General features: G+C 40.0%; 4 protein-coding genes across 5 annotated transcripts; 1 reads left to right on the top strand and 3 right to left on the bottom strand.

The window, feature by feature from the left end:
* The first annotated feature begins 30,271 nt into the window (after nt 1–30,271).
* hmgcl (3-hydroxy-3-methylglutaryl-CoA lyase) lies at nt 30,272–35,149 on the top strand. Its single transcript, XM_080413524.1, has 9 exons — nt 30,272–30,409; nt 30,503–30,598; nt 31,126–31,233; nt 31,364–31,459; nt 31,796–31,944; nt 32,037–32,100; nt 32,562–32,750; nt 33,100–33,225; nt 33,511–35,149. The coding sequence occupies exons 1-9, from the start codon at nt 30,302–30,304 to the stop codon at nt 33,610–33,612; spliced, it is 1,038 nt and encodes a 345-aa protein (XP_080269650.1). The 5' UTR covers nt 30,272–30,301; the 3' UTR covers nt 33,613–35,149.
* Nucleotides 35,150–35,973: 824 nt separating this feature from the next.
* On the bottom strand, nt 35,974–39,633 carry gjb3 (gap junction protein beta 3). Its single transcript, XM_080413850.1, has 2 exons — nt 39,488–39,633; nt 35,974–38,150 (listed from the first exon to the last, which is right to left on the bottom strand). Exon 2 carries the CDS (start codon nt 38,085–38,087, stop codon nt 37,218–37,220), a length of 870 nt encoding a protein of 289 aa, XP_080269976.1. The 5' UTR covers nt 38,088–38,150; nt 39,488–39,633; the 3' UTR covers nt 35,974–37,217.
* Nucleotides 39,634–44,052: 4,419 nt separating this feature from the next.
* On the bottom strand, nt 44,053–46,926 carry LOC308073996 (gap junction beta-4 protein-like). 2 transcript variants are annotated; one of them, XM_080413313.1, is made up of 2 exons: nt 46,791–46,901; nt 44,053–46,113 (listed from the first exon to the last, which is right to left on the bottom strand). In XM_080413313.1, exon 2 carries the CDS (start codon nt 46,014–46,016, stop codon nt 45,225–45,227), a length of 792 nt encoding a protein of 263 aa, XP_080269439.1. In that variant the 5' UTR covers nt 46,017–46,113; nt 46,791–46,901; the 3' UTR covers nt 44,053–45,224. The 2 variants fall into 2 exon arrangements, with proteins under 2 accessions (XP_080269439.1, XP_080269438.1); XM_080413312.1 differs by having other exon boundaries at nt 44,054–46,049; nt 46,791–46,926.
* Nucleotides 46,927–50,711: 3,785 nt separating this feature from the next.
* On the bottom strand, nt 50,712–57,147 carry ppie (peptidylprolyl isomerase E (cyclophilin E)). The gene is made up of 10 exons (XM_080414076.1): nt 57,083–57,147; nt 55,325–55,423; nt 53,346–53,389; nt 53,142–53,168; nt 52,831–52,912; nt 52,602–52,705; nt 52,336–52,459; nt 52,002–52,187; nt 51,497–51,639; nt 50,712–50,944 (listed from the first exon to the last, which is right to left on the bottom strand). Exons 1-10 carry the CDS (start codon nt 57,111–57,113, stop codon nt 50,876–50,878), a joined length of 909 nt encoding a protein of 302 aa, XP_080270202.1. The 5' UTR covers nt 57,114–57,147; the 3' UTR covers nt 50,712–50,875.
* Between the last annotated feature and the right edge of the window lie 14,942 nt (nt 57,148–72,089).

The following is a 72,089-nucleotide window of genomic DNA, read 5'->3' as shown; positions in this document are numbered from 1 at the left end:
TGGCAGACGTGTTTTAGCTTTTTATGGAGCAATCATACAGACCTCATTATGTAGACAAAATATCCTTGGTAGCAAAAACGGATCACTACACATCAGTTTGTACATTGACAATCACATTGATTTGTATAGGTGTTATTTCAATGAGTCTAACGTGGTTAAACGTGGAGTTTGAAGGTGAATGGGCTTATATGAGGGTGATCAAAAGAATACAGAATATAAAAATGTTCAAAAGATCAAACAACTTAGAGTAGACATGAAAATGACACCAGAAGTGCTTTAAATGTTGTCGCCAACCAGTACAAGCAGCGAAATGTTGGGACTTATTCTGCCATCGATTGTGCTAAACATAATAGCAAGAGAAATATCAACATTATAAAAAAATATATACAGTGAGGATAAATATAGGTCCAATAGCTTATCAATTAGCAGAACATTTGCTGGAATGTGCATATACATATCTCAATGTGCAGGAAATTATGAGGGGGCCAAGCACGTTTTAAAATCCAACTACTGTATGTTACATTCTGACTATATAGCCTATTATGTTGCCAAATAATTGCAAGATTGTAGCTAGGCACAATAGGCTGATACAAATCAATTAAGCACTGCTTTATAAATTAGTATGTCGTTGTAATGGCTATTTTTGAGAAGAAATTATACATTCTTTGGAGAATATGTTTGCCTATAATGACATGCCCAAAATAGGGACGGCAGCTTGAAAGTGGTTAACACTAAACCCAGGTAATGCTAAAACAGAGCAATGTTATTCAGATTTTGTCATGTCAATTTTAACTAACTGTATACCTTCACCCCTGCAGTATAACAGAAGGGAAGTTCATGCACAATTCACCAATGAACTAGAAAGGGGAACTAAAGTCTATTGACTTTGCTTTATTGGCTGTTAGATTAGGTAAATCATACTTGTAAACACGTATAATGAAAAACAATAACCATAATTGAAACCACATTACATCACAGATGCAAATAAATATAGTGTTACGTTAAACAGGTGCAGTCACTATGTAGTGAAGCACCCTAAATGTCTCTATTCAGACCAATCGAACCAGTTTCAGAGAGTCCTGAAGTTTGCCTGAAGTTTGTTCCATTTGTGTGGAGCATAATAAATGAAAGCAGTCTTTCCTTGTTCACTGTTCTTACAGTACTTGGACTGGTATATCTAATGTGAACGTGTTGAATGTCCAGTAACCTTTGGTTCTAAAAGCGTGGATAGGTACAAAGGAAGCTTATGGAAGGAAATGAGTGGGAAATATTTTCCCACTCATCTAGACAGTAGGGGCATAGAAAGTTATCTACTCCCCAAGTTAGGGATGATGCATTCCACAGGTGCCCTGAGAAGCCAAGGTCACCTCTCAGCCCGTGAGATGCTCAACAAAGAGGGAGGAAGCCATCGCTTCTCCCCAACGATGGATCAATAGCGACTCCTTCGGATAACTTTTGATATTATTATATGTGAAATATAAGGCTCTGCAGGGAAAGATTTCAGCATTACAGACTTCTCGACCTGTTTGCTGGATTTACTTGTGCCAGGGGGAGAATTGTGTATCTCAGAGCTCTGAACTGTTAAATAAGTGGTATTGTATCATCCTGTTTTTGATCATTCATTCTGATTATTTCATAGGTTCATAAATAATTGTAAACTTAGATTTAAGGGTAATAAAATAATTGGATTCAAACAATTGTAAATCACCTGTTTAGTGAGTTTTATTCAAGGGTATTAACGCCTCCTAATTCACAGAATCCTGAACCTTGCACCTTGGTTGTTTCTGATTTATTTAGACCTTATGGTGTGAAGGTACTGGAGATTCCTTTCACTTACCACACAATAAATAAAATACAATGTTGCTCTCTATGAACTGCGAGAGATGGCCAAGTGGCCAACCCACTTTTTCATATAAAATACAATGATGGCAGTGGTGTGTTCTACCGTGTCCCGCTGTATACGCCGTATACAGTGTAGATTTTTTGGGGGAAAAGCGTATACAGTCTACTAACCATTTCATCCATTGAAAACGCGCTAGCGTATACCCACGACCATGCGCATCTCGTGCAGGGAATGATTATCGTATACCTCCGAAAAAAAACCTAGACCACACCACTGAATGATGGGTGTGATAACCATCGGCAGTAATAAATCATAGAGCACTGTGGTAGACTGCTTCAAGAGGATTCAGCGTGGAGAGTGATGCATGTGTTATGTGCTTGCACATGCACATCTCAGCCTAGAGCTTACTATTATTATTTGTTCATTAAAGGGATTCTAGGCAACTTCAGAGATCAAAAAAAGAGAAAAAACTGTTGTCAAACAGTACCGTTAACTGACAACCCCTTCAGCCAATCAGCAGTTTGTTCCCCTTCAGCCAATCAGCAGCTCATTTTCCCCAGCACCAGCCAATATGACACAAGGGGACTTTTGAAGGGGCTATGCCGAAAATAGGTTGCTTTATTCGGATACATACGTGTCACTGCCCGCCCCTGCCGGTTCTCTGAATTTGTATTTTTAAATAGGCTCTGTCATGATTAATTGACCACATATATGTAGTTAAACAACTAAATTCTATCCAAACGATATCTTAAAAGTAAATTCCGTGCCTGAAAAAATAAGTTTGAGAGTGTTTTAAAGTTGTAAAACCGAAACAAAAAACTGCCCACAGAAAAAATGTTCGGTCATAAGTATGGTTTGGCGTATTTCCTTTATTGGTTAGTTTAGTTTAGTTTTATGTTTTAGTAGTTTATGGGAGTCTGGTGAGACGACGGGCACATTACAGTAGTTCTTGGCTCACCAGACTCCCCACATTTGATTCTGACCAGCCCATCTGTTTTGTTGTTTAGGATATTTAGTTAGGTCTTAGTTTGGTCTTACTCTTGTCTTGAGCTGCTCAGTGTTTTGTTTGCCAAGCAATAAAGACACTTGATGTGTGATTTTTGACTATAAAATAAAAGTTCATTGTACTTTTGACCTGACTTTGTCTTAGTATTATGGTGTGGCCCTTTGATATTCGATTTGAACTTTTAAGGGCCGTATAACAGCATGCATGACAGTACATCATTTAACTATGGCACCAAGTTAAACAGGAAAGGAATGCAGAATTTGCAGTTGTAGCGAAAATTCCTCATTTTAGTATTCTACTTACTAGGTAAAGTGCATTGAAGCACTTTTCTTTTTTGTATTACATATTTGCACCCACCCAATATCAATTGCACATTGGGCTCTATAGGGCAGTATAGCTAAAGTAAACATCCTCAGGAAAAAAAAGGTAATCAGGACAATCATCTTGGAAGGTTTTGTATTTATTTTCATTAATAGAATTATTGATAAACACATAGTTTCTGTCCCTAGTCTGGAGTCTGAGGTTAATGTTAAAAGAGCTCTTCCAGTGCCCTCTTGTGTTCAGATGTTCAAAGTTTCTTTTCCCATGAAATGATGCTGACATCATGCTGTTGCTGCTATAAAAACCCCAGCTAACCATCAGCTGCTCAGTCAGACCTAGAATGCTGTTGTCCGTGCTGCATATGAATTAAAAGTACCAGAAGGACTTTGGAGTGCTGGGTATTTACTTTATTTACTGTGAACCTTTGTGAGCTGTGCACCCGCAAACTGCACCATAATTATACAGACTGAGAGTGCTCGTTGTTATTTTCTATTGAGACCTAGAATCTAACCTGGGACCAGACGAATCTGCCAATACAAAAGAGAATTTATTGTGTGGCCACGTGAAGCTACCAAGAATCAACATGGGGCTGCGTGAGTACAAAGGCTGCAAATATACCTGACTTTATTTAGATCTAATGGCTCTTTTAAACATAATTTTTATATTATAGATAGACCATTCTTATTTTTGTAGGTTATATGTCTAGCTCAGGATTAGTCCACCACAAAATATTTAGTTCTACTGCTATTTGCACTTGGTCATCCTTCTGCTGGATTTTCTGCATTATCTTTATTTATCCTGTATTTATATTCTGTATATTCTATATTCTGTATGTATGTGTTTTGGCTGTAGCATATAGTTATAGGATATATCCTAAATTTCTTAAACTTTTACCACTTTACACTTTACCTCAGTAACCCAGAGAAGGTGCAATTCTAAAATGTTTTACATTGTAGTCTATGGTCATTCTCTACACCAGTGGTTCTCAAAGTGTCCTTGAAGGGGTTTCAGGGGGTCCCCCAGCTAAAAGATTGATAGTAATAGGAACCAAATGGACCCTTAAGGGTCTGCAACTCTGACAGTGTACAAATAGTCACTCACAGTTCTCCTGCATGTTGCTATAGTTCATCGTAGAGTCAGTGGGTGGGATGGGTTTGTCTGGATGGCTTCCAGCTTTCTCCTCATCCTCCCCCTGCAACCACTTCCAGATTGTCCAGATTATTTCCCGCTACAAAGCTAGCCTTCTTCACCAGCTTGCTACTTTACTTGTCATTACTTTTATTACCTTACTTGTATTTAACTTGTAATGTGTTGGACATTGTTAGCTCAGTCTGGTGGGGTCACTGCACATACATGTATGAGAATATGATGAATAAAGTATTTTTGTTTCTCTTACTTTACAGTAACAGCAGCAATAGCTGTCGCAGCTGTTGGAGCTGGTGCAACAGGTACAATTTTTAATTTGAGGTTTATCACATTTTGATATGGTCATAACTTAAAATATCAAATGTATTGAATAATGTAATCCTCAATTTATGTACAGCCCAATGCATGTTGTAGTTGGCTTATTCCAGTAACTATTACCTAACAACTCATAACAAAATGTAATTCTGTTTTCTATTCATTTATAAGGTGGCGTGCTCTTGGCCCCTATTGCACTGGGGGCCATAGGTGTCGGTTCAGTTGGAATAGCTGCTGGATCCTGGGCTGCGGCTTGGATGTCAGCAACTGCCATTGCAAGTGGAGCAGGGACTACAATCGCAGTTTTAACGTCAACAGGTGATAATTTTTATATTTAATTTAACCTTTACCACCTTACAACAAAACAGGCAAAAAAGTTCAAACAGATGAAAGGGAAGGATACCAACATACTATTAATTAAAACTATTGCAGATATCGATATATACTTATATAACTAGACTTTACTAAATTCATCAAGAGTTCAGTCAGGAGTATTCTTTTCATGTTACCTGTCTATTTTGTGTATATGTCTGTTTGTTTTTGGGGGGAAAAGGAAGCAATCCATGTATATGAACAGAAATATATAATCCTACCCTGTGCTTCACAATAAAAAAGATTTGAAAAGAGTTCAATCAGGACACAGAGTCCAGTGACCTTCTGATTTCCAGTAGGCCTCTCTACCCACTTCTACTGCCATTAGGGCTAGCACTGGTGGCCATTTTGTGGTGCCACAGAGAGAAACCCCATTGATTTCGTTTCCTATAGAGATTTCCAAAAAATCTTAAGCCTGGAACAAAGCCATCCAGGATATTTATTAAATATAGTATATAATTAAATATTCAAATATGTTTTGACACAGAAACAAATGTTTTATTGTCATGATTCACCAGGACCCTGGGTGGCTTGGTTCCAGGCTTAAAATAAGCCTAAGACAATATCTATGGGATAAATTAACAGGTTTTCTATTTGTGGCACCACAAAATGGCCAACTGACTCTACATGTACAATATACAGTGATGAGTGACTATTCTACAGTTTATAATGAACATCAAAGCTCCTTGATGCGCAGTATCCAACATAAGTAGATTGGCAATTTTCGGCAAAGAGATTTGGTGTAGATTGAAATACTAGTGGTCCTAGTATAGAGCCTTGAGGGACCCCAGTCAACTAATAGGATTTAAGTAGATATGCATGTACAACAGGCATAACTCCAAAACCTTTAATCCAGTTAGCATCAGTTAACTATCAATAAAATGATCTTGTGGCTCTTACTTTGTGTCTGTGTAGAAGTCCCTTAGTGTTAAATTAAAAACGGAATCTCAGCTCTGTTGAGAATACTAACAAACATATGTCATGTTTCTAAAGGTATGGCTGGTATGGGTGTGGCAGGCACTGCAGCTGCAGCCAGCGCTGGAGCAACTGCGGCTGGGTTGGCTGCCGCTGCAATCCTCATCTGAGAGGCAACATATCCTATGACAACCCTAACACACCAAGTGTCACTATGTTTTATAATATAAAAAAAAATTAAAGTTAAAAAACAAAAACAATTTCTTTTTTTTTAAAGTGTGTTCTAATGTTAGTCTATCATAGCTAGATAACATCATTGTCTTCATTATAGAAAATGTAATGAGTGAATTAACATATTTATAATTGAAAACTAGATATATTGAAAGATGAAACCCTAACCCTAACCCAACATAATATTTTTTAAAGTGTTTTCATGGATATGAATGCATAACAAGTCAGCTATGAGGTGGGAGAAAAAAAGAAATCTGGCTCAACGAGATGACAGAATCTTTACATTTAGAAATAATCTGATTTATACTCAAAGACAAACTGAAAGATTTTGAAAAGATTTGGAAGCCTTTAATCCCCTTTCTTAAAGGTTGAAAGGCTAATCCTTGTGGATGACCCATGTCGCACGTAATTTGGGGCAGCACTTCTGGGGAGGGGGAAGGGAGGCGGGAGGGTCCTTTTGTTTTTTGCTTAAGTTTGAGTGTATTCTTTTAATTTTACCTGTCTATTTTGTGTATATGTCTGTTTGTTTTTGAGAAAAAAAAGGAAGCAATCCATGTATATGAACAGAAATGTATAATCCTATCCCGTGCTTCACAATAAAAAATATTTGAAACAATAATTATTTTTTGAGTATTTTGGGGGGGGGAGTTAAATCACGGGTCAAATTTGACCCGCAAACACCAAAAGTGGATGCAGGCAACACAATGCAAGGGTTAATATATGGGATGTATGTTACCATTAACAATAAAAAAAATCTTGAATCTTGAATCTGAATGTTATTTAATCGATTAGCTCATTTACTATTTGGTTTACTTTTCATTATTAAAAGTCAACTTGCATGATATGAGGAGTGTTCATGAAATCACTATGTATATTCTATGCAACAAATCTACAAATGTACACACCCACATGTGTGTATGTTTAATTTATATATAATATATATACACACACACACACACACACACACACACACACACACACACACACACACACACACATTTCATCTACCATATCAACTCCTCCCAGAGCAAAATTGTCTTACTTCATCTGCAAACACTTCTAGTGAGACATACTTAATCTTGTACCCAAAAGAGTAGGAATAGTGGCTCAAGAAATGTTACCTTTTTTTACGCTACATTAGGCAGACGTGTTTTGGCTGGACCTCTTTTTATGGAGCAATCTACAGACCTCATTATGATCCTTGGTAGCACAAACTGATTATTACACATCAGTTTGTACATTGACAATCACATTGGTTTTTATAGGCGTCATTTCAATGAGTAACGTGGTTAACCTGGAATTTGAAGGTGAATGGGCTTATTTGAATGGGGTGTCTGATCAAAAGAATACGAAATATAAAAATGTTGAATCAAACAACTTAGAGTAGACATGAAAATTACACCAGAAGTGCTTTAAATTTTGTCGCCAACTAGTACAAGCAGTGAAATGTTGTTGGGACTTCTGCCATCTAAACATTCCAAACATATATTAAAGCAAGAGAAAAAATATAAATATTATAAAAAATATATACAGTGGGGATAAATATAGGTACAATAGCTTATCAATTAGCAGAAAATGTGCAGGAATGTGCATATACATATCTCAATGTGCAGGAAATTATTATTAGGGGGCCAGGCACCTTTTAAAATCCAACTGTACTGTATGTTACATTACATTCTGACTATGTATAGCCTATTATGTTGCCAAATAATTGCAAGATTGTAGCTAGGTACAATAGGCTCATACAAATCAATTAAGCACTGGTTTGTGAATTAGTATGTCGTTGTATGACTATTTTTGAGAAGAAATGATAAATTATTTGTAAATTGTTGAAAATGTTCGCCTATAATGACATGCCCAAAATAGGGACGCCACATTGAAAGTGGTTAACACTAAACCCAGGTAATGCTAAAACAGAGCAATGTTATTTAGATTTTGTCATGTAAATAACTAACTGTATACCTTCAACCCCTGCAGTATAACAGAAGGTATGTTCATGTACAATTCACCAATGAACTAGAAAGGAGAACTAAAGTCTATTTACTTTGCTTTATTGGCTGTTAGATTAGGTAAATCATAGTTGTAAACATTGTTTAATAAATGAGTATAAATAAAGACACAGAAAGTTTGACAAGTTTCCACTGTCAAACATCTATGCCCAGAGAGGACGCAAACTAACCGGTGCAGTGCTACCTACAGTAGGCTATACTCATTATTGTCCCATGACCTATTGAATACAAATATGTATATTATTGTCCCCTCCATATTTTGTGTCTGTTTTATAAATAAGAACCCAAAATTTATTTGGGAAAAAAAGGGTCTATGCAGCACAGTCTATTCACAAAGTCTATTGAAATGACAACGAACGCAGCCATAAACGAAAGGATAAGGAAGCCAAATGGCTTCCTTTAGCCTTAGATCAAGACTGTCAAGACAATTTCGACATTTGTGTATCTATGACAGCCTTAAGTTGGACACTTCCCCAAATAATATTTGGAGTTCTGTGTTTAAGGCTCCATAAATAATATAAAGTACTTACCATGTGCTTAAACATGGAACTCCAAACATGAAATACTCAATTGTCAGAATAGATCAATAAATTCTAATAAATGCAGGCCAGTCTTGATCCAAGGCCTATTATCCGATCCTATTTGTGATGCTACTGTATATGTAATATCATCTTGTAATATCAATTTATTTTGAGAAGTTCAAACTTGTATATTTTAGAAACAGAATAGCGGCTATAGTCTAGAAGCATACAGTACATGTTTTCCCATACTCTCTTTTATTTTTTCTATACTTATCCAGACCTGGAAATTACTCTAATTACAGTAAATTCCATACTTTTCCATACTCTACATACTAGCGTAGGAACCCTGTAAATATGACCACCTCAGCTGGGTAAAGCTGAAACCCAGTTTCCCAGTAATCATATAAGGTCTTTATTATTCAAAATACAGCAGCCTGACCTCCAATATTGACCTGTGAAAACAAAATGCCGGTGCTACGTAGATTATTTCATATTCTAGGCTTAAAGGCAATGGGCATTTTTTTCTCTCAAACTTCTTACAGTGGTAGAAGGGCACCCCCGACATCCACTGTCGGAATATGAAGCCTAACCACATATTGCCACTATGGTGATAAAAATACATAAACCTAATTAGAATACTACAATCCATCTGTATTGTCTAGAAAAATGTATCATGTCAAAAAGTTAAAGAAATGTGTACTTCATCTAGACTCTAGATTTCTTTAACGTTTTGTGATACATTTTTGACACAATACAGAGATACATTACAGTATCCACAATCCCTCAACACTCTGGTCAGCTGTTTAGCATTTTCCTTTGTTAACTGCATGGGCTTCTTTCTCTCAAGTTCAATCTATTCTGTTTTTATGGCTTATTGTGCATATTGCGCTTTGATATTACATATTGCATTCCTTGGCCCCCGTTATTGCTGCTAGCAACTATCTTTATTATTATAATTATTGTAATTATTATTATAATTAATGAAACACAGTTTCTGTCCCTCTGTATTGTGTTCAGATGTTAGACTTTGTTTTGTTGTCTCCGCCAGGCCGAAAGGCATGGCGAGAGAGTATGTTTTACCCCCTGTCCGTCCGTGTGTCCGTTTGTTTGTGTGTCCGTGTGTCCGTGTGTCCGTCCGTCCATCTGTCTGTGAACAGCTAATCTCAGGCACCGTTGGCCCGGTCGTTGCGAAACTGTGCACACACACTCCCTGGATGCCAATTCAGAACCTCTGACAGATTTTTCACATGGGCCTGTTATAGCGCCACCAGGAGGCCGATTTGTGCAAAACATATTTTTTGACAGTACTCCTACAGATTTTGTCCAAACATTTCCGTGAAATTTTGCACGCACATTCCCATTAGGCCGAGGAAGAACTACCATTTGAAAATTTTCAAATCAGCCTCATGGTGGCGCTATAACAGGCCGATTCGTGTTTTTACCTATAATTGCACCGATCTGTGTAAAACGTATGCACACTCCCTAGAGGTCAAGGAAAAACCTTTGCCCTGCATTTTTCACATCTGCCTTTTATAGCGCCACCAGGAGGCCGACTTATGTAAAACACATTATTTTATACTACTCCTTCCAATTTTATCCAAATTTCACGCAAATCGGTACACATGATCTCTATAGTCATGTGATCACGACGGATGTGTTTAATTTTTCATATTCCATACTGATTGGCTAAGATTGACATCTAAAGTTTGCATTATTGGCTTGTTTTGAACAAAGTCCAACAAATTCCAAAGTCCAATTGCGCTCAAACTTTGCACGCACATTCACACTATGTTGAGGAACAAATGCCACCCTTTTAACATTGGCCTGTTATAGCGCCACCAACAGGTCTAATTTGGCAAAACACATGTTTTCAACAAAATGCCTCAAATCATGAATGCAGTCAGTGTCCGATTGTCGTGCAAGGCCTAAGAAGAAATGGCACCCTTTTCACGTTGGCCTATTATAGCGCCACCAGGAGGCCACAATAGCCTACCTGACCTGGCGGAGACCTGTGCTCCGAGGAGCACTTTTTCTAGTTTCCAATGAAACTGCACTCTTGTTTCTAGAAAACCTTTCTTCTCAAGTAGGTATTTTTTTTAAGGAACTCTCTGTTTGGATCCATCTGGATTGTGTCCATATGTTAAACTTAGTTTCGTTTTCCATGAAACAATGATGTTGCTGTAATTAAAAACCCTCAGCTACTCAAACTCAGACTCAGAACCCAGAATCAACATGGGAATGAATGAGTATACAGGCTACAAATATATCAGACTTTACATGTAATGACTGCATTAACATATTTTTGACAGAATATTTTTATTTTGGTATGTCTAGCTCAGGATTAGTTCATAATATATAATGCTATTTCTGGTCATCGTTCCTCTGCATAAATGTATATTCTGTATCAAACAAATAACAATAATAATTGTAAGAGCCATTTGAGCCATGTATATGATTGCTTGTTATAATTGCTTGTTAATTGATGATGTCACTGTAGGGCTTGGTCAAGGCCAAGTTGCCTAGGTATTTAACAGGGCTGTAATCAGCAGCAGGTGTTGCCAGTGGCAGAGGCAAACAGTTTTCGACTGTGTTACATGACAGCTGGAGGTCTGTGTGCGTTTGACTGTTTATTTATGTTATTATTTACTGTATGCTGGAGTGATTGGCACAAAGGCTACTAAGAATAAAACGTTTGTTTATAACTCAACGGACACTTGTGGACATCAGTTTGTATATGGACCACACGTCAGAACTCCCTCGGCAACCAGTATAGTGCCAGAAGTATAGGACTTTGACACTACACTTAAAGTACACCCAGGTATAGGACTTGGGCGCTACATTGGTCGAAAACTGCCTCAGTTCAACGTGAGTTTGTTTATTGGAAGCAAGTCACACCAGCGGGGCTTGTAGGGACACGCACGGACAGGCCGTGTGTGTGTGGTGTGGAGTGGACGGATCTGCGGCATAGACGGCAACAGCGGGCGATCAGCTGCAAGGTGCTGTTGGAGGTGACAATCGCCACCCGGAGCTACAGGAGCCAACCGGGGACATCCAACACGCCAGCAGCAGCCAGCCAGCCCAGCAGAGAACGTCTACAAGCTGTGCTGTTACTGGAGGTGATCGACCGCCACCGGAGCTACAGGAGCCAACCGGGGACTTCAACACGCCAGCAGCAGCCAGCCCAGCAGAGGTCGGGACTGGACCGGACACGCACGGACAGGCCGTGTGTGTGTGTGGTATGTTTCAGCGGCGCGGTGCCGCCGACACAAACAATGGCCAGCCCAGTGTACAAATGTGTGCACACTAAACTAAGCTAAATCCAATCTGCATTGGTAACAAACGCCTAAAAGAGACTTTGCACGTTAAGGTGTTTGTACTCGGAACATTAACTTTTATTTATGGAGAAAGGGGAGGCGCAAACTTGTGCTGACAAAGAGCTGTCAAAGAATGACAATACAATTGAACTTGAGTCTGGTGGGGCTGTGGGAAAATGCATGGTCAACATGACGTATGATGCGTTGATGGACAAAATAAGCAGTTTGCAGAGGGAGAGAAATGCTCAATTGAAGAAACTGTCTAACCCCAAAGACATTTTTGCATTGATGAATGATGAGCAATATTTAAATGAGGCCAAATGTGCTTTTTGTGATTTTATGAGTGCATATGATGAAGCCAAAGATGCTCCTCAAATATGGTCCAAAGCAAAAATGTTGAGTTTTGATGGTTTTATTAATGAAATGGACAGGTGGTTCTATGCTCAATGTCGCCCTGATGTTAACTTTTTAAATGAGGTGGTTGACATTCAGGTTTCCATTGCTGCTCATGACTGTGACAAAGAAAATGGTGGTGAGGTTAATGTGGAACCCCATGACAGAAATGTTGTGTCCAATGTTCATTTAAACCATGGCCAATCCACTGGTGCGCTAAAAGAGGTGCATGCTTTGGAGGAGAGAGCTGAGGAGGAGGAGCAGGCTCGCCAGGCCAAGGCTGCCAAGAAGAAGCCAGCAGCTCCACGACCCAAGAAGTCCGCCTCCAAGGAACCGAGTGGCGCGTCTCTGGCTGCGGTCAAGAAAGCTCTGGCTGCCGGTGGCTATGATGCAGAGAAGGATGGGGCCGGCGCCATGATCAGCGGCTTGGTGTTAGAATCAGCTCTCGGGAAGAAGCCCAGGCTGAACAGAGTGGTGAAAGAGCCACTCAATGCAGAAACCGCCGCGGCTAGAAAGCCAAAGAAGGCTGCAGACAAGGAAGCCAAAAAGCCCACCATCAAGAAGGTAGCAGCTAAAGGCTCCAAGGAGAGAAAGAAAGGAAAATGGCAGAGCCAAAGAAGGGGGAAGAAAGGAAGGTGGCACAGATCCAGAAAGAAAAGGATAAAACCTGAGTTCAGGCAGGTCTCTGACTCATCACCCCTCTCTCTAAAATCTGTTTTTGTGAAGGTACAGATTTAAGCCATTTGAGTTTGTTTTGTGCAATTATGAATATTGCCCGAGTTATTATTGCCTAAAATGGTATATGTATTTTGTTTTGGTTTATGGCTCTTTGTAATTTTTGTTTTAATAATTGCTCTGTTTTATGCCAGTAGCAATTAGGGGCTGGTGTAAGAGCCATTTGAGCCATATATGTGATTGCTTGTTAATTGCTTGTTAATTGATGATGTCACTGCAGGGCTTGGTCAAGGCCAATTTGCCTAGGTATTTAACAGGGCTGTAATCAGCAGCAGGTGTTGCCAGTGGCAGAGGCAAACAGTTTTCGACTGTGTTACATGACAGCTGGAGGTCTGTGTGCGTTTGACTGTTTATTTATGTTATTATTTACTGTATGCTGGAGTGATTGGCACAAAGGCTACTAAGAATAAAACGTTTGTTTATAACTCAACGGACACTTGTGGACATCAGTTTGTATATGGACCACACGTCAGAACTCCCTCGGCAACCAGTATAGTGCCAGAAGTATAGGACTTTGACACTACACTTAAAGTACACCCAGGTATAGGACTTGGGCGCTACATTGTTGTAAGAGCCATTTGAGCCATATATGTGATTGCTTGTTAATTGCTTGTTAATTGATGATGTCACTGCAGGGCTTGGTCAAGGCCAATTTGCCTAGGTATTTAACAGGGCTGTAATCAGCAGCAGGTGTTGCCAGTGGCAGAGGCAAACAGTTTTCGACTGTGTTACATGACAGCTGGAGGTCTGTGTGCGTTTGACTGTTTATTTATGTTATTATTTACTGTATGCTGGAGTGATTGGCACAAAGGCTACTAAGAATAAAACGTTTGTTTATAACTCAACGGACACTTGTGGACATCAGTTTGTATATGGACCACACGTCAGAACTCCCTCGGCAACCAGTATAGTGCCAGAAGTATAGGACTTTGACACTACACTTAAAGTACACCCAGGTATAGGACTTGGGCGCTACATTGGTCGAAAACTGCCTCAGTTCAGTGTGAATTTGTTTATTGGAAGCAAGTCACACCAGCGGGGCTCGTTTTGGACACGCACGGACAGGCCGTGTGTGGAGTGGACGGATCTACGGCGGAGACGGCAACAGCGGGCGATCAGCTGCAAGGTCTGCCGTGGGAGGTGATCGATTGCCACCCGGAGCTACAGGAGCCAACCGGGGACATCAACACGCCAGCAGCAGCCAGCCAGCCCAGCAGAGATCGGGACTGGACCGGACTGCACGGCGGGTGCAGATCATCTCAACTTCTACTATACGCTGACCGACGTCAGCGTGTTTGGTGTGTGCGGTACGTTTCAGCGGCGCAGCGCCGCCGACACAAACAATGGCTATTGTGTGCACACTAAACTAAAATCCAATTCGTTGGTTACAAACACCTTAAAAGAAGCTGCGCATTAAAGGTGTGTTTTTGGACAAGACTTTGTTTGACCGTATGAACACGGAACATTGACTTTTATTTATGGAGAAAGGGGAGGCGCAAACGTGCGCTGACGAACAGCTGCCAAAGACTGACAATGAAATTGAACTTGAGTCTGGTGGGGCAGTGGGAAAGCGCATGGTCAACATGACGTCGACGTATGATGCGTTGATGGACAAAATAAGCAGTTTACAGAGAGAGCGAAAAGCTCAATTGAAGAAGCTGTCTAACCCCAAAGACATTTTTGCATTTATGAATGATGAGCAATATTTAAATGAGGCCAAATGTGCTTTTTGTGACTATATGGGTGTGTATGATGAAGCCACAAATGCTCCTCAAATATGGTCTAAAGCAAAAATGTTGAGTTTTGATGGTTTTATTAATGAAATGGACAGGTGGTTCTATGCTCAATGTCGCCCTGATGTTAACTTTTACAATGAGGTGGTTGACATTCAGGTTTCCATTGCTGCTCATGACTGTGACAAAGAAAATGGTGGTGAGGTTAATGTGGAGCCCCAAGACAGAAATGTTGTGTCCAATGTTCATTCAAACCATGGCCAATCCACTGGTGCGCTAAAAGAGGTGCATGCTTTGGAGGAGAGAGCTGAGGCTCTGAGCACACAGGAGGAGGATCAGGCTCGCCAGGCCAAGGCTGCCAAGAAGAAGCCAGCAGCTCCACGACCCAAGAAGACCGCCTCCAAGGAACCGAGTGGCGCGTCTCTGGCTGCGGTCAAGAAAGCTCTGGCTGCCGGTGGCTATGTTGCAGAGAAGGATGGGGTCGCCGCCATGATCAGCGGCTTGGTGTTAGAATCAGCTCTCGGGAAGAAGCCCAGGCTGAACAGAGTGGTGAAAGAGCCTCTCAATGCAGAAACCGCCGCGGCTAGAAAGCCAAAGAAGGCCGCAGACAAGGAAGCCAAAAAGCCCACCATCAAGAAGGTAGCAGCTAAAGGCTCCAAGGAGAGAAAGAAAAGGATAAAACCTGAGTTCGGGCAGGTCTCTGACTCATCACCCCTCTCTCTAAAATCTGCCTTTTGTCAAGATGCAGATTAAAACTTTGACTTTTGGAAATGCAATTTTGAATATTGCCCTGAATTATTATTGCCTAAAATGGTATTTGTATTTTGTTTGGTTTATGGCTCTTTGTAATTTTTGTTTTAATAATTGCTCTGTTTTTATGCCAGTAGCAATTAGGGGCTGGTGTAAGAGCCATTTGAGCCATGTATATGATTGCTTGTTATAATTGCTTGTTAATTGATGATGTCACTGTAGGGCTTGGTCAAGGCCAAGTTGCCTAGGTATTTAACAGGGCTGTAATCAGCAGCAGGTGTTGCCAGTGGCAGAGGCAAACAGTTTTCGACTGTGTTACATGACAGCTGGAGGTCTGTGTGCGTTTGACTGTTTATTTATGTTATTATTTACTGTATGCTGGAGTGATTGGCACAAAGGCTACTAAGAATAAAACGTTTGTTTATAACTCAACGGACACTTGTGGACATCAGTTTGTATATGGACCACACGTCAGAACTCCCTCGGCAACCAGTATAGTGCCAGAAGTATAGGACTTTGACACTACACTTAAAGTACACCCAGGTATAGGACTTGGGCGCTACAATAATAATAATAATAATAATAATAAGTCTTTCAAATCTTTTTGTTTGTCTTACTTTTCAGAAACTGCAATAGTTCTCGGGAAAGAGGTAAGATATTCTTGTAGGAATGGACCATAAAGTTTGGACCATTTTAACTATAACACTCACTTTAACCACTACCAACCTGGTGTTCCTATTTTGGGCATGTCATTATAAGCAATTGTTTTTCAGTTTTCAAAAATACTGAAAATGGCAGATCTACAAGTTCACAACAGTCACATCGCAACGTGTTGTGAGCTTGTAGATCTGCTATTTTCACCATTCATTGTACTATGAAATATAGAGTTTAAGTGGTTAAAGGTAGGGTAAGTGATTTTCTTTGGTTAAAATAAGTGTTAAATATCTCTATATTCTGATAGTACTCATTGCTAGTTTGTGTCACAATCTGCCCCTGCGCTGCCTGCCTCTGCCCCTGCCCTGTGAACTGTCACTGTGCCCTTGCCCTGTGGTGACTTTTGTTTGCCCAGTGTGTATTATTCCTCCTGAGTTCCCCAGCCCCTCCCCTCTCCTCTTTGGACTCTGATTCCCTAGGGTCTATGATCCGGTCAGGAGCGGAAGTAACTCTACGTCACCAGGCGCGTCATCCGCGTCATCAAGCGGCCGGATGGGCAGAGCCGGAAAGACTTCACCCTGACTCACCCCAAAATAGGTCCGTGCTAATAAAATCCTTGATACGGCGTAGTTTAGCTTATTTTTTTAATATAAATGTGAGTGCACTTTCCGGAGACTATTTAGTGTCTGTATTATCCCACGGGGAAATTCTATTCCATTTAAATAGGGATTGGGGAACCAAAACAAAGCGGGAAAACCGGATGGGCAAAATCCGGAAAGAGAATTTTTTTCTTTTTTCAGTAGGCGTGGCCTAGACCGGATCATATGGGTCTTTAGTAACGCATACCAGGCTTTCCTCCGAGGTGGAAAAACTGGTGACGCGAGGTTACTGATTCCCTACAGTGGACTCACCTGCGGGTGTCAGCTGTAGTTCGCTAACAAGCCTTAGAGATTATTTAATACTGCCTGTGACTACTCTCTGTGCTGGATCATTGTTGTTTGTTGTTCTGGGTTTCTGTGTACCGGGTTACCTCTGTTTGCATTATATTATTAAGTGAAGTTGTTGTTTAACTGTTGGTTTCCTGCCTTTACTTTGAAGTTGAGTTGCTGCATATGGGTCCAAAAACACCCGGGTCCCTGACAGTTTGTTCACATGCCCAGTTGTTATCATTTGCGCCAGCCCAAGCCTCTAGGCCTTGGCGTGCCAAAATGTTTTGCTGAGTCACGTTGCTAGGGGCCAAGGGGGTCACATGGGGGTGGGATTAACGTTAATTAAACAAATCATTGATAGCTTCTGGGTAACCGTATTCTTTATGATTCCCCTCATATCAGTATGTTATGATATATCTTAGGCTTGACCTGTTAGACTTGACATTTATCCGTTTGAATGGTAGGCCTACATGTGCTAATTCACTCTAATCTGTGTAAGCATACAGATGTGAGGTCATGGTCACAGCTTTATCAGGACAATGTCTGCCCAATGAAATTGGATGCAAATTCACTCAAATTACCTTTCAATTAAACTCAAATTCAGTACAGATCTGTGTAAGCATACAGACGTACTTGTGAGGTCATGGTCACAGCTTTATCAGGACAATGTATGCCCAATGAAATGAGATACGACAGTGGAAGTACAACTATAACTTCTTTGTCAATATCACTGCATGATAAAGCATGAAAATGCATTTTGTTTATTTTTATTTTAATGAAATGTTGAATAGTTTTTTTAAATATGAAAAAGTGAAATCCAAGGCGTCAAGAGAATCCAGTGATGCATTAAAACACCATCTCAACCAGCACATGACACTCTATGAGTTTGTTTATACTTGCTGACATCTGTTGAGATTTCTATCTAACATAGCCGACAGTAGGCTAGTATGTATTATAAGTATAACAGGTGCTACAGGTTGAGCTGAAGGTGTGGAATCTACTAACATAGTTGGCAGGTTTGTGTTGGGAAAGAGTATGATTTGATAACTTGATCACATTTCATAGACACGGCCTTTTCTTGTTCAAATGTTGTAGCTAAAGAAAGCCTCCTCAGAATAAAAATGCCATATTTTACACTAAAGGATGGATTTAAAAATGATATTGCAACATCAACCATGCATCAATGTGCAAACATTCCTGAAGGGTTGTGTTACTTCAAAACAGCAAGTTCAACTAGAAAAGTGCTCCTTTTCTTCTAAAGTGGGCTCACTGTTTAGAAAAAGGTTGTGTACTATATGGGTATATCTAAACTAAAGTAAACCATCCTCACAATAAAAGGGTATGAATGTTCTTTAGTTTTTTTTGCATTAATAGAACACCACATTCCATTTTTCACTCTGGGTGTGGTACAAACCTGTATGGCGTAGAGAGCACTGGTTCTCAACCATTTCAGGCTGTGACCCCACAAAATAATCATATTTGAACTGGGGACCCCCCAAAATAATCATATTTGAACTGGGGACCCCCCACCCTGACAAACACTTGGAATTGTAGGAATCACATTCAGTTTGACTCGGTTCCACAGATCTTTTTTTTTTTTATAGCCGATCTACAAGCTCTTTTCACAATGTTTGCCTCTTTCTTATATTATTTGATAGTTTGGCCAATGTTTGACCAGTTTTTATATTTATAGTATAGGTTGTTGATTACTTTTGATGCAGTAATGGTCTTTTTCTTTCTTTTTTTGTTGTTGAGCTAATAAAAAAGTATTCTATAATAGCAGATCTACAAGCAGATCTCCTATTTTCACTACTTCTTCAACATTTGTTTTCTAATTTGTGGTATTTCTTAGATTTTATTTATTCATGAAATTATTTTGAGAAATCATTGAATCTGTTTTTAATTCATGCATTTTTTGTTTTGTTTTTTGATAAAAAAAAATGTTTTGACCTACTCGTGACCCACAAAAATGTGTCCGCGACCCACAAATGGGTCCCGACCCAGTGTGTGGGAAACTGGCGTAGAGACATCATAACGTTGTGGGCGTAGTTAAAAGGGGCCTACGCGCACGCGGAAAAACCACGTCATTGTTATCGTGACTTCAGAACAAAGCAAATCATTCAACATGGTACTAAAGAGTAAGTAATACACAGGCATTACGATATAATTTACGTTATTAGCATCATATATCCGATTGTTTGTTAGCTATGGATCACACGACGGTCGTCTGTCACGAGCGTCATGGCTGAACTTCAACCTGTTTTTTGCACTTTCTCCATTTACAACCCGCACATCTACTTAAACGTTCAGATTTCAAATATAAAGTGCTTACCCCATGGCCACGGATGTGAAAATGATGTACGGGCCCTCAAAAGTACCTGTATCTTCCGTATTGAAGAACAAAAAGCATTTTAATCCGATTGGTGGCCATTTTCTCAGGGTTCTTTTTCGCTTTCAACTATGTTACCTCATCGGTTGGGAGGTGTATTGCACTCTGATACATTATAACCCTATGAGAAAATGGCCACCGATCGGATTTAAATGCTTTTTATTTGAACAATACGGAAGATACGGGTACTTCTGAGGGCCCGAACATAATTGTAACATCCGTGGCCATGGGGTAAGCACTTCATATTTGAAATCTGAACGTTTATGTAGATGTACTGGCCAAAATGGGAGAACGTGCAAACACCAGGTTGAGGTTTCGTCATGACTGCCATATAATATATGACATATCATGTTTCAGGGCTAAATGTTTGTAAACAAACGTTTAGAGCGGTGTTTCCCGGGGGTAGAATGTTATTTTTAACTCTATGGGTAGAATAGATGGATAATCTACACACAATATACAATACATTGTCCCGAACATTGTCACTGCTAGAAAGGTGATCCATGATGAACCCATTGGTTTTCATCTCTTTTCATGTCAAGTACCCCCAAATTGACACTTATTAGCCTGCGGACCCCCATTTGAAAAGATATATGAGGGACCCCCATAAGAGAAGACTTTTACGGCTCTAGCAGTGATTCTCAAACATTTTAATTTCAAGGACCCCCAGTTTGGCATGCATTAGGCTACAGACCCCCATTTAATGACATTACTATCTCTGGGACCCTGATTTATATTGTAAAATCAATGTTAATGTAACTCTGAGAGTGTACAAATGGACCCGTTATTTGTACACTCTCTGAGTTACAGACACGAAACACATACGGTCCATTTGGTTCCTAAATATCTATCATTTAACTGGGGACCCCCTGGAACCCTCTCAAGGACCACTGGTGGTCCCCGGACCCCTGGTTGAGAACCACTGCCTTAGCCTATAGCCTTGGACCAAGACTGTCATAGATTTGTCTGAGTTAGCTGAGCTCTTGGTCCATAAGGAGAACTCCTTCTAGGCTTAGCCCCATTAAGAACCTCTCACTCCGATATACAGGTGAGAGGTTCTTAATGGAGCTATTCTAGGATATGCCGCTATTGACTAGAGCTATGTCTGAGAGACTGAGTCTGACTCGATCAAATACATCTTGGTCCAAGGCTAGATTGCCCTTATACTTTTAGTCAGGGCTGTAACTTAAAAAAAGCCATTTATGATAAATACTGCACATTCTGCAATTATGAAAGTTTAATATTTGTATGCCCTTGGCTTGAAACAAGGATCCCTCCCAGTTTTCTTTTTTTTTTATTCCTCCACCAAGGAGGTTATGTTATGTTTACAGAATCTGCACCTTTGTGTCTCTGTCTAATTCTTTCTTAGAACATGGCGTGTGTCTGTCTTTCTGTCTGTCTGTCTTTAATGTCTGTAATGTCTGTAATGCAGATAAGGGTATTGGCTCAAAGGTTACAAGAATGCAACAATGAAGCTGTCAGTGATTATTACCACCACTCCCTCCCTCTCCCCTATCTGCATCCCTCCCTCCACTCTCTTCTTCTCTTACCAGAGAGGTAAGGAGAGGGAGAGAGGGATTGGAAGAAGAGTGGAGGAAGCTCCTCTCTTCTCCTAATCCCTCCCTCTCTCTCATCTACACTCACTCCCCTGTTCCCCATCACCCTTCCGTCTATGCTTTAATACTTATACTTCCCCTTTATCCCTCCATCCATCCATGGCCTTCCATCCATTTCTTTTTCTCTTTCTACCTCTTCTCTTCCTCATAATGCATCCCACTCCATTTTACACGAAATGTAAACAGTCATTGTTGTTTGAGTTAATTCAAGTTCATTGCTATTCACTATGGCCTACAGCTGTATCTACACAACAAAGTGTGTGGAATGATCTTGATATATCATCATTACCTTTGGAAACATTTGACAAACATTAATTTGTGGGTGGAATCACCCCTAAAGGTGTTGCTGATGTAAGCAACTCAAAGTGGCTTCAAGGTCTTAAAATATTGAAAGGGTCCTAAAAAGGTCTTAAAATGTATTGAATTGAGTTTACTGATACTTGTAGATACCCTGTAATGATGTTTTTAACAGGCCATTCTAATTATTCTTTCTCTTTTTAGTGACAGCAGTAGCAATCGCAGCAGGTGCAGGTAAGATATTACATTTTACAATATCTATATGCATACTATTACAATAGAATCCCAAGCAACTTACCTAGTCAACCAACATACGGTCAAGTAAATAGATTACAGAACAAAACAAGTGTATGCAGGTACTGTAGAATAGATAGCTGGTAGACCTCAAAACTAGTATCTGTTCAAATAACATACTGTACTACTGTGGCATCATTGCAGTAGGCTACCCGTTATTCGCAGACGACGGCCGTCATTCACAGTAACCCAGATTACAAGAAGGTCAGTCTATAGCTGGCTACATACTTCAACCGATGTACAAAGTTTGTTCGGACAGGGTAGGTAATGACTACAAAACGGCATCATTCAAAACTTCATTGTCTGGGCAAAATAAGCACAATGTAGTTGGAGGCCATTCTATAACATCCGTTCTAAGTACAGTACTTTGACATCGTACTGTGATGTCAGGCATGTGCATATATAGGCATTTTTGTCCAGATGAGCAGACTCACAGACAAACAACTTAAACTTTAGGGCTGTGCAGAACTTTTGATTATGTGAAAATCAGTATTATTAACCACTTAAGCCCTATTGTATACTTTGCCGTACAGCGTTGTCACACAAAAATAGCGAAAATAGCCGATCTATAGCTCACAACCATATTAAAAGAATATATACAGTATAATCAATTAAATCGATTAGTTCAAGTAGCTGTTGAACCGCAATTCCACTTTATTAAATAGATGTACATATACACAGAGATCTGTGGAATTTATATATAAATATACAGTAAGTGCTGATACAAATAAATAAGGAGTGCCAGTATGGGATGAAGTGGAGTCTGAAGAGATGACAGTTCAGACAAGGAATGGACTGTAAAGGCTGAATTTGATCAGACTCACTTTGATGTGGACGTGTCATAAAATATGGAACTCACACAATATTTAAAGTCTGTATGCATGTTGTAGCTGGCTTATTCCAGTGACAAAATGTAATTCTGTTGAATGTCAAGGTGGTGCCATGGTCTTGGCCACTGTTGCACTGGGGGCGATAGGTTTCACTGCAGGTGGAGTAGCGGCTGGATCCTACGCTGCGTCTATGATGTCAGCAGCTGCGATTGCAAATGGAGGAGGAGTGGCGGCAGGGACTACAGTCGCAGTTTTACAGTCGGCAGGTAAATTGTGCAATGCCTAGAATTTGCCCTGTTATATTTTGTTTTACTTTACCAGATTAGTGGCATTGAGGCACATCCCCCCCCCCAGGCCCACCACGAAGTGACTTGGACAGTCATTGGTGCCAGCAGCCATCAAGCCTGATTTATACTCTGTTGCGTACCAGTGTCATGCACCGAAAATAGCCGATCGACAAACTCACAGCATCTAAGTATAACTCAGGCATCAGGCCCCACAACCAAGCCTGACCCCCTTACTGAATGCAATCATTGATAATTATCTGTTGATAACAATGAACTACAACTACTACTGACTTTAGATACAATATACAGTGATGAGTGACGGTTCTACAGTTTGTAATGAACCTTTGTAGCACACTTTGAAATTCCTGTTTTAGTCTATTTATACTTGTTGACACAGCTCATCTATTAACAAAACATATTATGTCATGTTTTTCAAGGTGTGGCCGGTCTCTCTGGGGCAGCCACTGCAGCTGTAGCCAGCGTTGGAGGATCTGTGGGCGGGGGGGTTGCATATCTTTGGGGCAAGACGGGCAGACTTTGGAAGTAATGATCTCTCCACAAAGAAATCTGCCGTTGTTCCATATGATGTAGATCAGTCACATTCTTAAAATTGCCTTCATATTGGCCATAAGCAAAACAAATTAAATGCTTTTCAAAAGTTGTTTCTTGGCTCATCAATATCATAATGTATTATTCTGTGAGGTTTGAGGTAACTGCAATTCTTTCTTTCCGAGGTCTTTAAAAAGAAAAATCACAAGAATGGATAAATCACAAGAATGGATACAACGGGCAATATTTACAAAAGAAAGTTATTTTGATAACAATGACATGGAAATTGTGTCATCATATAATGAGAATTAGTGAGGTCCAATTATATGAAGATAAGGTTGAAAATGGGTGAAGTGGTCAATAAAAGCGAGATAAGGTCAACTTTTATAGATCTCCTGATGGAAATTCAGGTGTCCTACCATTGACAGCGGCAAAGTTGAAACACAGGGAGGTAAGAGTAAAGGTACAATACATATAATGTTGGTATTCAGATGTTACTTAGTTTCGTTTGACATGAAACTGCTCTGATATTTCGCTTGATTTGTGGTAACGTTAATAAGGTTGAATAAAATGTTTAAAATGTACCGAATGACTGTAAAAGTTATGATGAGAGGTTAATTAAATGTGTGTTCATCACAAATAAACTATATGAAGTGCCTTATAGCCATAATGTTTATGGTAATATGTGTAGTCAATGTTAGAAATGGTATATGCAAGTACATGCTTGCTGAATGTTAGTGTTAAGTACATAACACTAACTTCAGACACTAACTTCAGTCTTACATTTAAACACTATACACAAATGAGGTAGATTATCTAAGTGTCCATAACTTCTAGCAATACATATTTGGACCAAGGTAATAGACGAGGCATTAAGCTTCCTCTAGGCAGTTTGGGAAGGATAAGACAATGTGAGAGATACATGCATCTGCTCCTCTGATGTAGGGGGTCCAGACATTATGGCAGGCTTGTTGGAGATTAGACAATATGGTGTTTGGTAAACTAAATGTAAATGTATAACCACAACAGGTTTGTATATCGTTCAATCAGTCTTAGAAATATCTATTATGTACATAATGTGAATCGCTGGGTATGAAATGTTGATCTGCAATTGTCTGTAGTGGTCCCAGTCATTTTACAACAAAGTTGGCACATGCGTGCACGACAGTGCACGTGCATCGCACGCACACACACACACACACACGCATGCACGCACACACACAAGACATGCACTAACTTCAGTCTTACATTTAAACACTATACACAAATGAGGTAAATTATCTAAGTGTCCATAACTTCTAGCAATACATATTTGGACTCCAGTGTGCCTTTTTACCCAAGTTACACAACTGTTTGTCTCCAAAGGTAACTTTGTTGTTATTGTACACTACATTATTGCTATAATTGTAGTCTACATTTATAGCAATAATGTACTTCATCTTTTAATGTCAAGTGGAGAGAGATAGGCCTGACAAGCAGTTAATTTCAAACCAGATTTCATACTTTCTTTCTTTTTTAATGAATGCAAGAACAATGGCTTCTATTTCAGCATGCTAACTTTCCAGGAAGAGAAAGTCTGTCGTTTCTATTTGCTTGGAATTCCCATCAATGATGTCATTGTTAGGCAGGTTTCTGAAATATGCCACCGTGAATAAAAGTGAGGTGAGATGAGATAAGATAAACGTTTATTGATCTCCGGACGGAAATTCATGTCATAGCATTGACAGCATAAGTATGTTTATAGGTTTTACGTGTATGTGCATAAAGTATGTTTAAAGGTTTTATGTGTATACAGGGTGTGAGATGCAGGATATGAGAACAGGTGTTATGTGTATGAGATGCAGGATATGAGAGCTGTGAAGACCTATTGTGTCATATCCCTGGGCCCTGGGTGACTACTAGACTGGCTGTACCAAGGTAATAGACGAGGCATTAAGCTTCCTCTAGGCAGTTTGGGAAGGATAAGACAATGTGAGAGATACATGCATCTGCTCCTCTGATGTAGGGGGTCCAGACATTATGGCAGGCTTATTGGAGATTAGACAATATGGTGTTGTTTGGTAAACTAAATGTATACGTAAATGTATAACCACAACAGGTTTGTATATCGTTCAATCAGTCTTAGAAATATCCTCCTGGGGAGGGGAATTGAAAAGGTGTCCAGTTTGCCAAAGCAAATGAGATGACCCTACCATGTTGATCAATAACATCTTTATGTCTGCATCATCTTTGTCTAAGTTGAATCAACCAACGCTGCTGTTTGGGTCCTGCACTGTATGTATTGAATCAAGAAGTGCTGCTGAAGCTGGGTCAAAACCCCAGTATTTGGCTGGCCATTATCGGCAATTTGTTAGAAAGCAAGTGATAATGTACATAATGTGAATTGCTGGGTATGAAATGTTGATCTGCAATTGTCTGTAGTGGTACAACAAAGTTGGCACATGCGTGCACGTGCCACACACACACACACACACACACACACACACACACGCACTAACTTCAGTCTTACATTTAAACACTATACACAAATGAGGTAAATTATCTAAGTGTCCATAACTTCTAGCAATACATATTTGGACTCCAGTGTGCCTTACCCAAGTTACACAACTGTTTGTCTCCAAAGGTAACTTTGTTGTTATTGTACACTACATTATTGCTATAATTGTAGTCTACATTTATAGCAATAATGTACTTCATCTTTTAATGTCAAGTGGGGAGAGATAGGCCTGACAAGCAGTTAATTTCAAACCAGGTTTCATACTTTCTTTCTTTTTTAATGAATGCAAGAACAAAGGCTTCTATTTCCGCATGCTTTAACTTTCCAGGAAGATAAAGTCTGTAGTTTCTATTTGCTTGGAATCCCCATCAATGATGTCATTGGTAAGCAGGTTTCTGAAATATGCCACCAATGAGACACGATAGCGAGTAAACATAAATGTTGCCATCTTATATTGAGCATTAGTTAGGACCAATTATATGAAGATAAGGTTGACAATGCTGGTCCTTTAATAAAAGTGAGGTGAGATGAGATAAGATAAACGTTTATTGATCTCCGGACGGAAATTCATGTCATAGCATTGACAGCGGCAAAGTTGAAACACAGAGAGAGCACAGGTAACAGTAAAGGTACTGTTACCAAAATAGATAAAGTAGTACAATGATGCAAGACTGCCATTCCCTTATAAGCAGAGTACATGCATAGGGCCTAACACAGTGGACTGGGGCCCCCGTTGGCTGCCCAGCTGGTGGTAAAAACTATATGGAATGTAATTAAAAAATCACAACAGCAGCTATATGCATTTCTCAAAACTAGGGGGGAAATGGCACATTGTGTCATTGCCAGCAGCCAATAACAGTCCTATTACCAGAAACATGAAACTACGCAGCTCATACTTTAACTGCAGGTATGTGAAGTAATGATAAAAGCGCTCCAGGCGCCTCTTTCCTGTGTTACATAGCATTATGTACAGGAGCAGTATTTATATCATATGTCCTGGATTTCATGACATATTTGACCGTAGGCCACTGTAGAACCAGACCAGTACATTAACCAATTTAAACCCGGTGTCCCCATTCTTGGCAAGTCATATAGGAAAAACTCATCTAAAATAGCAAATCTACTATTTTCACCTCAAGACATCATCGTACGAAGGAGTATAAAATATGGCGTAAGTGATTGAGTGAGCTTGGGAGTGATATGATTAATTGTGAAAATGTTACACTGGGTGAGGGTCGCCCACAGCAAACTGTGGGACAAATAGGCATTTTATGACATGATGATTATGATCTCTCTAGTTACCGTGCCAAAATTGTTTGCGATTGAATGCAAATTAACAAGTGAAGTAATGGTATTACTTCAAAACTCTCCATAAAGTTACAGTACATATTATAGTAGCCTCAAGGCCCTCAAGTAAAAGTGCTGTGTCGCCACCTTTTGGTACAATGAGACAACCATGGTGGATTTAGAGAGAAGAAGTCAAACAAAGAATGACATTAGTGTATCTGTATATTAGATATATATATATATATATATATGAGCATTTATCAGGCCTACTTGTGATAAAAGTGTTGATAGAATACATTCCTAAATCAAAATGTTAAATTACATAAATAGAAAGTATTTACATAATCAAAGTATGAACATAAATGGTAATGTACTGCGCTTTTATTAACTGTGTTATAGTCTGGAGCATAATGCAATGAGCAGTTGTATAGTATGAAGACTATTATGTCATGCAAAATATACAAGTAAGTAAAATTCAAAAAGTAGCATGTTCTTTGTGTGACGAGACGAGAGACGAGAGTGGTGAACTACATGTCATGACTGTTAAAAAACATATCCTAAGGTGCATCATTTGCATTTGTTATGAGCAACATTATCTGTGTCTAGAAAGAAATATAAAAGAAAGCAAAAATTCATGGGTGGTTTAATGGCTAGCTAGAAGGAAGGAAGTCAAGCGTGGCTGTGACTAGAAGAATCAACAGATGCAGTTGAATGGAAGGTACCTAATTCCTTTTAACAGGACGTTCATGAAAGTCCTTGCGGGCTTGTTTCCAATGAGGGCCTGTGAGCAACTAGGGGTTAAGAGTCTTGCTCAGGGACAAATTTCATTTCATCGACACATATGCTGGCGTGGCCTGGAATCGTACCTGGGGCAACCAGGGCCTCTGGCTCCCTAGGCGGGCTCACTAACCACTCAGCTATGGCCGCCCCTTGAACTATGAAAGAGTCTTGAACTTATCATGGATGAAATACCTTAAAGCAGTAGTTCTCAAACTCTTTCGTGCCACAGACCCCCAAATTGATATATATCTGGTTGTGGACCCCCATCTGAAAATGTTTTGTACTAAGAGCTAACGTATAAAATATGGATAAAGTGGTTACAATTATTGTGATGCTGTATTAACACATTTTGCTGGGGACCCCCTGGAATCCCCCCAAGGACCCCACTTTGAGAACCACTGCCTTATAGACCCCTGAGTCCACCCACCAAATTTACGTCATAGACCTTGACCAGCTACTGTACTGCATAAAAGCCAGCCCATAATTTACATCAGTGCCGGAGTGGGCAAAGCCATCCTGGTGTCTGATGAAGTTCATTACATGGTGGCTAAATTCTTCTTCAAAGAATTACACACCCTCAGCCATGTTGCAGTGTTCTAAGAACCACGCAAAAGGCAAGGACTCAAAAGCCTTTTGTTAATGTGTAAAAAATATATCATTTAGCCTATTTGAACTCGCCTACATTTTATGCCATACAGGAATGTCCAAAAAATATATGAGACATTCCCTGTATGAGACATCTGTGTGAATTGGCCTTAGAGTTCAATAGAGCCTGGCTAGAGAAGCTCACCCAAAATTAAAACCTGTCTCGACCTCTCAAAACCAACACGTGGAAACTCAAACCAGTCAAGTGATTCACCAAGGGAATGCCATTGGATCAATGGACCAAATTAACACTCAGGTCTTTACTGTTTTTGTGCATTTCAAGCACCAAAAGCAGCCCCTAGACACGCTGTGATTGGCCAGTAGTCGCTGTGTTGAGCACATAGACTGTATAAAAGAGGTTGAGCAGCACAAGTTCTAAAACCTACCACATTTGGATTATTAGGTTGGTTTGTTTTTTGTTTTCATGGTTGGTTGGTTGGTTCAGTGACATCTCAGTTGTTTCTTCTTTTAGGATACGCCTGTGCTTAAAAACTATTAATTAAATGGACAGAAATTGGATATATGATATGTATTTTGAGCCCATTCGATGTTGCTGAACTATAAAATATCAAAAGTTTTATCTGAAAGGAACTGTAAAGTTATTAATTAGCTAGGAAACTTATCACTTTGTAATAACAGTGCCGTGGCTGTTTTATGCCACTAGATGGCAGCATGAATCCACAGCACAGCCCAGCCCAGCCGCAGACCACGTGAATGGTCGCGTGAGGTACTTTTTTTGCCATGGAAAGACAATACAAATACAAAAATTATAAAAAAAATAAAAAGCAATATCTGATGTCAAGCAACAGTAGACTGATGTAGCCCTAAATTAGAAAAAGGTGATATTCTATTTTTTTTTTAAATCACACAAACTGAAATAATTATTTAGAGTAGACTCACATATCGCATTTGTAAATTAATGAGTTTGTGGACACTTTTGATAAACAGTTTACCGTTTCTAAAACCGGGTAGTTGAACGAATACAACGAAGGCTCTCACTCACTTTGATAGGTTGCCATAGTTACCCACTGAATATTGGTACTCCATATATAGAGCTATCCGACGTATCAGTTTGATTGATTGATTGATTGATTGAATACTTTATTTAGAAAGACATGGTAAAAGTACATGGAAGTACAAATCACAATACAAGGTCCTCTAAACTGGATCGCTCATATAAGCACTTAGCTTATTTAAAATGAGATCCCCGTGCACTCAAATCATGATTTGCATTACTAGTCAGTCTAGTCCTGACATCATGCTAATGTAAAAACTCCATATATAGATATATAACCGACTCATCGTGACATCAGTGAGATGACACGAGCATCCAGACAAGCACTATAAAGGGTGGCCATCACACCCTGAGTTCAGATGTAAAGCAGTATTTAATCCACTCTATCTCCAAGACACGACTTCTCATTGACAACCTTCAAGTTCCTTGACCAGCTCTCTCGGCCGGCCCTAGACTCGGACAGTTCCCTTTGCTTTGACTTTGAGTAGTATTTCATAATCATAATAATAATTGTTATTATTATTTAGGTTGAAAGGTGCCCCGTGAACGGTGTTGTGAAAATAAAAACGAAGACAAAAATGTACCTTAGGTAGAGGTCCTTCCTTCGTCACATCAAGGCTGAAGCAGCATGGCGGCGCTCAGGAGGATCGTCAATGTAAACAGTACTTGGAGCTCCAGGATCATCATGGGTCACCAGGGTCTGGCCTTCAGCTGCTCCTCAGCGTTTGCCAAGTCGGTAAGTTTGTTGTGTGTGCATTTATGATTGTGATGTATTCCCTTATTTATGTGAAGCACTATATGTAACGAATGTTACTAAATGTAACTGCAGGTCGCTGTGGCTGCAGGTATCAACAATAAGACTCGTCTCCCGGAGAGAGTGAAGATCGTGGAGGTGGGACCCAGAGATGGTCTTCAGAATGAGAAGGTAACTTGACAAATGTCTTAACAATTTAAAGAGATAGTACACCCATTCTATCGATTAGTCACCCTCTATGGAGACACAAAGGAGACTCTTTGTGTCTCTTGCAGAGGAACCGCTACCGGGTCATCAAATGATTGGCTTAGGAATGTGACATAAACAAAGAAATAGCCATGGGCTGACAAATCGATAGAAGAAAGTCATTTTGGGGGTGAACTAGCCCTTTAACTCTTAATTTTTACTTTATTAACAGTTTGTACAGAGGTACGGTTTACAATGATTGTTAAAAAGGATAACACAAAAAGCCCTAGGGGCTTGTTTCCATTGTGGTCCTGTGTATTCAATTCATTAAGAAGAGGGGTTACTGGCAGTTTGTAAACCATTTACATTTGTACCCTCTCTGAATAGTTACAAAATGAATAGAGAAACTTGATTAATGTTGTAATCCTGCTTGGGTCCTGTTACGCAATGCTCTTGGACAAATATTTGCTGATGTTAAAATGTTCTCTCTCCCTCCCTCCCCACCCCCACAGACCATTGTACCGGCTGAGACCAAAATTAATTTGATTGACATGCTGTCAGAATCGGGGCTGTCGGTTATTGAGGCCACCAGTTTTGTCTCTCCCAAGTGGGTTCCACAGGTGGGTTTGATGAGGTTCCACTGATTCTAACATGTGAGGCGTGAAACAGACAATTGTATATACACGTCATTTCACCTCCAGTGTTCATTATTCTCTTAGTCTTTCTGTTTTTTTCTTTGTGGAACATCAGATGGCAGACCAGATGGAGGTGATGAAGGGCATCAGTAGGAAGCCCGGTGTCTCCTACCCGGTCCTCACCCCCAACCTCAAGGGATTCCATGCAGCTGTGAGTGCCATGCATCTCCAGCACACATGCCAATCATTAAAGCTACATTCTGGAACTTATTTTAATGAATAAAACGCAGTGGTTCTCAACCCTCAGGGATCCATGAGGGGGTTCCAGGGGGTCCCCTGCTTAATGATTATAGTTAATCTTCACTATTATTGGTAAACCATCCCTGTTCGCGTAAATTCACATTATCATGTGTCTACTGCAGACACATGATAATGTGAATTCACGCAACCGGGATGGTTTTACCAGGCCACACTATTATTACATCTAGCCAATTTTTAAAAAATGGCAAACTCAAACCAAGCCTCTTCCATCTTTCAATTCCTACAGGTTAAGGCAGGAGCCTCGGAGGTTGCCATATTTGGTGCAGCATCGGAGCTGTTCAGCAAAAAGAACATCAACTGCTCTGTGGATGAGAGTCTGCAGCGCTTTGAGGAGGTGATGAAGGCTGCTAAAGGGGCTAATGTGCGAGTAAGAGGGTAAGATTAGTATGTGCCATTTGACTTATTTTATTTTATTTATTTGTTGTTGTTGTCCAGAATGACCTCATCTATGTTTCTTATTCCTACAGCTATGTGTCATGTGTGCTAGGATGTCCATATGAAGGCAAGGTGGCACCTGAAAAAGTAGCACATGTGAGTTTGAGTGTGACATTATCTCTTCCCTTCTTTGGATAAAGTAGCACTGTGAGCAATTTTTAGGTTCGCTTTATTTCGATAGATCTGTCGATTGTTTCTTCAACGTTTTGACTAATCATTGTGATTCTAGACTTCATAATTAACTTAATTACCTAATTTCACCTACATTTTTTATTTCATAATTAACTTAATTACCTACTTTCACCTACTTTTTTTTTTCATAATTAACTTAATTACCTAATTTCACCACATTGACATTGAGATTGCTCTATGTTTATCCAACAGGTAAAAGCATAACTTTTCATTGTATAATATGGAACAGAGACAAGCATTCACAATTTGGAAGTTGAGACATATTTACATGACGTAATACTCGACTGATTATTCGACTGCTATCATTTAATTTGATACATTTTCAATTTACCGATTAATGGTTTTACTCCTACCCTGATCACCAGGTGGCAAAGAGCCTCTACTCCATGGGCTGCTATGAGATCTCTTTAGGGGACACGATAGGAGTTGGCACCCCGGGGGGCATGAGGGAGATGCTGGAAGTGGTCACCAAGGAGGTGCCAGTCAGTGCTCTTGCGGTTCACTGCCATGATACCTACGGTCAGGCCCTGGCCAACATCCTCATAGCCTTACAGGTTAGTCGCATGCCTGTACCTCTGATTATAGTTATTTGAACACAAGGAATAGCAAGTTCCCCATCCAAAACGTAAGTAGGCCAGGTGCTGGATAAAATATTTATTGCATATATCCACACACAGGAGTTAAACCTACCCTGATTATTAGCAACATTTCAACCAGATGTAATTCCAAAGAGTGTTTTGAAGTCTGCTAACTACTTTCAAACTGTTTTGGGCATGTAATTATAGACAAAATCTTCCCAAATGTTCAAAAACGTTGTAATATTTTCATTTGGGAGTAAGTTAAAAAACTACTTTCACAGGTGCGCATGAACGTCATATAACGTATTAATATTTTCACTGACAGATGGGTGTCAGTGTGGTGGACTCGTCGGTGGCTGGACTGGGCGGGTGCCCGTACGCTCAGGGGGCCTCCGGCAACGTGGCTACAGAGGATGTGGTCTACATGCTGCATGGACTGGGCATTCACACGGTGAGGCTCCTCCCAAACCTACACCTACTCTTTCATAGCGTCATTTAGCACATTTTCTCTACTTCCTGTGTAGTTCCATCATCATCATTGTTACCTATGTTTACGCTGTGTTTGTTGGTCTAATCTCTAGGATTAGTGTTTTTGTCTTGTGTTTTAACTCTGTACTTAAACCCTATTATAGTTAGTTGTACAATGGTATCGCTATTTTTGACATTTCTTGAGAAATTCTGACAATGCTTCTTTTTGGCTTTGTGTTTGCTTTGTGTGTGTCTCTGTGCATCTCAGGGAGTGGACCTGCCCAAGCTGATGGATGCGGGAGCATTCATTTGTCGTTCGCTCAACAGGAAGACCAGCTCCAAGGTGGCCCAGGCCTCCTGCAAGCTCTAACAGTCAGTCAGTTTCTGTCTGTTTTTTTTCCAGCCATCCCTCAGACAAAACCCACATCCACCTCCTGGGCCTTTAATTTATTATAAGCTCTCCAGTTCATCTTGGATTTTATTTGATTTAACCTCTACTAGTAGAAAGGCTTTAGGCTTAGGTACACGCACTAACCTTGAAGTGATAAACATTCTATTTGGTAACAGGCTATGAAAGCCGTGCTGGAACGGTGCCTTATGTACAGGATATTAAGTCATACCGATCATGCCTGTAAAACCTTATGTCTTGACCAGTGTACTTTTTTTTTTTTCCTACTTAATTTTTGATGTATCCAAGCATAGCCAAAATAACTCATTCTAATGGCCCTGTTGGTTTTTACAACCCTCTTTATCCTGTGGGAGCTACAAGTCCTCTCTACCTGGGTATTTTACTAAACTGTACAGTTAGCCTATATTTTAAACTTCTATAGTGCGTAAAATTATGAAGTCACATCGGTGGCTTGATGCTGGTTCTGTTAATTTATCTGTGATTTCATGGGGCTGAAATAGAGGGTCTGCGGTGACTCCAAGACTCTGGCGTTTGGCTGCCAAACGCTCTGAGCTGTGAACCAGAGGAGTGCTGGACTCCTCGGCTGCTGTTGGTCGCATTGTGGTATTAAGAGCGTCCTTGAGGTTGCTCAGCTCAGTTGCACACTGTTTGATCTGAGCCTGAGGATTTATCACACCCTTGTATCATCAGACACACTGTAAAGTCCATAGTTTTAATTTAACTGAGAGTAGACAAGTTGAGCCAAACGTACCCTTATGGGTCTCTTTGGTCCCATTTGTCCACTCTCAGAGTTAAATTAACTCATTCAGTGCCCAGCTTATTTATGGAATTTTGGCTCTGAGTGCCACAGCCAAAATTCATTGTAAAAAAAAATGTGCTTAGGAGTCGAGATACAGCCTTTTTCAGTAAGAAGTTAAACAAAGAGTGAATGGAGCAGCAAATCTTCAAATCATCATATCTTGGGTTCTGAACATGTTTTTCAAAAAGAAAAACGTTTTAGACGTTCAGTGGCACTCGGGGCTTATATCAACAGTGGCACTGAATGAGTTAACACCCAGGATTTAACTGTGCAGTAGCAATGGCCAATATATGGTTAAAAACACTTGGGCTGTAAAAATCACAGAATGGGGGGAAACATTTTTTGTTTTTGTTTTACTCATAACCCTCTGTATTAAGAGATCATTATTTATCATTATAAAATATGTATTATCTTTCATTTTGGAGCATCAATGAATTCCATCTCACTATAATTCATATGAACTTAGGCACATGACATTTCTGTGAGAATCAGTGAGAGCATTTTTAAATTGGGATTCCACTGATATAATATATTAGTTTTTTTTTCTCTCTTAAATAGGTTTAATTTTTGTTGTGGTTTTGTGAATGAGTAAATATTTGTAAATATAGTAAAATATTAGTTCTCGCATTATGATTTGTATTCATTGTATGGGTGGAAAATGTAAAAATAAATGATGTCAAATAAACTATTTTAAAGAGGTATAGTGTCTGTTTTTGTATCATTCATATGATAATATTCATTGTTATAACAACACTAAGCTCACTAAGCTTTTTTCTAAATATATATAGTATCCTACAAATTAAGGCAAATTTGTGTTTTTCATGCAACGTATTAAGCCATTGTTGTAGATTTGTATACACAACTATTAGAGCAGCTTTTTTGCACAGATCATAATCGAACATCAGCAGTATGATCGTAAAATGCTCCCAACGATCTGTATTACTGTGAAAGGATTGATTACGAGCAAACAATCTTACTAAAGTGTTTGCTTCTCCACACCTTGTTGAAACCTGATAAACAAGCCCAACTGGTGGGCTGAGATTCTTATTGCTTTCAACACCCGGATCACTAAACATCTATGAGCTGAAAAACGGGACAAAAATGTAATTGTCGCTAACAAAACAGAAATCCTTTCACAGTATTTCACAGGAACTTGAAGATATGCATTGACGGAGACTTGAGAATATCAGTAGGTGAGTCATTTAAGATGTCATTGAAGCCTGTAGGTGAAAGTAAAAGCCCCCCGACAAATTAACAGATAGATGGTGTCAGGTGTCATCACTGGACATGCAAATGTGTTTGTAATGTAAACTTAGTAACATAGATCAGTGTATTTGATCACAAAAAGGTGTTATGAATCTAGACGGCTAGCTATGGATCCAAATGTCTCAAATGATTTGTGCATTGAGTTCGTTTGAGATGGAACCACAGTGCAGTTCTGGAATTATCTTACAAATACAATTTGCTAAAATTATCCTGGAATATATTTGACTGATATGATACAAAAAGCACAAATCCTGGTGTTACTTTGAACGCTTTATTTATAAAAAATGTCAGTTATAAACATTGATTGCGCCACCAAGGATGACGTTTCCAACTGACTGATGCTGACTCTGTGGGCGATGTGTGTCCATCAGATGACGTCACAGTTCAATGAGCCATAATGTTTGTCTCATCTCTTCCACTGTAGTGTTCCAGCTTATCCAATATGGCAGAATTAAACTGCAGCATTCCTTTTGCCTGGTTTAAATCAACAGTGGAATTAAACGGGGAAAGGTTGTGTACAAGCACGTCAAAACACAGGCGGTCTATGTACATAAGAGTGGCTGTGCAGTATAAACCTGAGACCCAGCACATGCGTGAGGAGGCTTGAGATAAAGACATACAAGTTAGATATGTGTATTGTTTTGTACTGTAATAATTTCATTGAAGGAAATGAAAAAAAAAACAGTTAATGCCAAGGTGAAATGTTATGCTTGAATTATGCTCCATCGCACGCTGGTGTCGTGTGTTGAAAAATGCCGATCTACAAGCTCACAACGCATTGCATCCGCAGAGGATAATGAGCATGTAGATCAACTATTTTCAGAGCATGACGCCATCATACCACAAAGTATAAATCAGGCATAACATCTACTAATCTCTGTAGACTTGAAACAATCATCGTCCATGTAAATGTTATTTGTCATTCTGAGGCAAGTTGTGTCTTGATGATGATGATGAACGAAACAGCTCATCAAGAGTGCTTGTTTTGAACAGGAAGTTTCTGCTATAAGTGCTCACTGAAACACGTGTTTGTTGTAATACTAAATACAATAGAGTGCCTGGACACGCTGCAGTTAGGATTGGCTGTGTGGGTGAATACCTCTCACAGGTGTGTCCGGAATACCTGCCTCCGTGTCCATGACTGAGTCTTTCCATCTAACTGTCGCCTCCCCTCCCATGCCTCAACTCCTAGACCTGGCCAGACATCTTCGCTGGAATGTTCATATAAAGGCTGGGGTGAAGTCCTTTATTGTTTCAGAACAGAATGTGGCGTAATATTGACACATCAGATTTGACTCCTTGTATAAATTGTGGATACCGACTTGTAAAACAGGTCTGAGAATGACTTAATATAGCAACACTCAGGATAAATCCAGCTGTGAGCTTCACCAGGGCATGGCAGCCTCTAAGGTTCGCCAGAGTCTCATAGAGCTCCGATCCGGTTCTGTAGTCTTTAATGAACGTCTAAGCCAAGCTCTCAAACCTTTCCCAAAGTTTGGCTTTAGCTCTTCTCATCACGCAAGGTCAGGTTAGGTGCAGAGGCCCGCAACTCCTGCGATAGTTTTAGGGCCGATGGCCTGTATGCGGACTTGAAGGTGGGAGGTGTTTCCTTCAGCTCTAGTCTCGACATGCGAATGTTGTTGAAGTTGTCCGAACTAGAGTCGTCCTTGTAATCGCCGTGATGCACGGCCAAGCGGCGATTACGCCGCTTCAACTTATTCGTACAGCGAACGATTCGCTTGGAGAGGAGGTAGATGATCTCACAGATGTTAAGCACAATGCAGAGGGCCGCGGCGCCAACCATGAAGTAGGTGAACACTTTCTTCTCAGTAGGGTGGCCGATGTAGCAGTCCACCAGGTTGGGGCAAGGCTTTACGTCACACTTGACCAGACGGGGCAGGTAGAAGCTGTCGTAGATGTGGTGGAGGATGTAGAGGAACGCCACCTCAATGCCCGTCTTGGCGAAGAGGCTCAGCAGGTACGTCCACCACAGGCCGCCGTGCTTCCTCCCCGTGTTTTTGTAAAGCTTCGTGCCGTTCTCACCGTGCTTGACTTGGTTCTTGCGCTCGCGCTCGTCCCGGTACGCCACATGCATGACCACCATGAAGGAGGGACAGGAGACGAAGATGAGCTGCAGGGCCCACAGGCGGATGTGGGAAATGGGGAAGTAGTGGTCGTAGCAGACGTTGGCACAGCCGGGCTGCTTGGTGTTGCAGTCAAAGTCCTTCTGCTCGTCTCCCCACACGCGCTCCGCCGCCACCACGTACACCATCACCCTGAACACAAACACCACGGACAGCCATATCCGGCCGAATGCTGTGGAGTACTTGTTGACTCCACTGAGGAGGGCTTGGAAGGTCTTCCAGTCCATAATCTGGGCTGGGTGTCAACTGTCTCAACTGCTTCTGTCGCTGGCTGTAGTTTACCTGAAAACCTGTAAAAGGAAGAGAAACAAAGTGTGGCCATGAGTTGATTTGGTTGATCACATGGAGCCACGCTGATGCCACACTATCAGTCCCACCAGAGATGCCAACAGTGAAATGACACACACACACACACACACACACACACACACACACACACACACACACACACACACACACACACACACACACACTTATCAGCACAGTGGTGGAATTATGAGTAGGCCTCAGATTAACTGTTCCATGAAAGACACAAGTTTCTTAAATGTGACGTCAAAAAGTTTAACTATTAATTAATAATTAATATGATTAATTAGTTTTACTTTGGTGGTCTATTTATTTACATATTGGAATTATAAGATCTTATGTAGGTCTTCTTTAGATCTATTGGCATATATTTGTAACAATACAACATCTAAAACATCGAGTCTATCTTTAACAGAAGAAATCGCCATTACATAATGAGTAAAATCAACTTTAGGCACAGCCAGAATATGAGGTGTTTTACACATTTAGATATGAACCCCCTAGCCTCATCTTGCTGTCTGTGTCTATATTATAATACAGTGGTTCTCAACCAGTGGTCCTTCAGGGGGTTCCAGGTGGTCCCCAGCTAAATGATGGAGAGTTGGAAACCAAATGGACCCTTATAGATCTTTAACTCTTCAGAGTGTAAATTGAAACCCTGACGGGTCCATTTGGTTTCATTTTACGCTCTCAAGAGTTAAATTATTGTTAAATGCTTTTTTTTTGTACATAGTGGTATTTTTTCTGTATTATCTGTATTTTCATGTTGATTTTTGAACTGTTTGGTTGCTACTATATATGTCTATGAAATTAACTCAAGGACCCCAACGGAAACAAGTCCGCAAGGACTTTTTTTGGCCGGGCCTTTTAGACAAAAGCATTATTAATGTAACTGTGTTGTTTTACATTCTTTTGCCTAATTTCAATCAATCAAAAAACATCTGCATTTAGGCCTACAGAATAGTTATTTTGATCAACGTTTGCCTGTTATTATCTCTCCTGTGGTACAAGTTACAACATCAATACAGCATGGAATTGTGGATCTTATCCAACGATAACAACATATTCTAAGTTTTGGGTCTGATCGAGAGGCTAAATCTCATCAAACGTTGGTCCGTGGCTTAAATGCCGAATAAATAGACCTTGATATGAAGAGGGTTGAAACCCGCTGTTATAATAGATTGCGAACAAAACTCGTTTTGACGAGGTTGCTGTGTGAAGGGTAGTCAGTCCTGGCAATTTTTTTATTTAAAAAAAACTATTAAACTCACAACTTTGCGCACCTCAACTCCACAGTTCAAAAGTTGATATATCCACTTACCAAAGTAATATCATTCCATCGTCGGTTCGCAGACACGGGAGTGTTGTTTTAATGACTTGTTAATAATAAAAAATAGAGTTTAGTTCCTTTTACGATCAGAATCACCTCCAGACCAGTCTACAGGTAGAACACTGCCGTCGATAGACGCGCCGTAAGATTTGCCTGTGGGTGTGGTTTAGAGAAGAATGGTGTTTTAAAACGCCCAGATGTTATCCCCCCCCCTCCCTCCCCCTCTCACTCCCTCCCCCTCTCTCTTTCTCTCCCTCTCTCTCCCTCCCCTTCTCTCTCCCTCTCCCTCTCCCTCTCTCTCTCTCTCTCTCTCTCTCTCTCTCTCTCTCTCTCTCTCTCTCTCTCTCTCTCTCTCTCATTTGCACGCTCAATAACTGAATTAACTGTCAAACTGAGTTTCTATCAAAGGCTCTGGACTGGACATGTGTGCTATATGTGTAATGACAGTCAAATCCACCTGGTTCAGAGTGCACAAAAATGGTTACATGTGTGCAAGCCTTGGATCAAGACTATCTTAGATGTATTTGATCGATTTGTATACATATCTATGATAGTCTTGGGCTGCAACCGCCAGAGTGCACTGGACTTTCACCAGTAGTGTCCGTATTTCTCCTAATTTGTACAAATGCAAAATATAAGATACTCACCTGGTAGCCCAGGATGTTAACTCGGCATTCGAAATCTTTGTTTACTGTATTAGTCCGTATTTCTCAATAAATATGTGTTTTAATCTTGTGTGTGGCCGAACACCATTTTTTCCCCCCTCGTTTACTTCATGTTAACATTGAGTGTAATTCCGGCTTTCACCAGATGCGCCCCGTCACTACCGCCCATTGAGGAATACAGGGAACCATTCCGACAGAATCCAACACAGACGGGATTAAACAAGACCAGGAGACCTGGTTCTGCCAGACCCAGAATAAGTACTTTATAAGATCAGAGCACTACGTCACGGCTAAGCCGGACTTCACATGACGTGTCAGCCTGTGTCTATGCCCATGTATGGACGAAAGGGGGACAGACTTTTATGGCTGAGGCCTAAGGGAAAAGGGGGCATGCCCATGTATGGACGAAACAGGTACAAAGCCTCATGTAGGCCGACCCCTTGGGTCTGGCAAACACATATCTATTGAAGAATACGGGCCAATACAGTGCACATTGGTTTCTAATGTCGAGTTAACATCTGGGGCTACAGGGTCAGCACTTTATATATATAGCATGTACATTTTTGGAGAAGTACGGGCTTTCCGAGCGGATGTCCAGTGACAATTGGGGGTGAAGCCCAAGACTATCATAGATATACGAAAGTAAAAGTCAGACTCAATACAATACATCTATGATAGTCTTGGTCCAAGCCTACATTTGTGCACTCTCAGAGTAAAAAATTTGATAAATTGAACACTGTGGATTTCCTGTGGATTTGGCGTTAATTGTGATAAATAAAGCTCAAACAAATGTGGGCAATGTTTGGGCCTGTTTGTGTGTACATTCCTAATCCCTCCCCCCCCCCCCCCTCAAGGCTCCACTGAACATCTCTTCTTGTTTCAACGTGTTCTTCTGATCTGGAAGACGTTTATTCACGTCAGAGGCGGGCAGACACACCCTGGACGTGGGCAAACGTTTTGCATTTGTTCATTTCGTCACTCTCGATGTGTGTGTTTGGAGAGCTCCAGAGTAAGTGTATGTATCTCTCTAGATCAGTGGTGAAAAAAGTACTCACGTTTCTTACTTAAGTAAAAGTATCAATACTGAAATGTAGAAGTACTCTGTTACAAGTAAAAGTCTGGAATTCAAAATTTACTTGAGTAAAAGTAGAAAGGTATTGGCATAAAAATGTACTTAAAGTACCAAAAGTAAAAGTACTCATTATGCAGAATGTCCATAGAGTTAATGTCCCATTGCTTGCAAGTATTCAAATGTATAAAAATCTTTTGAAAATAGCAGATCTACAAGCTCACAATGCAAGCTTGTAGATCGGCTATTTTCAAATGGTCGAAATGTATATAGGGCTGAAGTGGTTAATGTATGTTTTGTAATAATAATCTAATCTACTACTAAAGTTTTCAAATAATTGTAGTGGAGTAAAAAAGTACAACATTTGACTCTGAGATGTAATAATGGAGTAGAAGTAAAAGTACTGAAAATTGGAAATACTCCAGTAAAGTAAAAAAAAATACCTAAAAATTGTACTTATGTACAGTACTTGAGTAAATGTACTTAGTTACTTTACACCACTGAGAGTGAGTGCATGTATCTCTAGTCTAGTAGATAACATCTGTGCTGTTAGGGGAGAGAGAGAGAGGAAAGGGTGCCAAGTGCCATGATGGGCGGAGAGTGGGCTACTGAGATCAGTTTCAGAGCCTTTCATCGAGGCTAGACTCCTTATCGCGTTACCTGTTCTTCCAGCCCAGTAGTATCCCATTGTTTATACACTCGTCATGTATTTGTGCTTTGCCGATTCTTTTTGACACTCTGGTGTTTACTGACAAGACTGCAGCAAGAAACAACAGATTAGAAGTATCATTTAATGTGTCTTTTGCAAATGTCTCACCTCCATGTAAAGCAGTGAATAACAATGTTGAAACCACCCATCCATGCACATTGCAGGTGCACTACAATCTCCATTATCCATCCATCCCACCCACTTTTACAACCAAACCTTCTTTCACACGTGGAAGATAAGTTTTCCCATGAGGTTTTCACAATTAAACAGTTTTGCTGTATTTGTGCTTCACTTCTGCCCATGCAGGCCTACTACAGCAGGACTAACTTATTTCTGTGGTGACCTGTGTTTGCAGACTACAACCATAACATTCTTCAGTGGAGGGAACATTAAAACATCTGCTTGTTTATAATGCCATGCCAGAACATGCCAGCTCAGAGTGGCTGTCTTCTCTATTCACACTCAAACAAAGCACCAAGCAAGGACCTTATGTAACAGGGATGAAAAGAGTGTATAATATGGCTCATAATGGCACTCTTTGAAATCACTAAGCTTTAAGTACATGGGTGTGATCGGCTGAACACCAGTCCTTATCAGACTGTTAACCACTTAAGTCCTATATTGTACAACAAATATTATAAGCTATAATGTTACTGTTTTTGTATTTAAAAAAAACAGGGTTAATGTGGTTAACTGTTTCTGTTGAAAACGTTCACATTATCTCAGCATATAAGCCCAGATTCCTCATGTTTAGGCTATACTCATGTTTTCTGTCTACTACACCCTTCTGGTGTGGGAGCCAAATAAGATTCCACATATTCTAATTTATCTGTGAACAAATAATTGAACTATTTTCATTAGCAATTTGCATATTACATTATTCATGTTCAAAGAAAAAGAAAAAATGTCCTTCCAATATGTTGCTGCCAGCCTTACAGTTTTTCCCACAGACATTGTCCCGGATTACTAACTGTACTTTAGTTTTTCAGGAAAGGTTCTTTTTGGCATGAGGCTCATCATGCACATGTAAACAATATCTTCCTTGGCAACACAAACTGGAGTTAAAACACGCGTAGAAAAACACAGTGGGCAAGGAAGGGTGGAAAGTTCCTTCCTAGCTCCAAAATGAAGAACTGGTCCAGGCAGTTTGCCGGGGCGCACCTGAAGGAATGCACCCCATGACTCAACCCCCGCTGAGCTGCGTGTTTCAGCATGCAGATCCAAGCACAGCACGGGAAAGAGACAATCTTTTTCACGGTCTGCACGTGACTCAAGTAGACTGGAAATCATGTACTGAAGAGAATAGAATACCCCAGGCAGGTGATAGTCGACATTCACAAATCAAACCAGCTAGTCTGAAGTTAAAAAGTGACATTTGTAGCAGTGGAATGGTGAGCACTGCTTCACATTCTCTGCTGGAAGATATCGAAGAGCCCTGGGCATTAACCCCATTCAACCTGGCATCACTATTTTGGTCATTTCATTATAGGTGAAAACATCAACATTTTTTAAAAGGAAAATAAAATAGCTAATCTGCAGTTTGCAGATAAGCTATTTTTTGCTATTCATATGTCTAAGTATAGGTCTTAAGTCCTGATCCACTTGTCCCACACAGCAAAATCCTCAGTGTTAACTTAATTCTGAGATTGTAAAAGACGGACAAAGTCACAACCCTGAAGTGGAACAAGAACTCAGCATGTTTTATACATACTGATTCAACACAAACTTTTATCTAAAGCCTCAACTTCACCCTTTACTACACAGTAATGTATCTTATCGTAGTGCATATCCCCATGGAAACAGAAGAATCACTAGCGTGCTTACAGTAGTGACACAGGTCAAATGCCTCCACTGGGTGGGTCTCATCGTCAGCAATGACAAATGAATCTATCACGGGGGTGGGTAACCCCACCTCTGCTTTTATGAAAATACCAACCTAAACAATTAAGGTGTGTAATCTTACAGCAACGTATGTCTACGTTCTAAAAGGAATCGTTGTTCATTACTTTGATAAATCATGAAAAAGTGAAGGTTCATGACAAAGGACTAATACAGAGGTATTTTAAGTACAATCGGAGAACACAGTCAAATTGTCAGTGTTCATTTAAATCAGTGTGCAAATGGTTTGAGTTACAAATAAATGTACTCTGTGGATTATAATGTAACCTTTGTCCATAGACAGATTGGTGTCTCTCTTAATTTTATACACAAAAATGTCATGATAAGATTGAACCATCAGTGGCAAATAAATACAATTATGCCCCCAGATTTTGTCTGTTCGTCTGTCTTGTCAAATAGAAGCAGTTATACAAAACAATGTGTACAAAACAATTTCTACAAAACCATTTTAAATATTATATTTTAATGAAAACTTGCTGTTAAAAAAACATGTGCAGCAACGCTGCTCCTTACTGTTTACATTCATAAAACATACACATCCTGATATACATAAACAAATGTGTTTACAGGAGTCTTACCAGCTGCTCAGACTTGAAACATTAGGCACACTGAGTCACATTAGATGCTCTACGTGACAAGGACAGTCTTTTGAGCCTCTTTAAATTGTGGATATCTGATGGAAAACGTATTATGATGTTAACCTTTAAAGTTGTCTGACTTCAAATGCCTCAATCTGAGCAACAAGGAAAGTCCTGCGAGTTTCAAGCCCTGGCCAAAGTTTAAAAAATATTTAACAAAACACAGTGACACTGTTTGAGGTGTGGCAGTGAACAAATATTTCATTTAATACGCTTGTATTTGTAAGAATCTTCAGATGGAGGGCTTATTTAGACTTGTTTGATTTTACTGTAATCAAACCCAGAGGCAATTCTCACACTCATCACATCACATCTACTTGCTTTTCTTTTTTATGTGCTGAACTGGGAACTCAAACTCTACAAACGAGGTTCCACAGGGCTCTATACTAGATCCGGTAGTTCCCTCTACCATATCCTTTGAGCAAAAACAGCTGATCTACAAGCTCACAACGCGGCATGAGCTTGTAGATATGCTATTTTTGCTAAATGTTTGCCCCAGAATAGGGACGCCAGGGTTCATTTGGTTAAATCATGTGGCAATAAACACTATTATAAAGCAATAGTGATTATAGCAAATCGATTCATTAATTCAGTCTTTGAGCAGACATACTATATGTCTGACAAGTCTCAAAGAGAAGTGCCTGTGGGGTGGAGAAAGACGGTGTCATCTCCATAGGCCGATCATCAGGCCCTTGCCTTCGTTCCTCATAAAGTTTCGTAAAGTCTTTGCCCGCCGTCGGGGTGGGTATTAAGCGATGGCCACACTGTACGAAGGGGCCGGTGTGTCAGGTGTACGTTTCCCTGTCAGCTTGAGAGTGTTCGCCTCCACCAGGTTTCCAGTCTGCCCACTGGCCGATGCCATGACCTGGCGCGAGTGGTGCACAGCGGTGAAGCACTCGCGGCAGCGTTTGCCGACCAGGTAGAGGATCTCGAAACAGGAGAGCAGGACACAAACCAGGCTGGTGACCGTCATGAAGATGGTGAAGATCCTCTTCTCGGTGGGCCGGGCGATGAAGCAGTCGACAATGTTGGGACACGGCTTCTGCGCGCACTTGATGAGCGATGGGAAGTCGTAGCCCTCATAGATGCGGTAGAGCAGGTAGACGAAGGTGACGTCCACTGCGATTTTAAAGACCAAGGTCAGAACGTAGGTCCACCACAGGCCTCCACGCTTCTTCCCCGTGTTCTTGTAGAGGCGGCGACAGTTCTCGCCGTGTTTGAGGCGGTTTTTGCGCTCGCGGTCCTCCCTGTAGGCCACGTGCATCACCACCAGGAAAGAGGGACAGGTGACGAAGATGAGCTGCAGGGCCCACAGCCGTACGTGAGAAACTGGGAAGAAGTGGTCATAGCAGACATTGTGGCAGCCCGGTTGAGCCGTGTTGCATTTGAAGTCTTTCTGTTCATCACCCCAGACCTTCTCAGCTGCCACCACGAACACCATCACTCTGAAGAGGAAAACTATGGAGAGCCAAACACGTCCGAAAGCTGTGGAGTACTTGTTCACCCCACTGAGGAGGCCCTGGAGAAATGCCCAGTTCATGGTGAGGTTGACTCACAGACTGCCTTCCCTCTTCTGGAAGACAGATGAAATACAGTCACAATTTAACCTCGGAGTCAAACCTCTGGTGTTTAATAAGCTAAGCCAAGAAAGAAATGGGTAAGTAATGTTAGACAGGACTGGATACATGTGGTTATGTTTGTCTGTTTACATCTCCTCATAAACCAACAAAGAAATTAGTATAAAATGTGCAAACTTTTAAACAAATTATTTATTTAGTAAAGATTAGAAAACAGTTGTTGTCTCACTTTAATTCACAAAATAAGACTCACACATACATACTTACATCTAGGCTACATACATACATACAAACAAACAAACAATCAGCTTTGTTCAGCCACCAGCTAATGCTGTGCTAGAGATACTGGCTTTACATTCGGTAAACAGAAGCCTCGCCCCAAAACACGCTAGCCCACTGAGGATAAGGAATAAGTGTAGGGTTAGGCATAGTTTTACTGAGGTTAAGCTTAGGAATAATGTTACGTTTTGGCACCGTTTTACTGAGGTTAGGTTTAGGAATAAGGTTAGGTTTAGACATAGTTTACTGAGGTTACGTCTAGGAATACCAGAACCAGATGAATACCGGATTTGCACCGGGGCGACTGTGTTTTGGGGCGAGCGTTTTGGTATTCCTACATTCCATGCGTAATAGCGCGTACGTATCCATAAACCAATTTGTTGCCGAAAATGTTGCGAATAACAACAAATGTTGTACAATATATAACAGCCAATGTGGATCTCCTTAAATATACTTACAAAAGACGCTCTTTCGTGCCGATGTGTGGAAGCGGAGGAACAGGCAACAGAGAGCAGACCGATCCGACCCGAGGAGAATCTCAGGAGTTTCTCAACAACGAACGGAGGAGGCGCAGTGGGTGGAGTTGATGCAGAGCCACGCATGTTGAGTCGCTCGTACGGACCTGTCTGTCCAGGTGTGGCAACCTGGCCTGTACCTCTCCACTCAACCGTTCATACAAATCCATCCATTGTGTAAAGCTGCAATCCGGGACCAATAATAAATAATAATAAACAGGATAGGTGGGCACCAAGGAAGACTGGGCAACTCGGTCACGGTGTTAAATTGGCATTTTTTCCCCCAAAGTAAAAAATATATAAATATTTAATTGTTTAACATTTTGGACAAAATAGCCAATTTTACATCGAGGTGCCCATATGTCCCTTGTGCCCACCTATCCTGTGGTCGTCTGACTGGTCTCCCCATCTCCACTGTCCACTGAGAAATGACAGGTAGGACACCTATACTGGTTGACAATTAGTAGCATACTGTCCGAAGCTCATGAGCGCAATATCTCTTCTGAAGTTCTGACCAAGCAGCAGATATAGATATTTGAAGGGGCTTGCTGGGCCCGGTATCAAGAAGACTCACTCCAAAACCAACTCACCCCATTGCTAGGAAAACTCACTCCGGAAAACTCACCCCACAGGGTAGGAAAACTCACCCCAAGATTTTGGGGGGTAGGAAAACTCACCCCAGGACCTGAGAAAACTCACTCCGGAAAACTCACCCCAATGGTTTTTAACTTTGTGGAAAACTCACCCCAATGGTTTTTAACTTTGTGAGCTTTCCATTTTCACAGAATGCTTTCATAATGTGATGGTGAAAAATGGTTAAAAAAAAAATAAAAAATAAAAATTCTTTCTTTGAAGGTATAGAATTACCAAATTATGTTGTTCAATTATATTTAGCTAATTAAAGTGCTTTAAATACAAGGTAGATTTATAATCAATGTGTTTATAATGCAAACAAATACTAACTTAACAAAGAAAAATGAAGAAAAACTCCAGTGAAGGTAAAACACAGGTATAATGTTTTGTTTATACACATTTGTGAGAAAAGCTTTTGGTAAGCATTATTGAACTTTAGTTACTATTAGATATACATTTCACTATTGTAAGCATTATTGAACTTTAGTTACTATTAGATATACATTTCACTATTGTAAAACATGCATTAAACACTTTTCCCTATTTTTACCTAGGATATTTAGTTACCTACTACTTTGCTGGTATAAATGATAACATTATAGAACATTGCATTGCACACATGCATTGTTTGAGAACTTTAGTTTTTAGAAATCTTACTTTTGGTACATTTTGATGCCTTACTCTTTGTGTGTGTGTGTGTGTGTGTGTGTGTGTGTGTGTGTGTGTGTGTGTGTGTGTGTGTGTGTGTGTGTGTGTGTGTGTGTGTGTGTGTGTGTGTGTGTGAGTGAGAGAAAGAGACAGTGAGTGTATGTGAGAGAGAGTGAGTGTGTGTGTGTATGTATTACGGTACAAGCCAAAAGTTTGGACACAACCCTGGCAAACACCATCTGATTCAATGTGTTTCCTCCATTTTCATGACTACAATAATCAGGCCTTCATGGTCAAATATCTGCTTGGAAATCTCTGCTTAGGAGAGGCAACAAGCAGAAGAGATGTTTTGGGCCAAGAAACAAGGAATGGAAATTAGAACTGTATAAAAAGCTGCCTGATGTCTGATTTTTGGTTCTAAACGCCGGATCTTTGTGCGAGACACAGATTGACAAACAGACTCATCGTTGAATTCAGACACTCAATATGCACACTATGCAAATAGCATGGTCATTTGCTATGTGTCTCCACACATAATTTGGTAATTCTATACCTTCAAAGAAAGAATTTAATCCAGTATGGATTAAACATGTCTCATTATGAAAGCATTCTGTGAAAAAGGAAAGCTCACAAGCCGGTAGATGTGCCTTTTTTAAACATACAGACTTGGTGTAGAGGGGGAAAGTTAAACCCACCCACAAAACAAAAACTCACTGTACTTTACACCATTGAGTTTTTCTGGGGTGAGTTTTCCTACCCCCGGGGTGAGTGTTCCGGAGTGAGTTTTCTCAGGTCCTGGGGTGAGTTTACCCACCCCCCGGGGTGAGTGTTCCTAGCTCCGGGGTGAGTTTTCCTTTTTGAGTTGGGGTGAGTTGGTTTTGGAGTGAGTCTTCTTGTATTCGCTGGGCCCAGGTAGCCTGGTAAACCCTCCCTCCGGAAATCTCATTTCCATTTGATTTCAGGAGTGAATCAAATGGAAATGAGATTTCCGGAGGGAGGGTTTACCAGGCTAGGCCCTCCAGAAAATAATTTCAGAAGCTGAAAATTGCTGATGGCAAAAAAAAAATCAATACTGGTATTAAATAATTATTTATATTACTTGTGTTTGGTTTCATATAAAGGCAGTTGTGTGGAGTGTACATTCAAGGTATGCATAAGCTGGTTGTGGAACAGGTGTTTGCATTTATGTGGTGGTCCTGAGGGCAGTCTATGGCCCAGGAGCCCATGGACTCAGTATACAACCCTGCCAAACAGAGATTCCATGGTAGAAATGCAGGGTTCAAATCCGGACACTTGTCCCCTAACTGCTACCCGAGGCTCTGCCCCCGTAGCGCCCACTGCTCCTGTTAAATGCGGATACTTAATTTCACTGTGTATGCAAATATCAGTGACATATATACCACAAAGGAGTGTTGACTATATTATTATTAAGGTAGGTCAGACCTAAATCTTACGGATTGCAGCTTTAATATGACAATGTACAAATAGAACGGTTCCATTTTGTACACTCCGTTACAAATGCATGTTAACACTGCATACTGTAATGTTTAGTGTGGACCAACTCGTTTTTCTGTAAATAGATAAATGTACAGTATGCTAGACAAAATATAATCATCTCCCTAACAGATGACAGTCAACAGATATGCCTACGCTGGGTCTTTACTCTAGTCAAGATTTTTTTTTAAATATATATATATATATATATATATAATTATTTTTTTAACACATGAAAATGGCAAATTGCTGAGGATAAAATGTGCAATTCTTAAATTACATTTGGTCCACTGTAGAAAAAGCCACACCATGACACAATTTGGTTCTGGTTATATGTTTTTTGAAGAACATGATGAGGAGTAGGTACTATGTAGAACACATGCCACCCCCAAAGATTAGTTTAAATTCCTCTCCACACATGCCTTCTGCTTGAGCCTGATTGTAAACAGGACAGGCTGAGGAGGATTACAAGACTTTACCTGTTTAAATGTGACCTCGATTACCTATTTGGAATGTCATATCAAAGCAAATATTGTCTTTAGTATAAGAGCTCTAACAACAGTGTTGTACAATTATATCAGCCACTGACTATTTTCTTTTATGTTTAAGCTCTTCATGCCAACGTGTGGAATCAGAGGAACAGCTGTTGATGGCCTGCCAGCTTTACATTCAGCACCAACATATCTTTCAGTAAATTCATAAATGTATGGGGAAGAAAATCCTTAACATTAGGCCTACTACATCAAGGTGTCCTCTCACCTCAACACAGGTCAAAACCCTCTGCAGTATCTGTGGAAGAATGTGTGTCCCAGGGAGTTTTGACCTCTCACACCTCAACACAGGTCAAACCCCCCCTGCAGCATCTGTGGAAGAATGTGTGTCCCAGGGATAGGGCTATGCTAAGAGGAAATAACTGCCTGTCTACTCATCCGCCGGAACGACGGGACACTCCACCACACACACACACACTATATCTCAAACTGATACAAAATATTGCAATCCCTGTAAAATATATACAAATTGTTGGCAATTTTAGAGACATTTGAAATTACACTGAAGAAAATAACCTGCACACCAGTCATGACAAAGATACAATTTGGTTCCAATTCTTAATAAAAAAAGAAAAAGGTTTATTGAAATATTTACATGACAGAGAACACAAGTGGAGTAGAAACAAAACTCCACTTCCCATCTGTCATCACTCACGTACACACACACAGTTTTCATTCTTCCATATTCTCCACGGTTTTCATTCATACATATTCTCCACAGTCAGAGATGATCACTTTCTGCTTGGGCTTGCCATCTTTTGCTCCTTGAGCCTACGGATACAAGACAGGGTCATGCAGAAGATTACAAGACCGTAGCTTTGGAACTGACCTCCATTACTTTTCCTTCTATCAGCTGTACGTACACTCACACAATGATTGTGAATAGGTGTCTAACTAAAATCTATATACAAATGTTTCAATTACTAATCATGCAAGCATCAATTGTGATGATTATAGAAAATGATATAATACAACAGTGTTTCCCAAACACTGGGTCGGGACCAATTAGTGGGTCGCAGACACATTTTTATGGGTTGCGAGTAAATACCCGCTTTTTCCCTTTGTTTCCAACAATTATCATTTTTCAAAGTAACTATTACTATTAAATTCTAAATAATCCAACCAATCCCATGAATAAAAATAAAATAAAAGCTTTAAGTAGTGGTGAAAATAGTAGATCTACAAGCTCACAACACGCCGCATCGCGACATGTTGTGTGCTTGTAGATCTGCTATTTTCACTAGTTTGGGTCTCGAGGGAGAAATCTCATTTCTCAAGCTAAAAGTTTTGGTAACCACTGATACAACATACACAAGATCTTACCTCCATTGCACGGACCACATCCATGCCCTCTATCAGGTCGCCAAACACCACATGCTTGTTATCGAGCCAGTCCGTCTTGTCCGTTGTGATGAAGAACTGAGAGCCGTTGGTGTTTGGACCAGAGTTGGCCATGGAGAGCTGTCCTACACAACCAAAAGAGAAGCAGTCCAGTTAATACTGGGAGATCCACACACACGTCAACAAATACGCTGATCATGTAAATATATCTGATTTCCAAAATCAGGCTGTTCCGTTTTTTTTCTCCCCACAATCTTCTGACGTAACCCATTAAGACCTGAGGCTGATTCTACAAATGTCTTCTAAATCCTAACAGTTTTCTGAAAAACTTGTTTCTATGTCCGTGGTTCTCAACTCGTAACAAAGAAAAAAACAGAGTTTTGTGTGTTATTGCTGTAAATCACACTAATGTACGCATGTAAAAACAAAACATCAATCAAATTATTGCCTGATTAATACCAGTAATAAGGATCAACTCAGGTCTCACCTGGAGCCGTGTGTTTGAGGACAAAGTTCTCGTCATCAAACTTGCGACCATAGATGGACTTGCCGCCGGTTCCGTTGTGGTTGGTGAAGTCCCCTCCCTGACACATGAACTGAGGGATAACACGGTGGAAGCAGCTGCCTTTGAACCCAAAGCCTTTCTCATGTGTACACAAGCAGCGGAAGTTCTCTAGAAGAAAAGAAGACCCCTTTTCATTTGTGTGCCTTCATCAGGCCTGCTACAACCCGTTATTACCCAAACAATTCATTCACATCTACCTTCTGGCAGACTCTTACGGAAAGCTGTGTTAAATAGAGAGAGAGAGAGAGAGAGAGACCTGCAGTCATGGGAACGATGTCAGCTCGAAGTAGGAATCGAACTCTCCCTGCTGGCTTGTTGCCAATCTTGATATCCATGTAGACCTGAGGGTTGACTCTGCCCTTCTTGGCTGGGGGCTCACCCTGGCAACAAAAACAATAAAACAATAATATCACCATCTCTAGCAGGCCATAACAACATGTCTTCTAGAGCCTGTGCAAGCTTTAATTAATGACCCCCGAGACAGATCATGCCAACACACAAGTGAAAAAACTGCAGTCTCACATCTTGCGTCGTCGTACTGGCGGCCCCCCCAGCGGACTCCTCCGTCTCAGCCTCCTCTGCAGTTTTCCCAGAGAATTTCTTTAACCAGTCGTCATCGGACCACACTGAGGGACAAAGACGGAGAGAGTTAGGTCAGATTTGAGAGGATTTTAGAGATTTTTAGATGTAGATCCAGTCCAGTCAGTCAGTAACACTGTATACATCTATACTTAATACTATAATTGATCACCTGGCCGGGAAGAGCCCTCCTTGATTCTCATAGGTTTGGCGATGTTTACCCGGATTGTTCGTCCAAAAAGCTCAGACTCATTCTGGGGAGAAACAGCAGACGCCCAATGTCATTTCTTAGCTCGAAATTCTACACGTATGTGCGTCCGCGGCCAAATATATATAATTTTGGGGGTGCTTGACATGAAAAAGTTTGAGAACCACTGATATAACAAGCAACATAATTGTTTTTCAGAAAACTGATTTAGAAGACATTTGTAGAATCGGCATCAGGTCTAAATGGGTTAAGCAAGTCAGGTAACATCAACTCACCATGTTATCAATGGCAGCCGCTGCATCCTATGGAAGACAACATCCATAAAGAGAAATGCATAAATGCACAGCGAGATCAAACACAAACACGTTTTACTTCTGTAAACCTGTGATGTGACAATAAAGCTGTTACCTACAACGTCCACAAGGTGGCAATCTACACAACAACATAAGTCACTTCACACTGTAGCTGCTGTAACTTACCTCTGCCAGCTCAAATTCAATAAAGGCGAATCCTCTGTGCTTCTCTGAAAAACAACAAATGAAGATGGATAATAAAAAATTAAGCAGTGTAGGTTTTAGCAAACATACAACAATCTACAACAAAAAAGTCATGCATATAAAACACATAGTGTAATCAATCCACGTGATGCATTTGTTCCATGTGAACTTGAAGATGCACTGGTTATGGTATCCATCCATAGCAATAAGTGTCATCAGGCCACCAAACAAAGATTGTGGCTGTCAGCACGGACGTTTTTCAGCCATGACTTCCATATTAGATCCAAGCCTGCATTGTAGGACATAGTGACACTTTTGCCATTGCGATTTATGTGACAGTGACCACACAACACGCTAGTCGTACATCAACTTCACTGGCTCCCAGTCGACACAATACATCTCAAAATACTCCTCACCACTTACAAGGCCCTCAAACAACCTCGCTCCCCCCCCTACCTCTTCGACCTCCTCCACCATTATGTCCCCTCCCACTGTTTCAGGTCCGGGGATAACAAACTTCTGAACCTGGGGTGACAGGTCTTTCAGAGGCCCCTTTTCCACCGGGGTTGAATCGGTTCAGGGGTTTTTTTTTCGCCAAATTTTGAACCAGTTCAGAGTGTTTCCACTAAAAATGAATTTTGTTCAGAAACCGTAAACGTTGGTTCGTAACTGTAACAAATAAAAAACTATGTTTTTCTTGCCCTGAACTGGGAACCAAAGTGGGCATGTCACTACTCTACAGGTTGGAAGATGCAGATGCGAATTAAACAATGGAAAAAGCAAGCGAAAAATCATCATATAAGAACAAGAAAACGGAAACTGTATCTGCCATTGTCGATTGTATTTCCCCCGTGAAATGAACAGTCCGACCGATTATATTCAACACATTGCCAGGCCTGGAATCGAAACTGGGGCAATTGGGGACTCCTGCTCCACAGGCGGGTTCTCTAACCAGTGTTGATTTCGTCCACTAAAGCTATGACGAAAAATATTCGTCGACTACCTTTTTTCACTGACGAAAACGAAATAAAAACGAAATAAAACTAAGCTATGATGACTAAAACTAAGATTAAATACATAGACAAAAATGTAAAACTAGACTAAAATGTTAGAGAGGGACTAGTGGAGAAGAGATCCAGTAGAACTAAAAGACAAGTAATTTTATGTTTGGTTGCGCTCGGGTGTTGCGCTGAAAAATAGCAGATCTACAAGCTCACAACGTGTCGTGCTGCGACGCGTTGTGAGCTTGTAGATCTGCTATTTTCAGCATGCAACCAAGTGTAAGATCAGCCATTACGACGCCTTCCAGGCACCGCCAAAATACATTTTAGTCGACTAAGTAGACTGTAGTTTTAGTCGACTATAAATATCATCTTATGATATTTAGTCGACTAAAACTAGACAAAAACTAAAACATTTCAGAATGACTAAAATATGACTAAAACTAAATCAAAATGTCAAAATCAACACTGTCTCTAACCATTCAGTTATGCTGTCTAAAACTGGAGGAAACACAAGCCAGTTCTGTGAAAGCACCACGGTTCCAAGATTCTGTAACAGAACCAGTTCTAGAACCAAAGCTCTTTTGGTGGAAAAGGGGCCTAAGTTCCCTCCAACTCCCTGTGGTACTCACTCCCAAACCACAAGAAAGCAGCCCCCCACCCTCTATTCTTTTAAACTCATCCTCAAAACTACACATTTCCCTCCCTTTGTTGTTTTAACATTCCATTTGTAACTGTTTCTTGTAGTTTTACTTTGTAGCCAAGTTTTGCCTATAATGACATGCACAAAATAGAGATGCCAACTTGGACGTGGTTGTCATTTGTCTTTCTATAAATGCTGTATCTATAAAAGTGGTAATACAAGTTTGATGCATCATAATTATTATTGTTATTAACGTGTTGCATGCACTAATAGCACACCATTTGTCACACTTATATAACATAACCAATTGATCTTACCCGTTTCATAATCTAACGGTATCTGAATGTCTGTGATGTCACCGAATGGAATGAATGCTGCATGCATCACCTTCTCATCCACCTCCTCGGCCAGACCACCTGTCACAAACACAACAAATATCTTACATAAATACATCAAAACTGTAAAAAGAAAAGTAAAAAAAAAGGGAAGAAAAATCGCCTTCTAACAGCAGCTGGTTAAAGCAGCACTATGCAACTTTTTTTTATGAATAAAATGTAATTTTGTCCATCTGTATGGTAGAGTATGTTAACACAATATAACGTATACAATTGGGGTAGATGTATTTTGTATCCCTGCTCTTCTATTGAGACATTTAGATCGTCAAAGGTCATCATGTCTCACCTAGACACAGGATCTGACACGAATTTTGACCTGATGTTCAACATTCAATTTATCCCCTGAGCAAGTTAGGCAGGCTCTGTTAGCTCAATGGTAAAAATCTCAGCACTTGCGCAGGACACCAGGTTTAAATCCGGGGTAGAAGAGGACAGTTAGATAGTGCAACTTTAACATTAATGTCACTATTTAATATTAGATAATGATTCATGATGACATATTGGTAGCTAAATTGAAATTCCACCAAATTTCATCACCATAATCATCTCAAATTGTGCCATGATAAATATATACTTTTTTGATATTGAATGTCATCACTCATCAGCATCATTTTTGTTATCTAGAAAGAAGGGCATCCCATACTAGCTTAGCTTTATCGACTGTGAATTAAAAAATGCTCAAAAGTAGCAGATGTACAAGATCACTTCACGGCACGCACTGACACACTGTGAGCTTATAGACCTGCAATGTTTGAATCGCCAACGTATAAAATATGGACAAAGTGGTTAAAATGATTGTGATGCTGTATTAATATAGTTTGCCTGGAAACCGCCTGGAAAGCCCTGGACCCCCCCCCCCCCCCACTATGAGAGGAAAGCCCTGGACCCCCCCCCCCCCCCCACTATGAGAACCACTGGACTAGACTAGAGCTGTTAACTAGTTAGAAATGCCTCACTTGTGCATAGATTTAATCATGACAGTAATAAACAATAAAGAATGAAGGTTTATTTGTCACTACTCCCAAAAGGTAGAAGCAGCAAAATGCAAGTCTGGTAGGGTCCACAATACAGACACCAAATAAGAACAAACTCTTCAAGGACCCCCTGGGGGTCCCTGAGGGGGTCAGAACTCGTAATGTAGCTATTATATTATAATGATTAAAACTAATAAATACTAAGTAATAAACATATTATTCCAGCCATAATTCCATATCAAATATTTTCAATACTTTTACTTTACTACAAATATTGTACTTTTTTACTCCACTACAATTATTTGAATTTTTTTGTTACCAGTTACTTTGCAGATTTTGATTATTACAAAATATACATTATCTTCAGCCCCCCATAATGAATGAGTACTTTCTACTTTTGGAGTACATTTTGATACCAATACTTTTGTACTTTTACTAATGTACATTTTTTATTTAACAGAGTATTTCTACATTGCAGTATTGATACTTTTACATTATTGAAAAACATGCGAGTACTTTTTCCATCGCTGCTTCGGAGCAGCTCAACGTAGAAAGAAGAAACAACCTCGTAATCTCAAAGAAAGCCTGATAGAAAACCACATTTCTGAATAAAACATGTATGTAATGTAACGTGTATTACGTGTTTCTTAGGCAAAGACACGCTTTACACGTTTGTTGGGTAAAGAAATGTTGTAAATTGTCTCACCAACATAAAGCACTCGTTTGGTCGCCGCCATGTTGAATTGAAAACGTTTCAACTTTAACCTCGGCAGCACGTCATTGGTGCGTTACAAATGGATGTTTGTCACAGCGCCACCTGCTGTTGGAAGGTGAAAACAAAGAAAAGAAAAAAAGACAGTTTAATAAATAATGCAATTTATCAGTGGTTTAAAGTAGTACATCATGTACTGTACTTAAGTACAATTTTACTTAAGTGGAGTATTTCCAATTTTCGATACTTTTACTTCTACTCCACTACACCTCAGAGTTAAATATTGTACTTTTGCTCCACTACAATTATTTGAAAACTTGAGTTACTAGTTACTTTGCAGATTTTGATTATTATTGCAAAAACACTTCACTGTGAACTCGTTGATCGTCTATTTTCAAATAGATCTTTATACATTTTAGACATTTGAAAACTTGTGAAATGGGATTCTGCATAATAAGTTCTTTCTACTTTTGGTACTTTAAGTACATTTTGATACCAATACATTTGTATAATTTTGAATTCTGGACTTTTACATTGCAGTATTGATACTTTTACTGAAGTAAAAAAAAAATGTACTTTTTCCACCATTGCTTTGTCACAAACAAACAAAAACTAATGTATTAAGAACATAACTAGCTAAAAGGGGTAAAAAAAAAGAAGAAGAAGAAAGAAATCAAATTAAAAGTAAAAAGGGGGGATTTAGATGAGCTGATTAGCTAATTGGCTGCAACCGAGAAGGCCCTGCTGCGCTGTTACCCAAGTTTGTCACTTTATCTCCAGAAAAACGTGTGCAGCCATATTTCATATTTTGGCTCCTACATCAGCCCTATTGATTATAATTTCAAGTGTTTAACTGTAATTCTGTGATGGCTTTTCTCTTTAAGACATTAGATTGATTGATTGAATACTTTATTAGAAGTTTGCAGAAAAAAAGCACATGAAAGTACAGTTCAATACAAGGTCAGCTAATAGGAATAATATATATTTTTTTAAACCATTGGCTTGTTTCCATGGGGTCCTTTGTACTCAATTCATAGTGGATAGATGTTATGATGATTAGCCTGCAATGTATACGTTTTGCTTTAATAACAATTCAACCAGTTTACAGTAAGTAGGCCTACAAGGTTGGGTTATGGATTTAGAGGAGAACCAGCTGTTCTTTTTTCTTTTTCTTGAATGTACTTTTAGAGACTATCTTGTTCTTTGCATAGACTTGGTGCATTGCGCCCTCTGCTGGCGATTTGATAGGCGTCCTACTCCTTCCCTAACAACTGTTGCCAGCTCACCGCGTCCAACTTTGTATTTGTTGGAAACCGAGATTTGAGCCAGGACCTGGTCAAAGAATAAACTTTAACGTTAAACTCAGTGGCCTGAGAGCTTCTGAATTGGTCAGTGGTGTAATTATAACATTTGTTTGTTCTGCATATCCATCAGTATTTATTTAGCCCCTGTGAGAAGGGGGTTATTATGGCCTTTATTCATTAACTTATTTTAGAAATTAGTTAGTCTACTCAGGATGTAACAACACAGATCATGTGTAGAAATCCTCGGTGCACAGTTGGATGCACAGTGAAAATGTGAGATTGCTAAACCACTTTTTGCCTTTCTGATGATACAGCAGCCTGTATTATCAAGTTTTCTACATTTTATTTTTATTTTCTATCACAAGCTAAAGATCTCCAACATAAGCAATTAGCAGAACATGCCAATTAGACACCATCTATTGACACCATATTAGTTAAATGGAAAAAGAAAGTAGGGGTGAGTAGTAATGTCAGTTGTCTCTTAAGTCTAACATTATTTGCTCTGTAACAGAATGGAGGGTAAGCGTTTGCCTGGTTTAGGGTTACTGAAGCCCCACCCGCCCAACAAACCTCCCCAACCCAAACCCCAGCAGGTTGTAAGTCACAGGAGCAGCAAACTCCCTCCCATCAGGAAGAACCCAGTCACTGAACAATACGGGCTCTACTCCCAACTCACTCAACCCCTCTATCCTGGTGGATATGCACCCAAGGTCCAGCTGCCATTCCAAACTGTGCCAGGACAGATTCCCCGCAAGTCAAAGATAGAAAGGTAGGTTTGTGTGTGTCAAGGTACAGAGGAAAGGAATTTTAATTATGAATAAGGGTCTGTCTACCACACAGGTAACCTCGGAAGGCTCAATAAGCCATTGAGCAGCTATCATTTCTATTGATTACTGTACAGTTGCACACATGAATGAATGCATGAATTGATCTACAATAGATTTCGAGCATTACGACATTCCCACACAGCAAAATCATCAGTATGCTTTTAACTCAAGAGTGTCAAGAATGGACTCAAATGGGTTCAATTGGGAGTTAAAAGAACAGTTAGATTTGTACTGGACACATGTACACAACCAACAGTAACAGACATTACTCTCTTTTCCAATTAGACGCAGGAGAGAGTACCTGCATATAGACATAGCCCAGCTCTTGGCAGAGAAAGGCATAGACTCAAACCTGCTGATGCCAAGACATTGGGGCAGGGAAGGTCACATGACCACTCAAGACGACAACGTCCCAACTGATCATGTGACCACCTCAGAAAACCCGGTCCCACCTGTGTCAAACTACCTGTCCTTAGAGGTGAGCCTGCTATCAACCAGTGGTGAACAGTAACAAACTAAGTATATCTACTTGAGTGCTGTACCTAAGTACACTTTTTGAGTATATGTACAGTGTTTCACTTGAGTATTTGTACTTTTGGATACTTATGACTTTCACTACTAACTACATTTCAAAGACAAATATTGTATTTTGACTCCTCTGAATTTCTAGGAAGGGAAAAAATACATTAACCACTTAAGCCACCTAAACACTATTTCAATAGTGAAAATAGCAGATCTACAACCTCACTTCAGATTATATTATGTGTAATTTAGAATACAACAATCTTTGCATACGATTCTTCCCTTTTTTTTACTGGTGTTTTCTCCATAGATTTTTGACAATGAAGAGTATGACCCCCGAACACCTGAAGAGTGGATGGGTCTGGGTTGGACGGAAGGATCACCTGATCGCAAACCTATACCTGCAAAAGCCCTGCTGCCTGCAACTAACAACACTCCACCGGGTAAACTGCCGTCAGACAAAAAGTAGATTAAAGCTGCAATCCGGAACGTATTTGTTAGTTAATAAAATGTTAACCAATCTTTATGGCAGAGTATGATGGTACAATATAACTAACACAACTGCAGTGGTTTGAGGTGGTCTAGTTTTAGTTTTTTAGTTTTATTAGCACACAAAGAGTTAAAAAGAGAAGACATAAAATACAACCATATTGTGCAGGAGAAGTTTCGAAGCCTAGAGGCTTATAGAGAACTTCCACTTTTTGTAGAATCAGACAAATAAAATGTGTACAGGGCTGCACAGGGCTCCCTCGTAAAAGAGATGTTGATCTCAATGGGATTTTCACCTCTATAAATAAAGGTTAAATCAAATAAATGGATCTATTGAGAAATGTAGATCCTGTATTTAGGTAGGAAACTTACTGCTTGCCTGAAGCTCAATGTGAAATATCTCCCCTGGTCAAGTGGTTCTTAGTTCAGCAGTCACACTTTTGGCCATTGCACGGGAGAGAGACCCGGCGACTCTCAATTGTATTATAGGATAAACAAATAATGAAAAGATAATGCATTCATAGAGCTTATAAAAAGGGAATAATGGTTAAAATTTCCCCCCAAAAAAGTATTATGGAAAAAAAAGAAATCCTAATTTTGTCGTGTCCAAAATTATTGTTTAACTGATGGCACCATTATTGCTGTTGCTTCATTGGGGCATGTACCTTTTCCCCCCCTTATGTGACGCTTGGAGGCAGCTGATACTTAACAATGCTGCAAACTGCATGAGTGCTGCCTTGTAGGCGTGACTCACGGAAAATAGGAACCTTATGCAGCAGAGGTGATATGGAGTGTAGCGTGACATCTGTAGTGTGACGTGGCTGAATGTATTGTATAGCACCTTTAACAGCTGCTCTGTTTTGATTATGTGATTGTGAATAGTTATTACCAGAGAATCAAACGCATAACCTTCATTCCACATTCACCTGATTGTAAGACTACTCTCTGGCAAAAGAACCGTCACATGAGATAAAAATACAGGAATCACCCTTTCCGTCATTCTCCTCTTGCCACACGCTGCAGGTTAGCTTGTATCTGTGCAACTCGTGGGTGATGTCGAGCAACGCCATCCGTTCTGAGCTGAGGGACATGGGACCTGTGTGTGTGTGTGTGTGTGTGTGTGTGTGTGTGTGTGTGTGTGTGTGTGTGTGTGTGTGTGTGTGTGTGTGTGTGTGTGTGTGTGTGTGTGTGTGTGTGTGTGTGTGTGTATGTGCATGCGCGTGCGCGTGTGTGTGCGCAATTGCATGTGCATTAGTTCCACTGTCTTGAACCCTACATGATCTTTCCACCGGCATTGGAGCTTTCAGCATTCAAATAAATAAAATGATAAAATATATTTTTTTTAAATTTGAACATAAGGCTCCTTAGAGAATGACATGCCATGGAATCTCATCCCAACGATTATCATGGTGTTTCACTTGGTCTTGTTTTTGTATATATGAGGACTATAACGTGACAGATTGTACACATGATGTCACAGTTAATTATTGAGAAACTCTCACAGGAGAATAATTGTACCACACGTGTGCACACACAGAATGGAAGGAGCATTATCTATGTAATATCGTGGTTGTAAGAAGAATTGTTAAAAATACTCTTGATGAATGTCCAGAGGGACTGAAGCATTCGTATGAACAATAAGTGTTATGTTGAGCAAGAGCAGTGTGTGGGATTCTCAACAATGTGTAAAAATGCCAAAAAAAAAGATGCTGATCAAAGTTTAGTCAATACAAATTTAGCCGATCTACGAGCTCGTATCTGCCATTTTTCCACAAATGTTCACTGCGGAATAGGGATTAAAGTGGTTAATGTTCTAGACATCATGTACATGACGTATATCAACGACAAATGATGGAGAGCACTCGAAAAAATATATTTCACCCACTTACTTACAACTGCAAACCTGTGATGTGACAATAGAGCAGTGGTTTTCAACCTTTTTCATGCCAAGGACCCCTAAATTGATATACATTTGGCCGCAGACCCCCATTTGAAAATGTTTTGTGTCAGGGACCCCCAGAAGCAAAGATATCAGTTAATATTCGCTTTAAAAAATATAAATATTCAAAGAAATGCACACTTTTTCAAGGATTTTCAAAAATACCAAATCTACAAGCTCATAGCGCGGCACTCTGTGCCACTATGAGCTATGACGCTATGAGCTATGACGCTATGTTAACTCATTTCACTGGGGACCTCCTGGTACTCCCTCAAGGACCACTGGTGGTCCCCGGACCACTGGTTGAAAACCACTGCAATAGAGGATTCTGATTCTGATTAAAAAATGCTCTGGGTCTTCAGGGTAGCTGGTGAGTATAGGGAGTAAATGTTTGCATTGATCATTGACCTGCTGGCTGCTGTCTTTTAATGGTGTGCAAGAGAAGGTGTAGTGGTGAAGATAAGATAAGAGATGGGGAAATCAGGAACCTTGATGTCACTGAGTTCTTGACCTTCTGCAGTGTGTATAGACTTTGGCCATGCAGGGAAATATTTTACTGTCATGCTGAGGTTAAGACTTTAGGAAAACCTTTGTAGCAAACACTAACATGTTTTATTTAGCATATAAAACAAAAATCATTGTATGTATATATATATATATATATATATATATATATATATATATATATATATATATATATATATATATATATATATATGATTTTTGTTATTTGTGAAATAATTAAGATATACATAAATATTTGTTGTTATTAAAATCTATTATTTGATCGATGAAATCAATTAGTTTCAATAGTTTAATTAATTGTTGCACCAATACATGTATGTGCAGGGGAAGGGGTTAGAGCTGTCTGTAAAAGCACCCAGGTTGTTGTTTTTGTGTGTTTTGTTTTCTAGGGATTAAGAGTACCTCACATACTTTATGCCATAGGGCTTCTTGTGGACATGAATAACTTGATAGATTTTATATTGAGCAGTATTCCTCTTTATCTCTTATAGCTTATCAGACAAAACAGTATTGTAAATCTTTTACGCGATAAAAGAGTGGGCAAAGAACCAAAGATATGTCTTTTAATGATTGAGATGTGCAGTTTACTCTGACTCAGGCAAAGATAAGGAGAGCAGACGAAGGCAGATTCACCAATAAACTGCTCACCCATAAACAGTAAACTAAAAGGATAATAAAGTGTCTGTCCCAGAAGCTATGACAAGATTAAGCAAATAAGGAACTAACGAGGATTCATCATTGAACTAATGAGCTGTTCACTCATCCAACACGCAGCATTGGGCCTTCCCATTAGATAAGACAAGTAGGTCCTGCAAACACACAGTACAGCACTAGAGGCATGGTCACATTTTAGGGAGTGTGGGGTGCTGCCTTATTTGACACCTGACCATGGAAATTGACTGTAAATAAACCTGGGGGAGACAGGCATGTGCCTGTGGGACACTATTGCCAACTTTAATAAAACTCTCACACTGGTGACTGGCCTGTACGCTTCATAATGTATTTCCATGAATGTTTTTCCTCCCTTACATCCCTACTAGTCAGATACCATTACCACTATTTTATAGGTTCTTATTGGTTGACTGATTGATTGTTACAGCTTGCTACCTTAGTTGCCTGATATCAGGACATTAATTACCTGACAAATACATTAGGAAGGCAAGGATTACTTTTTACATGCTATAATCCAGTGATTTTTTAATTTCAACGACCCCCAATAGGTCACATTCCCGCATTTGATTGGATTTTCTATTTATTTTTAATCTCTGGGATCCTTTAAAGCCCTTTTTTATTATATCAAACTTTTGGTCTGATATGGTCTGTCATTTGGTCCAGAATTTAGCTACTGCCTATGTAATAGCGAGATAACAGTAAAACTGAAAATATCAAAATATAGCCGTTCTTGTATGTTCTCTAGTTGTATTTATTTGTATTTTTGTACATAATAATGGTGAAGATTCTATCAATCATATGCTGGGTAACCATGGAACCCACCAAGGACCCCCAGGGGTTCAGTCATTTAGGTGTTTCTGTGAGCCATTAAGTGTATCTATACTTGTTGCAAACAACACTAAATTTAAAGGAGTAGAACCCAAAACATTGTTTAATTAATTATTTTCTATCAATTGCACACACCCCATGAAGCCTTGAGTTCATGGATTTCTTTTCAGTTTTTGTCGCATTCCTGAGACAATAATTTGTATTTCCGGTAGGAGACACAAAGAATCTACTTTGTGTCTCCTACCGGATACATTAACCGGTAGGAGACGGGAATCAAATTATTGGCTTAGGAATGCGACAAAAACAAAACAAAATCCATGAATTCAAGACTTCATGTGGGTGTGCAATTGATAGAAAATAAGTAATGTTTTGGGTGAACTACTCCTTTAAACAGAGAATTAATGTTATTACCTTCAGCTTACCTTTAACCAACTATGACAAATCCAAATGAAAAGGGTCTATTGCTGAGCATTCTCCAGAGGATGTTTACAATATGAATATCTATATTACCTAGGCCTAATTATTTTCCAGATTCTGAAAGGACTCATAACTAATAATAGCTGTTAATAATGCACTATAATTACTATAATTATATATTAATTAACTATAATTGCATAATGCATTATACATTTTTTACCTATATTTAAAGGAGTAGTTCACCCCAAAAAATCACTTATTTTCAATCAATTACACACCCCATGAAGGCTTGAATTCATGGAGATGTTTTTTAAAAAATGTCATGAATTCAAGGCTTCATAAGTTGTGTAATTGATAGAAAATAAGTAATTTTTTGGGTGAACTACTCCTTTAACTAGAACTGGTATAGGCTATAAAAAGTTGCGTGTGAGAAAGAAAGTTAGCAGTCTGAAGAACCACATGCCAATATAAAGGTATCCACTCATTCAATAGGCTTGCAATTAATTTAGATTGGAAAGCAAAACCAATATTTTGAAAAGAAAAAATTAAGATAATTTAACGTAGGCTATTTTACTGTCATATTGCTCATTGCAGTCCTTATTGCAAGTTAGCCTATGTAACGTTCCACTAAATAGTAATAAACACTGTAAAAGGTGCTCCAAAAGGTGTTCCAGGACATTTTAAAGGAGTCCGACTCTGTTGAAAACAAACTTTGCGCATGAGGTTAGATAGGATAGGATCTGCCATTGATTGCCATATGCCGCTATAGATGAAATCTGAGTTCGGCTTGTGGTCATCAAATCTTTGAAAAATTAGAGGCTAATTATTAACTTTTCGGAAGAATCTGTAAACTTGGAAAATGCTACGAAGAGACACTGATGCAAGCAAGTTTATCCAAAGTAGTCCATGTTCAATTCATTGACCAGTAGGCCTATACTGCAAATCCACGTCCAATGTTTAAATTAAATAAATAAAAAAGTAAAAAGAAAAATCCTTAAGATCTCCACACTTGAAGCAACAGCAAATAGCCTTTGGACCTCGACCTCTCCAGTGCGCCAGCCTGTCTCTCTGTCTACCTGACTGCGGAGCTGGAGGCCTAATATAACCTAATAGAACCTTTTCACACGACACCTCGCCGCACTGCACACGTCTCTCCAGTAAATTAAGAAGCGAGCGAACAGAGTTTCAGTCAGATTCTCTTCTCCAGGCGACACGATACCGAGCACATCCCTGAATGCATCCTCCACGGCGGTCAAGGAATCAAAAGAACACAAACTGGCAAACAGCAAGAGAAGGAATTTGGACATCACTAGGCCTATTCCTTTAAAGTCTATTTTATAATTGTCTAATGGGACAATTTCAGTCCTGCTGTGGTATCATTTTCAAACATAAGCACGGTGTTCGATATAAGTAATTTAATTTCATCTTGAGATACAGTACTAGGTGACTTTGAGCTTTACAGTACAGTACAGCGTGGCTTCATTTCGCTATTGGGGGATAGAAAAGGTAGACAGACCTCCCTGTGGTGGTGATGATAACAACCGCTTACTCCTTCAACGTGAAGCCTTTTATATCTACACACTCAATATGGCTCGCTGCTTGTGGGCTCAACGAAGAATTCGATGTCAAGCCATTTCTGTGATCGTTCTCTTATTTTTATCCTTGTGCATATTTGTCATGTTGCATTTTGTCCCCCCCCCCTAGCTTCAGATTGGACCCCCCCAAGTCATTTAGAATAATACAAATAAATGTTAAAATAATAAATGTTTTGATAATAAATCAGTAAAATCAGGCAAAAATAAGAATTAAATAACATTAACCCTAACCTAACCCTAACCCTAAAACCGAAATAAAGTAACCAAAACTGTCTGGAGCCTTATTTTTAAGGCCTCAGTGGTGTTGTGGTACCATGAGGAGCATGCATAGTCGAAATGACCTTGGATGAGGGCCCCTGTAAGAATCCTCAAGGTATTCTTACTGACTAGATATTCTTACTATATATGTCTATGAACTGAATACCAAGGACCTCAATGGAAACAAGACCGCAAGGACTTTTTTGGACGGACCTTTTAGACAAAGTATTATAAATGTAATTGTGATGTTTACATGTTTTGCCTAATAAAATATTCAATCAATCAATCAAAACTAGAGAGGAAATCCTATACAAAAAACGTGTTCTTTGGTTGACCTTTTTGATGACTCTTTCTGTCATTTTATCACCGGAAAGGTTTGCCTTTAAGATGGAAACCATGGTGTGAATGAGAGACTGGTTTTATGGACAGGTGAAGGCCAGTGTGAGCCAGGTCATCACAGGTAAAGGTCATCTCAGTCCTGTTAAATGAACAGCGTATAAATGCTAGCCTCGCGTGGCCAGACAATATCACACGACACACTGCGTGGATATTAGTCTGGTCCCTATCAACGATAGATTTTTTCCCAAGGGGCGGTTACAAAAAGATCCAAACGGACTCTATTGGTTAGACCTAAACCAGAGCAGTGCTTCCTTGTACGAACCAATCAGAGCAGTGCTTCCTTGTACGTCATTGCTCCAAATAAGGTGATAAGCCCGCCCACATTTGGATACTGGGCCCTGATTGGTCCCTCACGACTTTGGAGGGAGAGAAATTAAATCTCTATTGAGGGGGGCCAGACCTAATCTGCCGAGGGCTGAAGTGCGATGCAATTTTGCAAAGGCAGATTCGTCTGGAACCAGGCTATATAAATGCTGTGTGTGAGAGACAGATTTTCATTTTCATCAGCCTTTGCAGGACTGAAATTGTCCCATCAGAATCTATTTTGAAATCAATTTAAAATTTCTGAGACAATTCTAAAATAGACTTTAAAGGAATAGGCCTAGTGATGTCCAAATTCCTTCTCTTGCTGTTTGCCAGTTTGTGTTCTTTTGATTCCTTGACCGCCGTGGAGGATGCATTCAGAGATGTGCTCGGTATCGTGTCGCCTGGAGAAGAGAATCTGACTGAAAACTCTGTTCGCTCGCTTCTTAATTTACTGGAGAGACGTGTGCAGTGCGGCGAGGTGTCGTGTGAAAAGGTAAGTTATATAGGCCTCCAACTCCGCAGTCAGGTAGACAGAGTGACAGGCTGGCGCACTGGAGAGGTCGAGGTCCAAAGGCTATTTGCTGTTGCTTCAAGTGTTAAGGATTTTTCTTTTTACTTTTTTATTTATTTAATTTAAACATTGGACGTGGATTTGCAGTATAGGCCTACTGCCTGGTCAATGAATTGAACATGGACTACTTTGACCAAACTTGCTTGCATCAGTGTCTCTTCGTAGCATTTTCCAAGTTTACAGATTCTTCAGAAAAGTTAATTAATTAGCTCCTAATTTTTCAACATTTGATGACCACAAGCCGATCTCAGATTTCATCTAGCGGGATATGGCAATCAATAATTGCAGGCCTATTGAATGAGTGGATACCCTTATATTGGCATGTGGTTCTTCAGACTGCTAACTTTCTTTCTCACACGCACCGTACTTTTTATAGCCTATACCAGTTGAAGTTAAAGGAGTAGTTCACCCAAAAAATTACTTATTTTCTATCAATTACACAATTTATGAAGCCTTAAATTCATGGAGATTTATTTGTTTTTGTTGCATTCCTAAGCCAATAATGTGATGACCGGCGGAGTCGCCGGTAGGAAACTTGCAGAGTCTCCTACTGAGTCTCCTACTGACTGATGTCCCGGTCATGAAATATCTTGAAATCTCCATGAATTCAAGGCTTCATGGGGTGTGTAATTGATAAAGAATAAGTGATTTTTTTGGGTGAACTACTCCTTTAAATATGGGTAAAAAAATGATAATGCATTATGCAATTATAGATAATTAATATATAATTGTAGTAATTATAGTGCATTATTAACAGCTATTATTAGTTATGAGTCCTTTCAGAATCTGGAAAATAATTAGGCCTACTGTAGGTAATATATAGATATTCATATTGTAAACATCCTCTGGAGAATGCTCAGCAATAGACCCTTTTCATTTGGATTTGTCATAGTCGGTTAAAGGTAAGCTGAAGGTAATAACATTACGGTAATTCTCTGTGTTTAAAGGAGTAGTTCACCCAAAACATTACTTATTTTCTATAAATTGCACACCCACATGAAGTCTTGAATTCATGGATTTTGTTTTGTTTTTGTCGCATTCCTAGGCCAATAATTTGATTCCCGTCTCCTACCGGTTAATGTATCCGGTAGGAGACACAAAGTAGATTCTTTGTGTCTCCTACCGGAAATAAGAATTGTGGTCCAAAAATGAACGAACTGTCTCTGCGATATTGTCAGGGAGGTGGCTCTGTATCGTTTATGATAGTCAGTCACTCATATTTGAAACAGTCTGTTTCTGGCGAAAATTTCACTAATTTGTCGGAAGTAACATTAGCGTTTTCTCACCGTCAGTTGATGGTTCATATCCATAAGAGTAAAACCGCCAGGGTCATTTGTTTATTTTTGGAACACAGTTCTTATTTGACGCGATATTAAACACGTCTATGGGAATTCAGAACAGGGGGGAAAAACCGCGACCCAGGTAGGATGTGTACATTATGTCAGACTTCGGTGCTCTATTGATAGAAAATAAGTAATTAAACAATGTTTTGGGTGAACTACTCCTTTAAATTTAGTGTTGTGTGCAGCAAGTATAGATACACTTTAATGGCTCACAGAAACACCTAAATGACTGTACATGAGGTTTAGAACATTAACCACTTTAATCCCTATTCTGCAGTGAACATTTGTGGAAAAATAGCAGATACAAGCTCGTAGATCAGCAAAATTTGTATTGACTAAACTTTGATCGACATATTTTTTGGGCATTTTTACACATTGTTGAGAAAGGAAGATCCCACACACTGCTCTTGCTCAACATAACACTTATTGTTCATACGAATGTTTCAGTCCCTCTGGACATTCATCAAGAGTATTTTTAACAATTCTTCTTACAACCACGATATTACATAGATAATGCTCCTTCCATTCTGTGTGTGCGCACGTGTGGCACAATTATTCTCCTGTGAGAGTTTCTCAATAATTAACTGTGACATGTGTACAATCTGTCACATAAATTTTTTAAAAATGACCTTTGTTAAGAGGCATTTTAAAGCGTGGTGTGTGTGTGTGTGTGTGTGTGTGTGTGTGTGTGTGTGCGTGTGCGTGTGCGTGTGCGTGTGCGTGTGCGTGTGCGTCTAGTGCAATCTGACAGAGAACATTCACCAGCTGATCAGCAATCACTCCATCCAAGAGGAAGGGCAAGAAAGAGGGGAAGAGAAAGGCGGAGACAAACAACTAGTCAGTGTATCAGAGTTCAGCCACTTGGCAGCTGGCTGTGTGTTCTACCTGACCTCTCCTGCCAGGGCCTGTAAAGCCATCGTAGAGGGAAAGTGGGGCGAAGAGACTGAACATCTGCTTCACAAAATCACACTCCATGAACACCAAGATCACCAGCACCAGGAGAGAGAACCCGATCACAAACCTGGTCATGAACATGAGCACATAGATGTACTAGGACTGGAGCTTCTGATTCAGGAGATAGAGGGGCACTATAAGCCCTCAGACCATGAGGTGAGCATGAAACCACTGCATTACTGTACATGCATACACATGTAGATCCCATATTGACCATATTCACACGGCGGCCATTTTGCTCTTATGTCATAGCGGCATAGCCTACTCAGGGGGTAGGAAACCCCACAGATGTATTTACATTGTCGTTAATAGCAATAAAAAGAGACTAGTAGCATTGCTAATGGGTTTAGTCAAGCACCTATTTTTTTAATTTTGCTTTATGATAGGATAGAGAGAAAGGAACCCAGTGAGCCATAGTCGTCTATTAGACCTCTGTCTAAAACTGGGTTATAATTGGTCTAAAAGTGAAAGTTTTTTCAACGTCTATTCTTAGCCTAGACGTTGATTAGCTGTTTTTTAAGCGTCTATATTTAGACCGTTTATATTATAAACGTCATTTCAACGGCTATGATATAGACGGTCTATATATAGACGCTTAAAAAACAGCTAATCAACGTCTAGGCTAAGAATAGACGTTGAAAAAATAGACGTTGAAAAAACTTTCACTTTTATACCAATTATAACCCGGTTTTAGCCTAGCCCTTAGACGTATTTTAGACGTCTAATAGCCCCAAAAATGCTCAGTGGGAAACTGAGGAGAGAAAAGAAGGTACAACACAGGTTTCAAGACAGAATTGAACCAGGAACATTGCGATTATGTGGTCAACTCAATACGCAATAGTCCACTACCAGCGCCCCCCCCCCCCCCCCCCCCCCTGAAAGGTTGCATTTTAAGAACCCAGCAGAACTGCTGCAGTTGTTGCTGTTGATCTCATATCAGCACATATCAAATCCTAGTCTATAGGGTTGTCGGATCAGTCTTTAGAAATACTCTATTTTGCTCTTCTCTGTCCTCTGTTTTATCATTGTGTCAACTAGGGCTGTGTTACACCAAATGGTGTCATGCTGGAGGTCAATGCAGCATCATCATCGTCATCAGGCACAGGGCAGAAAGAGGAAGTGGGTGCAGTGTTGGGTCGTGTCTTGTACCATGTGCTGCAAGGTCACTGTATCACTAGTCTGCCTGAGGAGAGTTTCTTCCTGGATTACATCATGCATCGTATCGGGTCGGATAACTTCACTGTCAATGGTAAATATACGGTTTGGGGATGCAGACAGACATTTTAACTACACAGGCCCTACTATTAATCAGATGCTTAAGGATACATGCGGTAGAGTGACTAGAGTCATCATTATTAATATAGTAATTACCACAGAAACCCAAATAAAGTAACCTCAGACACTAATCAGGAAACATAACATCCACATTAGTTTGTGTGTACTTCAAACATCCTCCACGGATAGATGTATAAAATGAATCAATCTGGCAGACTGTTACCTGATACATGCTATTGCTGTGGTCTCTGCCCATGTAAAACTAAATAAAATATACAGTATAATAACATATCTTTTTTGTTTCATTAAGTAGTAGATCCTGTTGGGAGAGCATAACTATTATAATATATTATACTATACTAACCCCATACTGTACAAATAATGTACATCTGTGATCTTGTGTTAAAGCCAATTTGCATTTGTGCTCTGTAGACCTAGAAACTCTTATGGGGACATTGGGCATCGGCGCTATTAATGATCATGATCACAATCACGAGCACGAGCACGATGAGGGATATACTCTTCACCAGCACAGTGGTTCACAGCACAGCGCGAGGAGCACTCATGAACACCATGAGCAACATGGGAGAAACAACACGTGGGGCCAGGTATACACACGCATGCACGCGCGCACACACACACACACACACACACACACACACACACACACACACACACACACACACACACACACACACACACACACACACACACACACACACACACACACACACACACACACACACACACACACACACAGCAGCAGCTAATGAGGTT

Source organism: Gymnoscopelus braueri (assembly GCF_963280865.1).
Source record: "Gymnoscopelus braueri genome assembly, chromosome: 19".
Lineage (NCBI taxonomy): Eukaryota > Metazoa > Chordata > Actinopteri > Myctophiformes > Myctophidae > Gymnoscopelus > Gymnoscopelus braueri.
The sequence above is the reverse complement of the archived record's forward strand: the minus strand, read 5'-3'. Positions and strand labels throughout refer to the sequence as shown.

Excerpts from the sequence above, each read along its gene's own strand:
- hmgcl (XM_080413524.1), top strand. The coding sequence starts at position 30,302 with ATGGCGGCGCTCAGGAGGATCGTCAATGTAAACAGTACTTGGAGCTCC. Across the intron at positions 31,945-32,036 it reads GCTAATGTGCGAGTAAGAGG|CTATGTGTCATGTGTGCTAG; the intron begins GTAAGATTAGTA and ends TTATTCCTACAG. Across the intron at positions 32,101-32,561 it reads CACCTGAAAAAGTAGCACAT|GTGGCAAAGAGCCTCTACTC; the intron begins GTGAGTTTGAGT and ends CCTGATCACCAG.
- ppie (XM_080414076.1), bottom strand. The coding sequence starts at position 57,113 with ATGGCGGCGACCAAACGAGTGCTTTATGTTG. Across the intron at positions 52,913-53,141 it reads CGGCTGCCATTGATAACATG|AATGAGTCTGAGCTTTTTGG; the intron begins GTGAGTTGATGT and ends GTTTCTCCCCAG. Across the intron at positions 52,706-52,830 it reads GGAGGGCTCTTCCCGGCCAG|TGTGGTCCGATGACGACTGG; the intron begins GTGATCAATTAT and ends TTTGTCCCTCAG.
- LOC308073996 (XM_080413312.1), bottom strand. The coding sequence starts at position 46,016 with ATGAACTGGGCATTTCTCCAGGGCCTCCTCAGTGGGGTGAACAAGTAC.
- gjb3 (XM_080413850.1), bottom strand. The coding sequence starts at position 38,087 with ATGGACTGGAAGACCTTCCAAGCCCTCCTCAGTGGAGTCAACAAGTAC.